The following is a 72,089-nucleotide window of genomic DNA, read 5'->3' on the forward strand; positions in this document are numbered from 1 at the left end:
GTGGTAGTACTGTTTTTTTTCCATCTGTGCTTAGTCATTTGTTATCTCAAAATTATGAAATATCTCTGCCCTTTTGTCTACTACAGATATACTGTATAATCTCATAGGCTTTAGTTGAATTTACTATTTTAGCAGTGATGAGCTATGACCGTTATGCTGCTATCTGTCACCCATTACACTATCACCTCCTCATGTCCCCTAGAAAGGTTTCTGCAGCCATTGTATTATCCTGGGTTGTTCCCTGTTTTTACTATGCATTTTATTTCATATTATCAACTGCCCAACAGTCATTCTGTGAAAGACATATAGAAAAAATGTATTGTATGTATTTCGAATTAGTTAAACTGTCTTGCTTTGATACAACAATTTTGCGAATTTTAGGACCAGCATCATTTATTGTTTGTCCTTGTCCTCAGATCGTTATGATATTATTTTCCTATTCACGTATACTCAGAGTCTGCTTGTCTGCTTCTAAGGAATCTCAAGCCAAAGCTCTTCAAACATGCACCCCACACTTACTGTCTGTGATAAATTTTTCTGTGGGATGCTTATTTGAGATCATCCAGAGTCGTTTCAACATGAGTCATGTACCTCAAAAAGTTCGCATATTCCTATCCCTACACATGGGCATATTTCCCCTATTGTTAAATCCTGTCATTTATGGAATTAGCATTCAAGCCATTAAAGTTCAGATTTTCAAATTGCTTAGTAGTAAAAAAAGAAGTGAAACCCACTCATGGTGATGATTTAAAAATATATTCTCTTTCTGTTATTTAAATATGGTTCGTAAGGCTGAACCCTGTATCACTGGGGTTTCCAGATTCCAGATTTGGGCACAAAAGTCTAGTTTTTTATTATTTGTACAGGTTTGGGTTTTGGTCCCAAATGGACAATATAAACACCCGGTATGAATAACTAAAAGTTGACAGGGAGTTTGTAATGAAGTTCTTCCATCTCCACTGTTTTTTTCCTAATTAGCCCCCCCCCCACCTCGCCCACTTCATGATCAAGCATCCCACTGCCCCCCCGGTCGGCGAACCCGAACCTCGCCTGTGTGCACATGTTTGATATTCAATTTTGATAAATTATAAATTTGGCAACCCTACGTATCACAAAGTAATATAAAAGGACCTGTAAAATTAAAACCCACTGAAATATTGAAAATGTCTTGTCTGGGTTTGTAAAGTATTAAAGTGTAGCCTCCCATAATACCTTTCCTTGCCCCATTACTGGAGGACTCTCTCTCTGGTCAGGACGATTCATTCTCTCTGCTGCCCACATGTGGACCAGCCCCTACAGCATGGTGTTGGCGACATGCCTGACACTGAGCTCCAATGCTTCACAGCTAGAGAGCTGATCTAGGATCAGTTCTGTCTTCAAATACGAAATGTGTGTATGTATTATAACTACACAATTTATAAAATAAGTCTATTTACAATACTGTACTATGAGGTTACTGTTTACATCTGTGGCAAATAAATAAAATGAATGAATTCAAAAATGTTAAGTATGTGTGCAGAAAATTACCTCGCAATGTTCCAGATAATGTCAACAAGTGAGGAAACTGCAACAATACCAAGAAATCCTTGGTCATTGTAAGGCTGTGGATGGCTGGCACATAAACCTTTTTGCACAGATCATGCCAAATCTGCCCAATCCTTGCCCATTTAGGGAGTACCTTATATAAAGCTTTATAACTTCAGTTGGGAGCATCACACAGACTTGATAAATGCCTTAAATGAAGCAGGACATTTGCACCATTTACAATACTAACTTAGATTTGTTTATATCCATGGCCATGCCCATGAAAACTGATTTACAAGTGGAAGCCATATAGTTTTGCTAAGTAAACATTTTTTGAGAATTATTGAGGAACAGACTCCAGAGATTATTTGTAGCCTAATTTGGTGACAACAGGCCAAACTGCCACGGACTAATTGAAAAATTTCAGTTTAGCAAAAAATTAAAAATAGCAGAAGATTTTGAGAAATTCAATCTGAAATTAAATAGAATTTTGAATCTAGACCACACGCTTCAGGAATTATGGGCCAAAATGTAAATCCCTGGGTTACAGTGCTACCATCTGGCCACTAGACATCATTGCAATAACCTGAGTAGTGGAAGGAATAGGAAATTACCTGCCAAGTCTCAAAGCTCCCCAAACTCGGAAATTTGTCAAAGCTTGTGTTTTGCTTGTAGAATCTAGCAGATCCATTGCTGTGTCTGGCCTTTAGCTGACAATTGTTCTGCAGTTCAATAAAATTGAATATTGAAAATACTTTTCAATATCTGGTTCCATTGCACTGATACGATCAGAGTCCAGCGAAACAAGCTAAGGTACTGAAACAATTTCAGTTTTTCTGGAGCAAGTATTTGCGCAGTAGAAACCATTCCTTTACAAATTTGCCTTCGGAATACGACCTCAGTCTTTTAGTGATTAGTTCACTCACTATGTAACTTGCCTCTGTGACACTGTCCAGTTCCTTTTTTTAAGCCGCAGGAAAGATGCTTGTTGTGCATCAAGAATATTCTACAACGCCTTGATTTTCTTCTTCGCTCCATTCCTTCAAGAGTAGCATAACATGCATGTCTGCAGGTGTAATGTCTCTCAAGATTGCTCTTTTTGAGAACGACGAGAGCTTCTCCACAAATTAAGCAAACAGGCTTGCCTTTCACTTCCACAGAAAAGCAGTACTCTGTCCATTTCTCTTTAAAAACACGACCTTAAGCATCAACTTTTCTTCGCTTTGCAATTTTCCCAATCCGCACACTTGAGATATGCCTATTTGATGGCTTGCACGAGTGACGTTGATACATTTTAATAGGATGATGAAACTGTTGCCATTGTACTGTCTTTCGTATTTCTTAATCTTCAAAGGCAAATTTTATTTTGTTTTGCAAATGGAAAAGGCAAATTTTATTTTGTTTTGCAAATGGATGTTATGTTATAACGGACTATTTCTTTGTGTTGAAAACAGGAAACGTATACTGGCTATATCAAATCTAGAAAACATCCAGCATCCGTATACGGCCCATGGGCCACAGGTTCCCCACCCCAGCACTACAGAATGGAGTTGGGGACTTGCCCAACACGGAGCTCAGTTATCCAACGCTTCACAGCTAGAGGGCTGATCTAGGATCCGTTCAGTCTCCTAGCTCATAATGGATGAGCTCAGAGTTCAACTCTAATTCATAGTTTATAACTGTAGCTTGTAAATTGGTGGATAGACTCCCAGAGCATACTGGTCTATATGGTAAAATGTATGTTAAGAATGATTGTGCCCAAAAATTTGTATCTCGACAGTTTCAGATGTGACAGGCTGTAAATGACTTAAAGAATTGAATACATTTAAAGAAATGGGATTATATAATGTACCAACTAGGGTTTTAATAGATGCAGCAAATATTATTACTCCTAATGTTACACATGTAATTAATTTATATATATATATATATATATATATATATATATATATATATATATATATATATATACATACATACATACAGGTTGGAAAGGTCCCAGATGAATTTAAACACTCAAGAGTAATCCCACTGCACAAAAAGGAAATAAACTATATCTGACTATATGTGATTTTAATCTGATGTACATTCTTAATTGAAAAAATCATACTTAATCAAATTAATGAATACATTTTAAGTAATACCATTTCGTGTGATTTGCAATCAGGTTTTCAGAAAATATCACTCCACTGATGCATGTCTTCTGTATTTAACTGATCTCCATAAACAGAAAAGAGGTTGATGGAAGGAAGTTCTGCAGTTTAGCCATACTGGCCTAACAAAAAAGCATTTGATACAGTTGACCATGGGATATTAATTGATAAATTCCAGGCTAGCGGTTTTAGTAGATAAGTTTTAAGATGGGTTTATTCATATTTGTCAAATCAGACACAGGCAGTGGATGTTCTTGGGACTCCAAGACCAAGACCCATAGGGTGCGGGGTACCACAGGGAACTGTCTTGGGTCCACTCTTCTTTTTAGCTGCGACTGCAGCTCTATAGCGCTGTCTGTCGGTCGGTCGGTCGGTCGGTCCACAAAAAGTGTCCCACCCCGTAGCTGCCACAGTTTTCACCCCAGGTGTCTGAAATTTGGCATGGGCAGGCAGAGCTGAGTAACTTTCAATGCCGATTGACCAAGAGGGGGCATGGCGATGGGCGTGGACTATCACAAAAAGGCGTATAACTCCCGAATGGATTCACACACTTGCACAAGATTTTGTGGAAAATTTAGTCATGAGCCAAAGAAGAGGTCACACGTTTGTGTGAGGGTTTGAGAGGGGGCGTGGTGATGGGCATAGCCTATCACAAAAAGGCGCATAACTCCCGAATGGATTCACAGATTTGCACAAGATTTTGTGGAAAGGTTGGTCATGAGCCAAAGAAGAGGTCACGTGTTTGTGTGAGGATGTGTGCGTGGATGCACGCACACATGGATGTATGCGCGTGGACTCTTCCTATAGTTGGGTGCCTGGCCAAACTGAGCAATCGAGGGAGAAGGGCCTTAGTCAGGGAGGTGACCAAGAACCCGATAGCCACTCTGACAGAGCTCCAGAGTTCCTATGTGGAGATGGGAGAATCTTCCAGAAGAACAACCATCTCTGCAGCACTCCACCAATCAGGCCTTTATGGTAGAGTGGCCAGATGAAAGCCACTCCTCAGTAAAAGGCACATGACAGTCCGCTTGGAGTTTGCCAAAAGGCACTTAAAGTACTCTCAGACCATGAGAAACAACATTCTCTGGTCTGATGAAACTAAGATTGAACTCTTTGGCCACAATGGCAAGCGTCACGTCTGGAGGAAACCAGGCACCGCTGTGACACCATCCCTACGTTGAAGCATGGTGGTGGCAGCATCAGGCTGTGGGGATGTTTTTCAGCAGCAGGAACTGGGAGACTAGTCAGGACCGAGGGAAAGATGAACGGAGCAGAGTACAGAGAGATCCTTGATGAAAGCCTGCGCCAGAGCGCTCAGGACTTCAGACTGGGGCGAAGCTTCACCTTCCAACAGGACAACGACCATAAGCACACAGCTAAGACAACACAGGAGTGGCTTTGGGGCAAGTCTGTGAATGTTCTTGAGTGGCCCAGCCAGACCCTGGACTTGAACTCGATCAAACATCACTGGAGAGACCTGAAAATAGCTGTGCAGCAATGCTCCCCACCCAACCTGACAGAGCTTGAGACGATCTGTAGAGAAGAATGGGAGAAATACCCCAAATACAGGTGTGCCAAGCTTGTAGCGTCATACCCAAGAAGACTCAAAGCTGTAATCGCTGCCAAAGGTGCCTCAACAAAGTGCTGAGTAAAGGGTCTGAATACTTATGTAAATGTAATATTTCAGTTTTTATTTTTAATAAATTTGCAAAAATTTCTAAACCTGTTTTCGCTTTGTCATTGTGGAGTATAGTGTGTAGATTGATGATAATAAAAATTAATGTAATCCATTTTATAATAAGGTTGTAACGTAACAGTGTGGAAAATTGAAGGGGTCTGAATACTTCCCGAAGGCATTATACATTTTACATTGCACAAAAAGGTTGTATGGAGTATCCACATCATAGAGCCATGTCAATACAACATACCATTGCTTTATAGTGCACAGAAATATCAGTAGAGTGCTTGGTAGATATATGCTTTGAGAACTGAAATGGTTAAATAAAACTGTTTTCTTTTAGTGTGATGACACTGGAACCAATTCAACCAATAAATAACCGTTTAACAACAACAAACTATTAAATAAAAATACATTTATATTATATATAACTATGAGATAAAACGACTACTACTTATATATTTTTGCCACAAATGTGAATGATTAGTCTTCAAGCTACTGAAACAGGTGAAAAACTGCCAACAGAATGTCAATGTTTTAAACACAGTTTCAGAATAACTGTAGGCTTTGTAATGCCTGTAAAACAATGGTTATATTCCTATAGTTATAATCGTCAATATAGTAATGGAATGTATACATAATAACATTTGTACATCATCACACAAACCGTAAAAACAACATGTAACCCGTTAAAATAGCGTCAATTCATTAGTTTCACTTTGCCCTCAGTTTTACGTCGTCTTTCATGGAAATAAACATCCCCAGTGCACTTTTACCTCCAGACCATCATCGTTGTCCTTAGAATGAAGTATGGCATTAAGTGGTACTTCTACTAATAACATTTATTTTTGAAACATGTTTCTGAAGTATTAGAACTGCAAGCTCTGTGCTTTGTGTGTGTTTTCACTAGCTAGTATTGCTGGTGACGGAACAGCCGAACATTTTCCAAAATGTAGTTGTAGTTTTAAAGTGTAAATTTGGTTTTAATGTGGGTCAATTCGACATACAGACACAAGTCTCCACTGCATAACAACAAAAATAAAAAATGGAGGGAGTGTTTTACGATGCTAATTGTCGTCATCCAGGTTTAATGAGTTAACATTTTTAGCGCCACAAAAAACTTCTCTTATGGACTTTAGACAATTTCTCGAAAGTTTGAAAAACAAGACCACTCTTAATGAGAGATGGGAATATGTTGGATACCTCACAGGTATTGATTGGTCAGAGCTGTAACGTCACACGTTGGTGTCTATTTTTTCACATGGTTGTGTCATTATAAAAGACTCAATGTTGGAGATATCACTTTCAGTCACCCAGATGTGGTGTACGACTACACAACTGCACGGACCCAAGTCTTTTCTCTGAAGGCAAAAAACCCATTCAAAAGAAACAGGTATTTACCTAAATATTTGTCGGACTTAGAATGTTTATTATCCATATTTTTCTAAACCATTCTTAGTCACGTTCATCAGTGATATTGTATCAAGCTTTGTTCATTCTAAAAGATGTTTTAAAACAAGAAAATCAATTATAATCATGTAATGGTATATAAGAAATTATTTTTCTGTTACAGTTAAATTGAAATATCTGATTTCTTGATGACTACATTTTAATGAAGCAAGGTACTGTATGCTCTTTTTTTCCACTTGAAATTGTTCATTTAATCAAGGATGCATTTTACAGTGTAAAGAAAACATATTAAGATCATTCATCCATCCATCCATCCATTATCTATACCCGCTTCTCCTGAGCAGGGTCGCGGGGGATGCTGGAGCCTATCACTGCGTGCATTGGGCGAGAGGCAGGAGTACACCCTGGACAGGCTGCCAATCTATTCAGGGGCACATACACCATTTAGAGTCTCTAATCAGCCTATCGGCATGTCTGCATGTCTTTGGATTGTGGGAGGAAACCGGAGTACACAGAGGAAACCCACTTGGACACGGGGAGAACATGCAAACTCCGCACAGAAAGGCCCCAAGTCGAAATTCGAACCCACAACCTTCTTGCTTGCTTGACAGTGCTACCCACTGCACTACCGTGCCGCCCAAGATCATTCATGTCCTTCCTAAATAATTTGCAAGGGATGTTCTCACTAAAGAACAAAATTAAACAGAGGCTTTACAAATAGGTATAAAATATAAAAAATATGGAGGACATGACCCTGGTGGGGGTGGCTTGATGGTGCGATAGGTAGCACTGTTATAAGAAGGTCCTTGGTTCGAATCCCAGCCGGGGCCCCCCTGTGAGAAGCCTGCGTGCTTTCCCCGTACCCATGTCGGCCTTCTCTGGGTACCCCAGCTTCCTCCCCCAGCCCAAATGACATGCAGTTTTAGGTGAATTGGAGAGTCTAAATTGCCTCTAGTTGTGTGATTGTGAGTGAATAGTATGTGTGTGTGTTTTGCGATGAACTGGCAAACTGTCCAGGGTGGATACCTGCCACTTGAACATTTTGAGTGCAGCAACTGCAAAATGCAACTCACCAAGCTGATTTTGTGAAGGAAAAAGTATAAACTTTATATGGCCTCCTAAGCTAAATTTAAAAGGATGGCATGCTAATTTCATTCTTATCAGTACAATTTCAAGCTTGTTTCCAAATTATGTTCTTATGTAAACGGTGTATAAATGAAAAGCTCTTCAGTGTAAGTGCATCTCCAACACCATATGTTGATTTAATTCAGTGTCAGTAGGATGCAAGTTCTCAGTTCAAAACCCTCATATTCTTCTCCACAGCACTGACTCTACATCCAGGTGACCATGGCAAATGTATCAGCAGTGACGTCATTCATTTTGACGGCCTACACTGAACTGGAAGCTCACAGATATTTATACTTCGCAGGTTTCCTCTTTTTGTACATTGTGATATTATTGGTCAATTTAGTCCTTATTGTAGTAATATGGTCTGAGAAAAGTCTGCATGGACCTATGTATTTGTTTATATGTAACTTATCAGTTAATGGGGTGTGTGGTAGTACATTTATATTACCATCTGTGCTTAGCCATTTGCTATCTCATAATTATGAAATATCTCTGTCCTTTTGTCTATTACAGATATACTGCATATTCCTGTATGGTACAGTTGAATTTGTAATTTTAGCAGTGATGAGCTATGACCGTTATGTTGCTATCTGTCACCCATTACACTATCACCTCCTCATGTCTCCTAGAAAGGTTACTGCAGCCATTGCATTATCCTGGATTATTCCCTGTGTTTACTTTGCCCTTTATTTCATATTAACAACTGTCCGACTGTCATTCTGTGACAGGTATATAGAAAAAATGTATTGTATGAATTTCGAATTAGTTAAACTGTCTTGCCGTGAGACAAGCTTCATACGATTTTTAGGAGCAGTATTACTTCTTGTTAGCCCTAGTCCTCAGATCATTATGATATTATTTTCCTATGCATGTATACTCAGAGTATGCCTGACCGCTTCTAAGGAATCTCAAGCCAAAGCTATTCAAACATGCACCCCACACTTACTGTCTGTGATTAATCTTTCTGTGGGATGCTTATATGAGATCGTTCAGGGTCGTTTCAACATGAATCATGTGCCTCTTCAAGCTCGCGTATTCCTGTCCCTACACACGAGCATAGTTCCCCCATTGTTCAATCCTATCGTTTATGGAATTAGCATTCAAGCCATTAAAGTTCAGATTATCAAATTGCTTAGTAGTAAAAAAAGTGAAACCCACTAATGGTAATGATTTAAAAATATATTCTCTTTCTGTTATTGAATCTTTAAATATAGTTAGTAAAGCTTAACCCTGTATCACTAGGGTTGCCAGATTCCAGATTTGGGCACAAATGTCTAGTTTTTTTATTATTTGTTTAGGTTTGGTTTTTGGTTCCAACTGGACAATATAAATACCCGGTCTGAATGACTGAAATTAGACAGTCTGCCCACTTCATGATCAAGCATCAAGATATACCCCCGCCGCCCCGGTCAGCGAACCTGAACCTCGCCTGTGTGTACATGTTTGATATCCAGTTTTGACAAATTCTAAATCCGGCAACCTTATGTATCACAGAGTAATATAAAAGGACCTGTAATATTAAAAATCACTGAAATATTGAAAATGTCCCCCTGGGTATTGCTTGGTTTGTACATATTTAAATAAATATACGGACTGCAAGCACTAACACTGACATTTGCATTTTTTTGTTTTTGTGAAATTGGGAAACCATTTTTTTCATGTGTGGCCTCCCCAAATACATTTCCTTGGCCCATTACTGGAAGTGTCTGTCTGGTCAGGACTATTCATTCTCTCCCCTACAAATAAGTAAAAAGAATGAATTCAAACAAGTATGTGTGCCGAGTGTCATCAAGTGAAAAAACTGCAACAATACCAAGATATCGCTGTAAGGCATTGTAAGGCTGTGGATGTCTTGCACAGTAAGAAATGGACTATATAATTATTCATATGTATTTGTCTGCAGTAGCAGTGTCTTTGAAATAGGGCCCCAATTCTGATCAGTCTCAAAGAAACAAAGCAGGATTTAAATGCAGTTCTCATGGTTTTTTAAAGATAAAAAAAACCCCGTAATACAGCATCTATTTCAGGCTGAGTACTGCCTGAACTCGGGGACAGAGATGGAATTTAGAGTAAATTTTACCCTCACATATATTTCGTTGGACACTCAATGCTCTACACAGTGAACTGTGAAGTTGAAATGGAGATCACTCAGGGGCTGAAAAACAAATTTAACAGTGTCTAAGCCATGAGCAGTCTTTGTATTCTGTTTGATATGGCACAAAATAGGGGAGAGCAGGGAAATAACAGTAAATTTCTGGGACATGCTATTCACTACCGAACTGACCGAAAAAAACCCAGAAAGTGAAATGTTACATTTAACCCTGAGATTGGGATAAAAACTAACACAGTGGGTGGGGGGTACACCTAACATTCTGAATAGCTTTAAAAGTCAACACAAAATAAGGCAATTCAATTCAGTTCCATGTTGTATGATGCAAACAGTCTTTAATTTATTTTTTGATTACATTTATATATTTTTTATGGGGTACCTATATTGGTGAAAATCTATCACAAGCCTGTACATTATTCTCAGGTTCCCATCTAATCAGTCGATGTCACATCACCACGTAAAATAAAGTTAAAGGTGAGTTATATATATTTACGAAGATCCGGTCTGAGTTGAACAAATCCAATTGTTTAGAATAGCCTACTGACAACAGGCTAATAAACCCATTCGACTTCAGCCCGCAGGGGGGGAGAGGGGGGTGTCTGCACTTTTGCCTGGCTAGTAATCCCAGCAAGCTAGCATGTCATATCAAAACTATGCGATCTGTTAGTCACTGATCGACTGTTTATGATTTCATACATTTGGATTCTTGACATACGCGAAAAATAAAGTAGCCAAAAAGCAATTCCGGTAAAAAAAAAAATAAATAAAATAAAATAAAAATCACTTGAATATAACCAAAACAGATCCCCCAAAATATTAACTGAACTTTCCCATCGTTCATTAAATACAGACAGATGGTAATTCTGCATGCTTGACCTGAAATATGTAGTTTAAGCTTGATGCATTTACCTAAAAAGTCCATATTAGGTTTTCCCTGCTCTCCCCAACATGTTGTGTGATTGAGGTTTTCCCCTCTCCATCGGATCACACAGAAACTCTGAAGCACACGTTTTTTTTTTTTTGCATTAAACATCACCCAAAAGGTTTCTCATACGTATGAGAACACGTACATACGAGATATTAACTCATGCGTACAAGATGAATTTAGTTTTCTGCTGACTTTTAAAGCATTTTTAAAGAAAGATTTTTTTTCAAACCTAGCCTTTCAGGGCCTCTACCGCAGTGGCGTCACTAGGGTTGGTGACCCCCGGTGCGGTCGACTGTTGGTGTCACCCGATATTGTGCTGCTGGAAGTCGGGTGGGGGGGGGGCTGCGGTTGGGGGTGCTGGCGGGTGTGGGCTCAAGGAATTGCATGTTATGCATTCAAACGACAAAGTGCTTCTCGCCACATTAACAACGCTAATTAAATCAACCAGCAGTAAACTGCTTTGGAGAAATTCAACTCGTCGCTACACAAAACATTGCACAAAAAAATTACTGGCAGTCATTTCGGTGTCACCCGCCTCTGATGGTGTCACCCGGTGCGTTCCGCACCCCCTGCACCCCCCTAGTGACGCCTCTGCTCTGCCGGTCAAGTCGTAGCTATGACATAGCGCAAGCATTGGAAGAGATGTCCGCAGCCTAAAACAATTTAATGAATACAACCCAAATTGGCTTCCTTTGCAAAAGAACACTGAACTAGGCCATGCCTATCATGAAATCGAATTAGTGTGAGAAATTAATCTACAATTTGATTTATTATGAGTAGCCTGCAGTGGTCACTTGGAGTACTGTGTGCAGTTCTGGGGACTGTACTACAAGAAAGATATAGAGGCACTGGAAAAGGTTCAATGAAAAGCAACCAAACTGATTCCTGGTATGAAAGTTAAAAGCTATGAGGAGAGACTTAAGATGCTCAATCTCTTCAAGCTTAGTAAAAGGAGACTCAGGGGTGATTTGATTGAGGCTTTTAAATTCATAAATGGCATCAACAAACTACAAGAGATTCTTCAGGTTCAATTCTGTTAGTAGAATGACGTCACATAAATGGAAATTAGCAAAAGGTAAATTCTGTACAGACATTAGGAAGAATTTTTTTCACTCAGAGAGTAGTCAATGTGTGGAATAGCCTGCCAGGTCATATAGTAGAGGCAGAAACTGGGGATTTTCAAGACTAGGCTTGATACGATGTTAGATATTATCTAATCTGTAGGTAATCAGAGCACTAATTTAGTCAGGAAAATGGCGAGCATTGTTGGGCTGAATGGCCTGTTCTCGTCATTATGTTATGTTATGTTAATGTGTTTATCTTGACAACACCATCTTTGCTTACAAACTTTTCTATAACATGTTTAAGTCACCGCTATAGTAGTATTTGTTTTACCTTTTAATTAGAGAAAGTTATTTCAGATAAGAGTGCAGATTGGAAATATAGTCAGCTATTAGCCCAGTTTCTAACTCGGAACATCTGTAAGGAATTGGAGAATTGACTTTTAGAAAAGAGGACCATCTTCAGCTCTGGCAGGGGTTACATCTACCTGCCCAATGAGATCCTGAAACCTGCACTGAGTCTGTATATATGCTTAAAACATATTATGGCAAATAGATCAAACTTCTGCTTTGCTATATAATGAATGCCTGCTTGCCTTTTATATATCACTTTGTGCTCATCTGGGTGGGTTGTGGTTATTGTTGAGGTGGCTTTGTGTTGTCCGATAGTGTACACCTGGTTATTGTAAGGCAGGTGGGTTTCAGGTCGCAACCCAATCTTAAATTTTGGTTAAATATTCAATGGCCTTTGTGTCATGTACTCTGTACCATTCTTATTCTCACATGAATTAGATCTCATGATAGGCATGGCCTACTCCAGAGTTATTTTGCAAATGAAGCAAATTTTGGTTGCTTCTATGGATTTGTTTTAGGCTATGGACATCCTTTTCCAATGCCAGCACAACGTTGTACATACAACTTAACTGGTGGAGGCCCTGAAAGGTAAAAAGGTAAAAAGGTAAAAGCACTCGCCTACCACCGCAGAGACCCGTGTTCAATCCCCGGCAGCGGTACTTCCGGCTTGGTCAGACGTTCCTAGAAAGTTGGCAGTGTTCGCCGGTGGGAAGCCGTTGAGGGTATGAGTCCTGATCGTTGCATTAGCGACTCCTACTGGTTGGTCGGGGCGCCTGTTCAGCAGGGAGGGGATCTGGGGAAGACAGCATGAACCGCTGCACGCGTTGCGCTCTCCCAGTGAAACTCCTCGCTGTCAGGTGAAAAGAAGCGGCTGGCGACTCCTCATGTATCGGAGGAGGCATGTGGTAGTCTACAGCCTCCCCAGACCAACCGAGGATAGCGCATCAACCAGGACCGTGATACACATGGGGAATTGGTATAACGACTAAAGCCCTATTCACACAGGACTAGTATTACCTGGGGACATCATGTGATTTAGAAATTACCGTAACAGTAAAATACAACCCCAAATCACCGAGATGCCGATGCGCACAGGACTAATATTATCACATGACCTCTGTGTTTGGCGAAATATGATAGGCAATTTGCGGTGGAATTTTTCATTTACAAATTACGGACATAGCAGATTCGCACGGGATTAAGATCACAGACGACCTCCGCAATTATTACAAGTTACTAGAGGTCCCCAGGTAATACTAGTCCCATGCAAATAGGGCTAAAATTGAGGAGAAAATGTCAAAAAAATAAATAAAAATAAATAAATAAACAATAAAATTCATCTTGCATTTCAGGGCTTCCATAGGATCATGACAAGGGTGTGCCAGCTTTTCCTGCTTGTTGATGAGTGCCTACTTAAACTGAATTATATTTTATTGGGGTTTGGCACCACAACAGCTTTTTCTCATGGACTCTTGCAGCTTTTCTGAACAGTCTCAAAAACAAGACCACTCATAATGAGAGATGGGAATATGTTGGATACCTCACAGGTGTTGATTGGTCTGAGCTGTAACGTCACATGCTGGTGTGTATTTTTACATGCTTCTGTTATTATAAAAGAGTCAAAGGTATAAGCATCTCTCTCAGTCACCCAGATGTGGTGTATGACTACACAACTGCAAGGACTCAAATCTTTTATCTGAAGGCAAAAAACCCTTTCAAAAGAAACAGGTATTTAAATATTTATTTATTTTACATATTTTTATTTAAATATTATTATATTTATTCTCTGTCATGTGCATCAGTGATATTGTATAGATCTTGTTATTTTTTCATGCTCTAAGGGATGCAGCTTTTTTTAAAACAACAACAACAATGACAACAACAATAACAATCATGTTATGGTATACAATAGATTCTGTTGTTGCTATGGTCAAGTTGAAGTATCATCATAAATGTGATCATTGATTTCTTGATGAGTACATTTTTATATACTGTACAGACGTGTTAAAAAGACTTGTAAAAATGCCGGAATCAAAAACTGAATTGGTTCCTGGTATGAAATGGAAAATATTTGAAAAATTGATTAAATTTTAATCAGAAAACTCATAAAAATGATCAACAAAAGGAGCTAAGAAACTATTTTCAGGTTGAGTCAGCAGTGCAGGAGGGTGTAGGTGGAAATTAGTCTGAGGTGAAGTCGCCACTGATATCAGGAAGCATGTTTTTGCACAGACAGTTGTCAATGTGTGGAACAGCCTGCCAGGTCATGTAGTAGAAGCAGAGCCTCTCTGGGTGCTCACTGCTATGCTGGATTTTCTCCAGACTGGAGGCAAATCATGAGGCTGGCTGAGATTAATAGGACGTTCTCCTCATCCTTATGTTCTCATGTAAATTATGTATAAATGAAAAATTGAAATCTTAGTGCTTCACCAGCACCACACTGTATGTTGATTTAATTCACAGGGCTCGAAATTAACCTTTTTTACTTGGTAGCACTGGTGCTCCCAACTTCAAAAAGTTAGGAGCACCCACCAAAATGTAAGGAGCACCAACAATATATGCAATAGATTTTTTATTGATAAAAAACGACAATATAACAGTACGGTTTACAAGTAACAGTTAAACTGTCACGCTTAAAATGTGTCGACTCTTCAAGGAATTGCGTGTTATGCATTCAAACGACAAAGCGCTTCTCGTCACATTAATACTGCTAATCAAATCAACCGCCAGTAAACTGCATTGGAGAAATTAGCTGTTTCAACCGGGTCGCTACACAAAACACTACGTTAACGTTTCTAAAAGAAATGCCATAATCGTTCGCTTCAACTTTTCAGCTTTCGATAACGCTAATAAATTGAACATAAACTTTTGTCTTCAGGTAACATTAGTTAACGCGTTAGCTCTCTGTGTCGCGTGACAGTGGAGTGCAGCGAAAGGGAGTGATTGAAGGCTAATATTAACAAATTTAAAATCAGCATTAAAGTTAAGAATGTCAAGCTCACGATTGGTTAGAAGGGTCACTGTCAGCTCACAAGGCACACTGAGTGTACTAACTAGCGAATGCACAGAGAAAGAGATGTTCGACTGGAAAAATTTTAAAAAAATTAAAAAAGTTGCACCAGAACAATTATTTGCACTCGCACAAATGCTCCCAATTATATTTTGAGGTGGCACAGATTACATTTCGGGAGCATATGCGACCAAAATGGTTGCAATTTTAAGCCCTGATTCAGTGTCAGTAGGATGCAAGTACTCAGTTTTAAAATATGTTCCCAAACCCTCACATTCTTCTCCACAGCACTGACTCCACATCCAGGTGACCATGGAGAATGTATCAGCAGTGACGTCCTTCATATTGATGGCATACACTGAACTGGAAGATCATAGATACTTATACTTCATATGTTTCCTTCTTTCGTATCTTCTGATATTTTTGGGTAATTTGGTTCTAATAGCAGTAATATCCATTGAAAGAAGCCTGCATGAGCCCATGTATTGGTTCATATGCAGCTTAGCAGTAAATGGATTGTATGGTAGCACATGTTTATTCCCATCACTACTGGGTCATTTGTTATCTCATAATTATGAAGTATCTCTGACCCAATGTCTATTGCAGATATATTGTTTACACACATATGGTACTATTGAATTTACTATTTTAGCAGCGATGAGTTATGACCGGTATGTTGCTATTTGTCACCCGTTACACTATCACCTCCTCATGTCTCCTAAGAAGCTATATGCAGCTATTACATTATCCTGGGTGATTCCCTTAATTTATTTTGCCCTTCTTTTCATATTCACAGTACAGCGCACATTTTGTGACAAGATCATAGAAAAAGTCTATTGTAGCAATTTTCCTTTAGTTAAACTGTCTTGTTTTGATACGACCATTCAGAGCTTTGTTGGCCTGGCATCACTTTTTGTTTCACCTTGTTCTCAAATTGCCATGATACTGTTTTCCTATGTGCAGATACTCAGAATTTGCCTGTCTGCTTCAAAGGAGTCTCAAATCAAAGCTATTCAAACATGCACCCCACACTTACTGGCTGTGATTAACTATGCAGTGGGAAGCTTATTTGAGCTCATTCAAAGTCGCTTTAACATGAGTAACGTACCTTATAAAGCCCGTATATTTATGACCCTTTACTTTCTGATATTTCCCCCAATGTTTAATCCTGTCATTTATGGAATTAGTATTCAAGCCATCAGAGTTCAGATTTTCAAACTGTTTAGTGGCAAGAAGCTAAGAGAAGCCCACTGAAGGTAATGAAATAATTTTCTGTGTCTGTTATTTTCATATTCTTAATACTGCATGTGGTACCACTGAGTAATCTAATACATGGTGTAGTATTAAGAGTAACTGAAATATTGAAAATGTGTTGTCTAAATACTGATTGGTATATATGTTAAATAAATGTCTGTACTATAAAGTATCTCTTTGACCAGTTTTTGTTGTATGGCAGACAATTGACAAATTAAAGGAAATATCTGAATAAGTGAGTGGAGAAACATAATGAATGCAGATGCTTCCATACAGATGTACTGCATGATACAATAAAATAATTAACATCCTATTATGCTCTATGGCATGTATAAAAATGTTGAGTTGGTGCAGTTGACGTCAAAAAGTCAAGAGTAAATGATCTAAGTGACTTTGAAAGAGGGTTTATTACTGGGGCATGGAGAGCAGGAGCATCAGCCACAAAGACTGATAACTGGCTAGTGTCAATTGGAACAATGACTAAAGTGACATCTGCTTTTAGATCTATGGGAAAGACATCAGTAAATAGGGTCAAAATTGTGACTCAAATAGTCGGGTTGCAGTGCATAAACCCCTCATTACAAAAACAAATGCACATTTGAGAGTTCAGTGGTGCAAAAACCATAGGCACTGGTCTACAGAGATGTGGAAAAAGTGATATGGTCAGATGAGTCCTCCTTCACCATATTCTCAACAAGTGGGCGAGTGCAAGTGTGCCGTACACCAAGAGAATGGTACAGGCCTGAATGCTTGACCCCTACAGTGAGGGGGTCCAGTGGCACTGTTACGCAGTGGGGGAATTTACCTGGCATGGCATGGGTCCATTTATCCCCTTAAAGGGAAGGGTCACTGCAAATCAACACAAGGCTATTATGAATGATCACCTTTATTCTATGATGGAACATTTCTCTCCTGGTGGGAGTGATATGGATGAATGGTGTTCCATCCCTCCAGTAGAGTTCTAGAGACTTGTAGAATCTATGCCAAGTGGCACTGAAGCTGTTCTGGTGGCTTGTGGTGGCCCAACACCTAAGAATCTTTATGTTGGGTTTTCCTTTAACCACTTTGCAAAATGCCCCTAGTGGTCGGCACGCCGGCGTGCCTAGATTGCTCAATTCAGACATTCGGTGCTCCTGCAACCAAATTATGAGTTGAAAACACAAACTCGGTGTGCTAGCTTTATTAGTAGATGATTCAGGACAACTTTGCCGAATACGGAGTTTCACAGCGCCACCATTTACCAATGGTCGTGCATTTAACACTAGGAGCGCTGTGACAGGTCATTTGACCTGTCACTGAGATATTTCGGAGTTTAGGATTTTTTTCATTTAGTTACTAGCAAGCTACATCATCCGCATTCACTGACTTTTCCTAAATATTTGTTCTTTACGTACCAGCGTAGTAGGAATGTCAAAGTCCCGTTTGGAAAATGTTAAAAGCACCTTATTTCACTTCCGTGTGTGTTATAACAGTGTTGTTAAATTACGGCCGTCTTCAGACTAAGGAGTCAGTTTTCCTTCACCACACCAGGAGGCGCAAGGATATACTTTTCATCGCGGTGGACACGCATTTATATTTGTACGAATGTTTTATTTATTTTGTTATTAGAAATATTTGTTTATGTTTATTTTGAATAATACATTATATAATGTTTTAAATATGTGATCTTAAAAAATATTTTTATAGGCTATTGCGTTCGTTTTGTGATCATTTGTTTATGCCTATGCCTTTCCCTTGTGTTCTGAAATCATAGCCCTACATTTTATTTTTACAGTTATTATACAAGTGGAAATTTCTAAATAAGGGTTAAAATAAAATTGATCCGTCTTCAAATGCATAAACAAATTTTTTTTTTTTCAATTTTATGCATTATCATTCTCGTGCACAATGACTGCATGCGACACGTTCACGTACAACAACAATGCTGCGTATGATATCGCAAAAACTAAATCTAAGCTAAAGAAACGACTACAATATAACAAGATAAAAATATATTCGAAGCGCTATTTGTTTCGGCTGTTAATTTGTTTATTCATAGAATGTTACAGTGAATACGTCTTTTTGTAGGCCAACCCGGACGTTTCTTCCGCCATGGGTTCCCTCGGCAGATTGCCAATGCATTTTTCCAATAGGGATTTAGTTTTCTTCCGAAAATAAGACCTATGGTTAATCTATGCCTAAAACAGTTTCACGTTTTGTTTTACGAGTTCTATGGGTTCGCCGCTCACTCACGCTTAGCGTTCGACGCTCAGCGTGCATGCGAGCTAGTAAAACAAGAGTGGTTATTGCAAAAATGTGACCGCTCTTGTAGTTTCAATATAGAAACTTAGCCTACTTTTCAAAAGCACATGACAGCTTAGACATCCACGGTTGACAAACAATCGTGAAGCTCATTTAGGCTTACGTTCACCACAAACCTTACTTTCGGCAGAAAACTAAATCCCCACGGGAAAAATGCATTGGAAATCTGATGAGAACCCAATGCCAACTTACTTCCGGGTTTTAGGACTACAAACTGTAACACTATTGCAAAAACAATCTAAAATAAAGAAACCACTACAATACAGCATGATAAAAATATATTTGAATCATAGCGTAGTTTGTTAGTTTATATTTAGTCATGGTTTGTTTCGGCTGTTAATTAGTTTATTTATAGAGTGTTTCAGTGAAGACGTCTTTTTGTACACCAACTCGGACGTTTCTTCTGCCATCGGTTCCCTCGGCAAATTTCCTATGCATTTATCCCAGACGGATTACGTTTATTTAGTGCACTTGTTATCAGTGGACTTTCTGTGAGTTCTGATCAAGCATACCTTGCTCGTTGATGTATACACACACACACACACATATATATATATATATATATATATGCCAAATTACAGATGATGGTGAACGTAGGCTACTTTTCAAAATATGCTAAAAAAATTATAGCTGTATCATATCCTATTTTCTGTGAGGTAAAAATGTGACGTGACACATTTGGCTTTTGAGGGACCAGGAAATAGGGGACATTCGTTTCAGGGAGTAAAGGTTTTGGGGGGGAAAAAATCATTGTGGAAGCACGCGAGTGGTGACACGATGTCCGGTTAGGCTAGGCTTTGCAGTTGCTATTATGTATAACTCCACAATTTTTTAAAAACGTAGTATTAACCTTTAGGCTACTTGAGAGAACAATAAATGTAACTATTACATAGCCTACAATCAAAAATGATTTCTCAAATGTGAAGTGTCTTGTGATGTGTTCGTGTGGTGTATGCTGTTATTCCGTTGAGTAGGCTAAACTAGTAATAAAAATCTTTTTTTAAAAACAGTAAACTAAATAGGAAAAAAAAGAATAAAAATGTAGAAAAAAGTATAAGCAAGAGCGAGAGATTGCTGCGTAACTAAAAGTAATACAAGGCATACTTTGTAGCGTAACGAATTACGGCTAAGCAAAATACTTGTATTATTTTTGAGTCGGCTAACATAACATAATAATATTATGTGCCGGACAAATAGAACATTTTATCTCTCCCTGGAGAGATATCAACTTTCAAACATTCACACGTGGCACAAGTGAACCATTCTCAAGTGGGACATTCACATGTCAATCTAAGGGTAAGGGTAAGACCACTGATCTGTATGGGACATTCAACGCTCACCCCTCCCCCACCCGAGACACAGAAAACTTCAGATGCTTTAGCGAAGCATGGCACAGCATGGTTATGCTGACCGTAATTTTTCACTTACTTAGAAACGAAAGCACATATTCATGCATGCACGTATAAAGATGAGACGGCATCTTGAGCAATGTGCTATCGACCAAACTTGCAATGTCAAATCACATGATGGCAAAGGCAGCTAAGCTTACAAACTCCGCGGCATATAGGCGACCAGCAGCTCTTTAGTTTGTTGGTCAGTTGGTCCACAAAAGCGTCCTCCTGTGGATGCATGCGCGGTCGCAGCTATTGCGGATTTGGGCTTGTTATTACTGATGTTTTATGTTTACTATTAACATTTAGCCTACTAATGTTTTATATTGATTTTCTTGTTTATTGATTTGATATCAATAAATACATTTGCTTATCCATAGATTGAATGGAAATTTTTAAATATTGTTTTCACAGTTGAAAATGTAGGTTTTGAAAATATAAGTTAGGTCTATTGAGGTGAAGTCTCCAATCGCCATCACTGGTGTCGTGAAGAGGAAGAAAATCACACCTCTCTGCGAAGCTGAACATTCACACCTACTGAGTTTGACTCGGGGCCATAGAGAAAAAACTATCAGCTCTGGTTTCGCTAAAGGCAGCTAAAGAATTCAGTATTCTGGTGCTGGGGGAGGGGTGAGGGGGCGATTCAATAGATGAGCGTGAACGATCGTGCGTGAATAGCTGGTAGTTTTTTTGAAGCTATTATCATGAGTAGGCCTTTTAGGCCTACTGAGTAGTAAAAAGATACATGCCCAAAACAAAGATACAAGTGTCACATTTTTACTTGTTTTTTAAGTTTTACTTATTTCTAGTCAGGTTCGGACCTTGTTTCATATTCAAAAATTAGAGCCTTGCACGTTAGGAACTGTGTTAGAAGACTGCTCACGCTGTCTGCGTAGATGCAACAGCACATGCATAAACTATCGGGATGCGTTGCGTGGGAATATAGGCGTCTCTGTGCTTTACCATGTCCACGCAACCATTGATAGGGTTTATGGAGTTTATGAAACTAATTGCCCACATAATTACTATTCCACTTTCAGCAATACATTTACAGTTACCAATCGGGAGAAACAGGTCGCTACCACTAATGTTACTAATGATCGGCACATGTAATGAACAATTTTCTTACACTATCATAGGATTGTCAGCCCAAGCAAGAATCACGTCAAATAACCAGGAATAAATGTATCATTATTTATATTCTTTTAAAATATTTTAAATATTGCGTGTGTGCGCTGAAGCGATAATCAGTTTTGAAATCCCACTTGGTTGCTAAGGTCTTATGTACAGTGCGGTATTATTCAGTGTTACGAATGAGTGTTTTTTGTAATTACGATGAATAAGAGACTTCTTTGGATTTCCAGAGACTTCTTCTGGATCCCCAGTCGAATAGTCACAGCTAGCTAGGCTATGACCTGCTTGCCTGTATAGCCTACATGTTTTCTGGTCACCGGAAAAAACTCGTTTGAACAACAGGATTCTTGCATGTATATATTTGCCATGGTCTTATGTACATTGCGGTATTATTCAGTGTTACGAATGGGTGTTTTTTGTAATTAGCCTACGATGAATAAGAGACTTTGGATTTCGAATCCCCAGTCGAATAGTCACAGCCAGCTATGACCTGCTTGCTATGAGTGTAGCCTACCCTACATGTTTTCTGGTCACCGGAAAAAAACTCGTTTGAACGACAATATTTTTGACATGTATTTTTATAAAACAGAAAAGCCGACCCTAAAATTCGCACGGGTGATGATGCGTTTCCCTCCAACGACAGTGATCAGTGATCACATGCGGAGGGAAGCGGCTAATTTTAAAAATCGTATTACAGTTATATTCTGGCAAATTGGCGATTTATATGTTGTTAGCCTATTTGATTATTAGCATTTATGATATTATGCATGAAGAATAAACTGTCAAATTTGTTTTTTGAAAAACAGGTTTGACCTCCCTACAATCTGTTTATTGTTAGCTTTTCATGACTCATTCTCTTCATACAGACATACTGTTTATTCTAAATACATTTATATTGCAACAATGTGTTGACTAGAATGCCGAGCCGTAACTAAAACATAACTTACTCTGATACCCTGACAGTCTAAAATCTCGCAAATATTTCATTAGGACAATGGGCTGGCAACCTTTGTCAGCTCGTGTCTAATAAGCGCCATCTAGCGAACAATGCGAATATTTCCAGTTTGAAGGCTAATGTGCCATTTGACCCTGGCCGCGCGAAAAGTTATTTGAATGCCAGGAAATGGTCCGGCGCTCCTGGTGTTAACAAGCACCCCCTCCCTGCAGTCTCATCTGTAACTACACCCCCCACGCATAGCACACTGGACAATAATGTCTATCCGAGCATACATGAAAACATTCTTTCACCACTAAAAATTTGTATTCCATCGTTGCAACAAGAAAAAGCTAACAATAGCCGAAGGTATGACAGTACAGCTGTAAAAAACGCTGCTCACCGAACACTGAAACAAACAACAAGAGGCATTTTTTCAAAAATTATACCATGTAATTCTACTGTCAATATCTGTGACTAAATCTGGAATAAATATACAACCTTACCAATGGTTTTATGCGTAGAGAGGTCCCTTTTGAGACTGAGTGGTCATTCACTGTCTTGGACAATCCGTTTGTGACATATATGCTCATTTGTGACGCCTGGGTACCTTCCAAATTAGCTGTGTGTAATACCACACGTTGGTTACGGTGTTGTCAATCGGCTTAATCGACAATTAATCGATCCAGTAAGGGACAGTATAAGCTTTCTAACGATGTATAATATGTGTAATTTTACGTTTGGAATAACGTTTTATAGCTCAGCGTAGGTTTTGTATTATTATAGCTGCATTACGCATTCAGTCAGTGGTAGCAGTAAAAGACACTGCACCTGGCAAAATATTATCGATGACTTTCATCATTTCTTGGAAAATATTAATATTCTTGAAAAATTCTGAGCATGGTTAAGGCATATGTTTGCTGATAGACCTAGCTGTTTTCTGGACTAAGTTACAACTGGAGAACGACAGCATTCATTCAGTCTCTATCTATATCTACTGAACACCGATAAGGTTTCATCGTCCGAATGTAAGTGTTACTGCTGAAAATATTTTGGTTATATTCATTCTTTTTGAAATTGCGTGTCTTTAATTAGGTTAGCGGTATTTTATAATGAGGATATTTCACACTGTAATGTAAGCGTTCATTGGTTTGCTAAGTAGTGTTTGTGTATAATGCACTGGATGTGACCTCAACTGGAACATTGCCAAAACGTGGTGGACCGTTGAATATTGTTTTAATGTCGACCCATCCCCATACAAGAAAACATCACATACTGTAGAATACAGAAAAACATACGAGAGTTAATGATTACACATTTAGGTACTCTACCACATAGTGTGATAATGTTTTTGCATTATTTAAAAAAAATCTGATATCAATGTTTCACATTAAACCTTCAAAAGGGGTACATGTATATGCTTTATAATGGACAAAAAGCATTTTATTCATTTTTGGAGAGATTTTGGATATGTTTCAGGACTCCTAGATTTTAGGCCACTATACTGACAGAAAGCTTGTAATTCCCACTTGAAAATAATGCAACAGTGAGTTTCTTGAGATAAAACAGTTTATTTGTAGTGAAATACATGATTATGTTGTGATTTACAGTAATGAATAATATGTGACGGGTGCTGGAGGAAAGGTCCGCAAGTCGCAAATCTTGAAATCGTGCTAGGAGGCAAAAAAGGTTTTTTAAATTTTTTTTTTACTGTTTTCCTTTTTTTCATATTACGAAAGTTAAAGTGTTGAAGAAGTCACTCAATAGAATAAACAACATTTTTAGGGTCACTAAATACTTATAATTTGTCAGCAAAGTCGGCTTGTTTTAGTGATTCTTACAGCCGGGTTTTGGAGGCGTGATGGGGGTGCAGTTTAATTAGCATGTTTGATTTCGTTGGCTATTGTCACTTTGTTTCGGTCAAGCCACCGCCCATAAATAAAGCCGTGTGGTAGTAGCCTATGTTTGTTTACTGTGTGAGGTTGCTACAATGGCGGACGCTCAATCAGTAGGTGAGAGTATAAGCTTTCTAATGATGTATAACATGTCTAATTTTGCTTTTGGAATAGCGTTTTATAGGTTAGCATAACCGAACATTTTCTTACCATGGCATTCGCTCTATGTATGGTAGCATTAAAAGACGTTGCACCTAACGAAACGTTGTCAAAGATTTTTCGTAATTCCTTGGAAAATACTATTATTATTCAGGACTTCTGGGCATAGCTACGCCATATGTTTGCTGATAGACCTAGCTGACATCGTTTTCTGGAACAAAACAGAAGCGGATAGAACAGTCAGTGATTTACTTCATCATTGCTATGTAAGTATTACTGCTCAAAATATTTCGGTTATATACGTTATTTTAGAAATTGAGTGTCTTTAAATAGGTTAGTGGTATTATGTAACGTGGATATTTCACACTGTAATGTAAGCGTTAGTTAGTAGTATAATCGTTTTTAAGACGCATACAACAGTGATGAGGAGAGTGTTGAAACATTGCCAAAATGTGGTGGACAGCTGAAAATTGTTTTCATATCGTCCCATTCCCATACAAGAAAACATAGGAGTGTACAGAGTATATAATAATTTAGACATTTTGGGTAGATTTGGAGATGCTGGGTACACTGCTTAGTTTTTGCTTCATAGATCTTTAGTAGTTCTACATATGCACCCTTAGATTTTATGAACTTGTGGTCAAGAAGTCTTTGATCCAGGACATGTATACTTTAACCCGCAATCTCCCAGTATTTCATTGCGAACTAAAAAAGGAGCAAATTCATTTTAGATTTTTTGCCTTGACCATTGCATTTGTGGCACTTTATTTCTTACAAAATTATGAATATAAAGTAATCTAAGCTAGTATTGTAAATGGTACAAATGTATTGCTTAATTTAAGACATTTTTCTAGTCTCTGTGGTGTTCACGCCTGGAGTTATAAAGCTTTAAATAGGGTAACCCCTAAATGGGCAAATATTGACAGGTACTCTAGTGGGGGAGTGGTTGGGGTGGAGTTAACTAGCTATTGTTCCCACCCATTATCTCCCTGTGAGAAGTGTGAAAAGTTCCAGATCTTTCAAGGGGATTTTCTCTGCTACTTGATTTTAGGAGTACCAACATTCAAATAAGCATATCTTCTTCAACTATTTTCAAAGCTTATAATCTGCACTTTCATAATCTGTAAAAAACTGAAAAATGACCTTGCCCTACTTGAGGACCAAAACACCAGCACCTGTCACATATAGACATTTTGGATAGACACTGGGTACACTGTTTACTTTTTCATTCATAGATGTTAAGTAGTTATACATATCCACCCTTAGATTTGACCCACTTGTGGTCAATGAGTTTTTGATACAGGACATGCATAGTTTAACCTGCTGCATATTTGCAATCTCTCAGTATTTCATTGCAAACTAGTATTGTAAATGGTACAAATGTCTTGCTTCATTTTAACATTACAAAGGGCTTAACCATTTTTCAAGTCTCTGTGATGCTCAGTGGAGCATAAACAGTTATAAAGTTTTAAACAGGGTATCCCTTAAATGGGCAAGGAATGGCCAGATTCTGCATGTGCGCAAAGGGGTTAATTTGTCACCCATTGTATTTGTATGCAGCAGCTGTATATTTAAAAAGGGGCCTTGATTTTGTTTCACATGAACAAGGGGATAGACCTGGAAATACGTAAAATAAGTATAAATCTTACCATCACACTAGAACACATTTTGAAAAAATATATATTTTCACCTTGCCTTTCAGGGCTCTGTAGGATCACGGAGTGTCTACATTCCCGCTCAAGCCTTGCTAGACAGGTGATGTTAAACTTAATTATTAAAAAACTTATATTTTATTGGGGTTTAGCGTCACAACAGCCTTTTCATATGGACTCATGTAGCTTTTCTAGACAGTTTCAAAAAGAAGATATTAAAAAATATATATTAATGAGAGATTGGATTATGTTGAATACCTCACAGGCATTGATTGGTCTGGGGTGTAACGTCACACACTGGTGTGTATTTTTCCATGGATGTGCCATTATAAAAGACTCAACAATAGGAACATCTCTTTCTGTCACCCAGATGTGATGTGCGTCTGCAGAACTGGAAGTACTCTGAAAGCTTTTCTCTGAAGGAAACAGGTAATGGAACAGCTGTAAGAATTTTATCGTATGTGTTTTTTTTTTTTTAGCAACTTTATTTGTCATATACAAACACATCAAAGGTGTCATATAGATGTGCTTCTGTTTATTCTGTCAGTGATGCAGTTGTTTTAAGTCATTATAATTATGGTTATTATCTGATCTGTAACATCACACCTTGGGTGTGATTATAAACACAACAACACTCCCATCTCACTCCGAATATGGCAAGACTCTCATTATTGAAATGGTTATGTAAAGACATTTATCTTATTATCTTTTTTGGTGAAAGGTCATAAATTGCATATTCAAATCCCAATTAAGATGCCTGGATTTTCCCCAATCTTACGATTTTTTGGTGCTTGTTGACGTCTTACTCTGATTTCATTCAGCTTTTTGTAACTGTGCGTGTCAGGCAGAAGTAATGTTGAAAACAGGCATGGCTGCCGTGTACAGTTTCCATTGAGCATATACCGATTATGGAAAGAATCACATAAACTATTGAGTGATCACATTACTAATATCAATGTATATACAATAATCTGAATACTGGCATAAACTGATTACTCCCAATAATTGGGGTATTGGCATGCATGTATCTAAACGTAACCATTGGTAAATTCCATATAAATGATTAACTCTTTCAAATAAATGTGCCTCACAAATTCTTTTTTTAATTCAGTGTCAGTAGTACTGTATGTAAGTCCTCCATTTTAAAATATGTTCACAAACCCTTCTCCAACAACATTCTTCTCCACAGCACTCTATAACCAGGTGATCATGGAAAATGTATCAGCAGTGAAATCCTTCATTTTGACAGCATACATTGAACTGGAAGATCACAGATATTTATACTTCACATGTTTCCTTCTTTTATACATTCTGACATTACTGTTCAGTTCTGTTCTCATTGTTGTAATATATATTGAGAGAGGTTTGCATGGACCGATGTATTTGTTTATTTGCAACTTATCCGTTAATGAACTGTATGGAAGTACAACTTTATTACCATCTATGCTAAACCATTTGCTATCTCGTAATTATGAAATATCTCTGACTTTATGTCTATTACAGATATACTGTATAATGTCATATGCTTTAGTTGAATCTACTATTTTAGCAGTGATGAGCTATGACAGGTATGTTGCTATCTGTCACCCATTACACTATCACCATCTCATGTCCCCTAGAAAGGTTTCTGCAGCCATTGTATTATCCTGGGTTGCTCCCTCTCTGTTCTTTGCCCTGTATTTCATATTAACTCTCCAACTTTCATTCTGTGACAGGTATATAGAAAAACTGTATTGTATGAATTACGCTTTAGTTAATCTCTCTTGCTTTGATACGACCATTCATAGATATTTGGGAATAGCATTGTTTCTTGTTTGTCCTAGTCCTCAGATTGCCATGATACTATTTTCCTACGTGCAAATATTCAGAATCTGCTGGTCTGCATCTAAGGAGTCTCAGGCCAAAGCTATTCAAACATGCACCCCACACTTACTGTCTGTGCTTAACTATGCAGTGGGAGGCCTTTTTGAAACTATCCAGAGTCGTCTCAACATGAGTCGTGTACTGTATAAATTTCGCATATTCCTGTCACTTTACGTTGTGATAATTCCCCCATTGTTTAATCCTGTCATTTACGGAATTCGCATTCAAGCCATAAAAGTTCAAATTTTCAAATTGTTTCGTCGTGAAAAGTAAAGTGAACACCACTCATGGTGATGATGAAAAAAAGATGTGTTTCTGGTTTTTTTTTTAACATATTGTTAGGCTGTACCCTGCATCACAAAACCAGCCATCTGGAAACTCCTGTATCTGGGTTGCCAGATTGCTGGTTTTGGACCAGAATGTCCAGTTTTCAAATTATTTGTACAGGTCCGGTTTATGGTTCTGACTGGACAATATGAATGCTCAATCTGAATAGCTGATTGAAATTTGACTGCTGGCTTGTAATTAATTCATTTCATCTCCACAGTTGAAGTTTTTTTTGTTTCCTAACTACCCCCTCCAGTTCCCCGTTCACTTTGCGATCAAGCATTATGCTGCCCCCTCCCCATGTGTCAAACTACACCTATGTGTCCATGCTTGCTTTCTGGTTTACAAATTCTAACTCTGGCAACCCTATGTATCATAAAGTAATAATAATATGAGATAATGAAATGCTGAAAATAGCTTGTCTGAATATTGTTTGGTTTATAGGTATTTAAATAAATATCTGTACTGTAAAGTATTAAAGTGCTTTCAGTCACCAGGCTTTGTTGTTGACACCCACTTAGTTTAGCCCAACTGTTCAATCAACCAATCAATCAATCAATTAATCAATCAATCAATCAATCAATCAATCAATCAATCAATCAATCAATCAATCAATCAATCAATCAATCAAAACCATTTGTAATAGGAAGCACTAACACTGATTTTTTTTGAGAAATTGGGAAACCAACTTAAAAAATATATATATATGCGTCATAGCGTATGCAAGCAGAAATTAATGGGGTCCAAGCATCATGCGGCAATGATGCATTTTAAGGTGTAATGACACATGCTAGATGAATGGTAAAAATAAATAAATTTCAGTCTGACCCAAAATGTGACATGGCATTCCCTAGGTTTGATGTTAACAAATCAGTTGCTAAGCCTGTCACATGCCCAGTGACAACAGATTGGCTGAAGGCGGCTACATTTTTTCAGATATGGCTTCATGATTGTACATTCAATGGCAGACTGACACAAAGACATAGCATTCAAAGATTAAACATTTGAGGAGTTAAAGGCTTTTATTAATTTTTCTTTTACAGCTATTGGATAAGCACCACCAAAATTATCATGCTGTCTCTGGGTCAACCATTGTACATGTATGCAAACTTTCATGGTCTCACAAGTCACAACTGTTTTAGTAAAAAAAAAAAAATAGCCACGCCTACAACTGTTTATTATGGTGGCCATGTTGTTTTGAAAGTCTCAAATTCTTTTTGATAATTATTCAATTTCAGACTCCACAGATTATTTCAAGCCTAATTTAGTGACACTAAGCATAATGGCCTAGGACTAGTAGGTGAAAGTTTGTTCTATCAAAAATTCAAAATGGCTAAAGAACAAAATATTTGCTGTTGTTGCTTCTTAAGACAAAGTTGTTCCCTGGTGGGGTATGAGATGTCCCCCTTACAGCCTGTTTGGTCAAACAGTTGAAGAATTATATCTATTTTAACTTATTTGATTTCATAGCGCCAACTATGGGCAGACATGAGCCAAAACGTGCATGCTTCCTCAGAATTATGGACTGTACATTTAGACCACACTTCAAGAGGATTGAATGTGGTGTTCATGAGTTGCAGGCGTCTAAGTAAAAATGCCTATGCCCACAACAATGGTTTGCTACATATGTGGTGGTCACATTGTTTTGAAAGGTCGACATTTAAAAAAAATCATTATTAAGCTTCATACTATGCCGTTTCTTTCTAGCCTAATTTGGTGACGATGGGCCAAATGGCCCCAGACTAGTTTGCAAAAGTAGGTTTAGAAAAATATTCAAAATGGTGGAAAAACAAAATGTTTGCTGATGTTACTTCTTGAGGCAAAGTTGTTCTTCTGAAGGAGCAGGATATACAGATATAATTTATAGGATTTTCCCATAACCATATCCAAATATATGCAATTTGAAAACCTGCATATTTGCTATAGCACCCCCTAATGGTTGACCGATACCAGATTTTACACGGTATTACCTTGTCAAGAGGTCACTATACTCACCAACTTTCATGATAATCGGTCATTGCTAAGCCTGTCAATTGGCTGCTGCTGCATCCTCAGAATCATGTCCTGTACGTACATACCAAATTTTGTGAGGATTGGACAGCGTTCATTAATTACAGCTGTTTAAGTAAAACATGGCCATGCTCATGACAATTGATTTACATGTGGCAGCCATATAGCTTTGAAAAGTCAGCATTTATTTTAGACGCCCTCAATTGTACGTCGTCTTTCATGGAAATAAACATCCCTAGTGAACTTTCACCTCTCGACCATCATCTTCATCCTAAGAATGAGTATGGCATGAAGTAGTAGTTCTACTAATAACATTTATTTCTGAAACATGTTTCTGAAGTATTAGAACTGCATGCTCTGTGCTTTGTGTGTGTTTTCACCAGCTAGCACTATTGGTGAAGAAACAGCTGAAATTTAGTTAAAACGTAGTTTTGGTTGTCAAATGCAAATCCGCTTTTACTGTCAGTCAATTTGACATATTTGAGAGACAGAAGTCTTCACTGCATAACAGAAAAATAACAATCCTGCATTCAGAAATAAAAGTTATTCAACAAAGGGAGTGTTTCATGACACCAATTGGCGTCCTCCAGGTTCAAGGAGTTAATATATTTTATTGGGTTTTAGCACCATAAAAACGTTTTCTTATGGACTCTGCAGCTTTCCTAGAAAGTTTTAAAAACAAGACCACTCTTAATGAGAGATGGGAATATGTTGGATACCTCACAGGTGTTGATTGGTCTGAGCTGTAACGTCACAGGCTGGTGTGTATTTTTACATGGTTCTGTTATTATAAAAGACTCAAAGGTAGAAATATATCTCTCAGTCATCCGGATGTGGTGTATGACTACACAACTGCGAGGACTCAAATCTTTTCTCTGAAGGCAAAAACCTTTTCAAAAGAAACAGGTATTTAACTAAATATCTGCCAGACTCACAGAATATTTACTCTTCATATTTTTCTAAACCTTTGTCAGTCATGTAGTCATCAGTGATATTGTATAGATCTTGTTCCTTTTTCATTATCTAAGAGATGCAGTCTGTTAATAATGTAGTGGTACAAAGTAAATAACATTTTCTGGTTATGGTCATGTTGAAGTATCGCTTTAAGTAGTATGTGTGAACGCTGACTTCTTGATGACTACACTTTAACATAATGTGCAGATGTGTCAGAAAGACATTGAAGCACTTGCAAAAATGTCAGGAATCGAAAACTGAATTGGTTCCAGGTATGAAACTGAAAATATTTGAAAAGAGAGATGATTATCTTTGAATTTTAAAACTCATAAAAGTGATCAACAACAGGACCTAAGAAACAATTTTCAGGTTGAGGCAACAGAGCAGGAGGGCTTAGGTGGAAATTAGTCTGAGGTAAAGTCCTCACTGATATCAGGAAGTTTATTTTTACACTGTTTTTACACAGACAGTTTTCAATGTGTGGCACAGACCGGGTGCTTCATATTCTCCTGACTTTAAGTAAATTGAGTGGGTTGAATGGTCTGTTCTTCTCATCCTTATGGTATTTAGAAAATTCATATAAAAAATTAATTCAATCTAATTGCTTCTCTAACAACGTATCTTGATATAATTCAGTACCAGTAGGCTCTTAGTCCTCAGTTTTAAAATATGTTCTCAAACCCTTACATTCTTCTCCACTGCACTGACTCTACATCCAGGTGACCATGGAAAATGTATCAGCAGTGACATCCTTCATATTGTCGGCATACTTTGAACTGCAAGATCATATTTACTTATACTCCTTGTCTTTCCTTCTTGCATATATTTTCATATTGTTGAGCAATTCAGTTCTAATTTTGGCAATATACTTTGAGAGAAGCCTGCATGAGCCGATGTACTTGTTAATATGTAATTTATCAGTTAATGGAGTGTACGGTGGTACATCTTTATTACCATCTATGCTTGGCCATTTGATGTCTCATAATTATGAAGTATCTCTGACCCGTTGTGTGTTACAGCTATATTGTTTACACTCATATGCTACAATTGAATTGACTATTTTAGCAGTGATGAGCTATGACCGGTATGTTGCTATTAGTCATCCTTTACACTATCACCTCCTCATGTCCCCTAGAAAGGTTTCTGCAGCCATTACATTAGTCTGGTTGGCTCCCTTAATCTACACCATGTTTTTTACTGTATTTGCTGCACAGCACACATTTTGTGGCAGGATCATTGAAAAAGTATTTTGTACCAATTTTCATTTAGTTAAACTGTCTTGTTTTGATACAACTATTCAGAGCTTTGTTGGCCTAGCACTTCTATTAGTTTCACCTTGTTCTCAGTTTGTCATGATACTGTTTTCCTATGTGCAGATACTCAGAATTTGCCTGTCTGCTTCAAAGGAATCTCAAATCAAAGCTATTCAAACGTGCACCCCACACTTACTGGCCTTGGTGAACTTTGTAGTGGGAGGCTTATTTGAAATAATCCAGAGTCGTTTCAACATGAGTCATGTTCCACACAAAGCTCGTGTGTTCATGAGCCTTTACATTCTGATATTTCCCCCATTGTTCAATCCTGTAGTTTACGGAATTAGCATTCAATCGATAAGAGTTCAGATTTTAAAACTGTTCAGTGGTAAGAAAAGAAAGTGAACACTTGTAAAGGTCTTCTTCTTTTTTTGTCTTACTTTTAACTGTTTTGATCTGTCTCTTAATGCCTGTGTGTGTGTGTGTGTGTGTGTGTGAGAGTGAATGCATTCGTGTGCATATCTCAGAGTGATAATGACTCTTGTAATATTAATTCAGGAAATTCCTCCCTTTTTGGGCTTCCCTTGCATGTTTTCCTTTTTATTCAATTTGTGTATGTGTAAATTGTGTTTTTGGCTTTTAAAAATGTGCTAAATAAAGAATAAAGAAAGGTGATGACCATTTCATTTTCTGTCTCTGTTATTTACATTTTCTTACCATCATGCATTTTTGAGCAATGAGTAATCGGCACAGCTTAAATGGACAGATCACTTTCTGGAGTTTTATTTATTTTTATGGAGATGTTACATCAGTTTTTTTTTTTGTTTTGTTTTGCTTTGTTTTTTCAATTCACTCAGCTAGTTTTGTGTTCGATGAAGGGTATTTTAGACACTTTGACTAAGTTTCTGATGACCTTGCAGCTTCGCGCCATTCTGTAGATCATGATTTAAAGCCAAAAGTTGACTTCAGGATGCTTGTACAGAGAGGTTCTTTTACCAAAATCTAAACACATCAGCAGAGTAAGGCTATAGCATTATTCACAGGCAAGTGAAGAACATAAAAATCAGGTTTTATATCATGTTTATATATTTCTTTCCTCCCAGTTTCTCAGGCTGTGTCAGCTCTTCACTCCCAAGGGCCCCTACAGTAATGTTCATGAAGCTGCCCCCCCCACCACCCCCCACCACAGAGCGCAGGTTGCATGGGCCAAGGGAAATCATTTTCAATCCATAACTCAAGTTTTGAGCAATAATCAGGCAGTATATATACGCACAAGCTCTGCAGGCATAACAACGCTATGCAAGCTACTTTGGAGTTACTTCAACTTTCTTGTCTTGAACCAAGAACCTCTGACTACCTTACCTGCCATTACTTGTCTAAGCATCTAAATACCCTGAATTGCACACAAAAATTGTCTTGATCAAAACATGCACAACAAAAATAAATAAATAAATAAATAAATAAATAAATAAATAAATAAATAAATAAATAAATAAATAAATCCAGAAAGAGAACTATCCATTTAAAGTGCTTAGAATCACTTTATATGTAAAATGTAAAATGTTTTGTTTGAATGTTTTACAATAAATATCTGTACTCTGAAATATGGACATGCTTGTATGGTTCAATTTTTGTTGCAAGGTAGATCACATCCACTCAAATCTGACCCAACCATTTTAATAGGACGGAATCTGCTTCTGCTCTGCGAGAATATCACCCAGCCCATGTTACTCTATTACTCTATTATCTCTATTACTCTAATCCTTTAATTTGTCACCCGTCTGAATGTATTATGTGAACTGTATGTGGAAATGTTATCGCTTTAATGGCTTTGTGTATGTGTATTGTACGTGTACTGACTGTGAAGTAGACACTTAAAATTCTAGGTCGTGGTAGCCTGTCCAGCTTTTGTTTGCATTGTTTTCATCGCAATCATTTTAATTGAATGCCACGGGCACTGCATAATAGATTGGAAAGATGTTTGTGTTTCACGGAGTCGAACGCTAGCTTATTATTTAGAATTATGGCAAAGTGGAGAAATATTAAAATATACAGAAAAGAATGGCAGAGTGAGCCTGACTTAAAACAATGTTCCAGGAGATGAATCCAAGGCCCATTGCAAGTACTACAATTCTGAGATTAAGGCCCACCTGGGGTATCTTAACGATCATACTCCCACTAGAAAATATACTACATGCATATATACATATAGCATGCAGGTTTGTCTTTCACTGTCCTCCATTCCTGGCATTAGACAGTTGCTTCAACTTTGAAAAGCAGGACCCCCCACATACGCTATACATCTCAGCTATACCTGCCATACAACTATACTCAGCAGATGAGCTAATGATGGCCTGAGGGTTTGCTGGGGAGTGCATGACTTTCAGCAAGAGAGAAACACAGTGTAAGACCATTAACAAATCGCATTACAAATGAAGCTCTAAACTGCCTTTTACACTTTATGTGATAGAATACATGTACATAACATTTTGTTTTACCTAAAACTTATTATTTTGCACTTGTATTGTTGTATTTATGTTATTTACCTTGTTTTCCATCTATTTTAAATGGGTTTTTGGATGTTTTCAAAGGTACCAATGGCTTCAATTAGGGTTTAGGGCTCAAACTAGTGTTCAGCTAGGGTTAGGGTTAGGAAAACGGTAAGTCTGAGGGTTGAGGCATGTTTACGGTTGTGTTCAGCTCCTTGAAGAAAGGTTAGGACATGGGTTTGTTATTGATTTTGAATGAACCAAAAAATTTCTGTGGTAGCATGTGTACCCATGACCATACAAAATGTGTAATAAATGCATATTTTTTTAGGGAAAACATTCTTGTTTTACCTCAAACTTGTTATTATGCATTTGTATTATTGTATTCATATTTTCCATCAATTTTAAGTGGGTTTTCAGATGTTTTCAAAGGTATCGATTGCTTCAATTAGGGTTTAGGGTTCAAACTAGTGTTATGCTAGGGTTAGGGTTAGGGTTGGGGTTAGGAAAACGGTAAGTCTGAGGGTTGAGGAAAGTCTACAGTTGTGTTCAGCAACTTGAAGAAAGGTTAGGACATGGGTTTGTTATTGATTTTGAATGAACCAAAAAATATCTCTGGCAGCATGTGTACCTATGACCATACAAAATGTGTAATAAATGAAAATTTTTTAGGGAAAACATTTTTGTTTTACCTCAAACTTACTATTTTTCATTTGTATTATTGTATTCATGTTTTCCATCCATTTTAAATTGGTTTTCTGATGTTTGCAAAGGTATCAATGGCTTCAATTAGGGTTTAGGGCTCAAACTAGTGTTCAGCTAGGGTTAGGGTTAGGGTTGGGGTTAGGAAAACGGTAAGTCTGAGGGTTGAGGCAAGTCTACAGTTGTGTTCAGCAACTTGAAGAAAGGTTAGGACATGGGTTTGTTATTGATTTTGAATGAACCAAAAAATATCTCTGGCAGCATGTGTACCTATGACCATACAAAATGTGTAATAAATGCAAATTCTTTAGGGAAAACATTCTATAATACTTCAGGGGTGTGACTAAGGCTGCATAAATTAATTCAAAGTCTGAGTGGGTGTGAACAAGAGGCAGTGAGGATCCCAACTTCTGCTTTCAACCTACATTAAAGTTGATTTCTAAGAAGTTTAAATATTTGTATTCCATGCATTCAACATCAAATAGGTAGAATATACCACCACAATGCATTATGTGTAATTTGGTGTAACTGGTGTCTATTTAAACACATGGTTGCTAGGGAAATATGTCACAAAAGTGTGGGAAACCCTTGTCAATCTTTGGCAGTGAAAATCTCTGGTTTTCTGGCAGCCCATTCAGGATAAATGTCTAACTTCAAAACACCACAACTTCCTCAGTAATTGTCCAATCTCCATGTATGATACATCTATTTGAAGCTTGCATATGCTATAAAAAACCCAAAATTAACTTTCCTGCATTTAAGCCTGGTTTTCTGGCTCCTGTCACTGCGTAGCAACAGAGATCGCTGTCATGCTTAAAAACAAAATCGCACAGGGTCGAAACCATAAGGAGCTTTTACATGGTGCTTGACTGTAGCACCAAATGTGTGTCCCATAAATGAGGTTCTCCCTCTTTCCTTATGGCCAGGACAAGTGAGCAGCAAGTTTTCCCACTCAAGCCTTGCTGGCCAGGTGATGTTAAACTTCTATTCTATTTTGTTGGGATTTAGCACCACAACATCCTCCTATTCCTCTGGAGTTGTAAAAGTATTCAAATATGACTGTATCTAAACGAGAAATGGGAATATGGCGATACCTCACAGGTACTGAGCGGTGTGGCCTGTAACGTCACATGCTGGTGTGTATTTATACATGGTTCTGTCATCATAAAAGGCTCAGTGGTAGACGTCTCTCACAGTCTGCAGGACAGCAGAACTTCCGGCGCTCGGACGATCGGAAAGCTTTTCTCCGAAGGCATCAAAAACATTTAAAAGGAAACAGGTAATTACCTAAATATCTGGCACCCTTTTAGCGTACGCGTTCTCTATATTTTTATGATGCTTTCACTGGGACCTCAGCGGCATTATATCAGTCTTTCTTTATTCTTTATTTATTGTTATGATGGTCATGATAAGAATGGATAATACTACTACAACTAATAATAATAATAGTAATAATAATAATAATAATAGTAATAATAGTCACAGTCATCATAATGTATTCATACATAAAATAAATTATGTTCTTGTTATGGTGAAATTAGAGTACCTTGATTAATTGGAGATGAGTACTACTGTCAGTGTGATATTTTATTTCAAGATTTTAGATTTATGCAGGGAAATTTTATATAAATACAGCTGATAATTGCTTCCTGCTTATCATAATTAGAAGCCTTACACAATCTGCTTTGTTATTTTAATTGTTCTTAATGAATATATTGTGCAGGAATGTATTGTGTAAAGAAAATATATATGGGTTGTGGAAACTAAATCATTTTCAGGTGTGAAATTTAAAAAGTAAAGGAAGAATGTGACAATTGACACTTATAGGGGGATTCAACCAGACATACTTTAGACTATTTTATGGTAAATGTAATTTAATTTAGTCAGTACTATATGAATAGGGGCTACTTTGCTGTCTCAAACTTAGTGCAGAAACCAGAAATAAGAGGAATTTTTTTTTCTATTGGTACAAACGAGTAAGAAAATGTGAATATAGAATAAGAAAGACATACAAGGTCTTGGGAAAAGTGCAAAGAATGGAAAATTAATTGGTTTCAGGTACAGAATGCAAACAATACAAGGAAAGAGTTAAGATCCTAAATCTATTTGTATTCAGCTTGAGGAAACCAAAGAACTTGACCGAGGTTTTAAAATGTTCCTGTCTCCATAAAGAAATAGGAAATAAGAGATTTTTAGATCTTGTAATTCTTGTATCTTGTTTTAATGAATTATGTTCTTTTGTAAACTATATATATATATGTATATATATACATGAAAAACAGGTTCCCTCCCCCCTCCGCAGAGGGTAAGCAGCAGCGGTGGTGGGAAGCAGTGAGCCCTGGTGAAAACGAATACTGATGCCAATTATGTTCAATCGCATCACCATGCATTTTTCTGAATCTGAAGTTTTATGGATTTTTCTCCGATGACTGCGGAGTTGCTTGTGAATCCAGCACCGTGCAGCACCTCCACCATTAACACCTTGGGGAAATCGTGTGCTTCAACAACGCCACGTGTTAATTTGATTCAGTACCAGCAGGCTCTAAGTCCTCTAAATTTTAAAACATGTTCACAAACCCTCACGTTCTTCTCCACAGCACTGCCTCTACATCCAGGGGACCATGGAGAATGTATCAGCAGTGACGTCCTTCATACTGACGGCCTACACTGAACTGGAAGATCAAAAATATTTATATTTCGCATGTTTACTCTTTTTGTACATTTTCACATTATTGGTCAATTCAGTTCTAATTGGCGTAATTTACATTGAGAAAGGCCTGCACGAGCCCATGTATTTGTTTATATGTAACTTATCAGTTAATGGAGTGTATGGCAGTACATCTTTATTACCATCCATGCTTAGCCATTTTATGTCTCGTTATTATGAAATATCTTTGACCCACTGCCTGTTACAGATATACTGTTTACACTCATATGGTACAGTTGAATTTACTATTTTAGCAGTGATGGGCTATGACCGGTATGTTGCTATTTGTCGCCCGTTACACTATCATCAATTAATGTCTCCTAGAAAAGCTTATGCAGCCATTGTATTATCCTGGATTATTCCCTGTCTGTACTTTGCCCTTTATTTCATATTAACTCTTCAGTATTCATTTTGTGGCAGGTTTATAGAAAAAGTTTATTGTATGAATTTCCCTTTAATTAAGCTGTCTTGCTTTGATACAACGTTACATAACTATGTAGGACTAGCACTGATTTTTGTTTCACCTTTTTCTCAGATCCTCATGATACTGTTTTCCTATGCGCAAATACTCAGAATCTGCCTGTTTGTTTCCAAGGAATCTCAAATCAAAGCTATTCAAACATGCACCCCACACTTAATGGCTGTGATTAACTATGCAGTGGGATGCTTATTTGAGCTCATTCAAAGTCGCTTTAACATGAGTAACGTACCTTATAAAGCCCGCATATTCATGTCTATATATTTTGCAATATTTTCTGCAATACTTAATCCTTTTCTTTATGGAATGGGAATTCACGCCATACGAGTTCAGATTTTAAAACTGTTCAGTAGTAGCAAAAGTAAATGAGCTCTTCTACTAATGGTGAAGATAATAAATAATTGCTTGCTTTTTTTGTTATTTACATTTTCTTATTCATGCTGCACTGCTGAGCACTGAGCAATCGAAACTGATAAAGTGATATCAATCCATTAATAAAAAGCAGCAACGTTAACAAGCTCTGAAATGTGCTAATGTCAAAATTTGATGGTTTGTCGGTTTATTTATTTATTTTTACATATTTTTACATACCCACTCAAGTTGATCCCATCCAATCAAAAACCTTTTTCATAGCAAGTACCAACACAGCAGTAATCCAATCACATTTATCATTTCAGAGCAGGAAATTCAGAGAAAGCAAAAAGACAGAGTTATCACACCCCAGAAACAAACCCCCCAGGACCAACACCCCCTGGCACCAGCACCCCCTCTAGCTTAATCTCAGAGATTCGGGAACTTGTTTTGAAGTTATGAGGTTCTCAGAGGTCTAGCAACTTAGAATCCATTGCTAGAAACTCAGAGGCCTTATGACTTGGCTAAGAGAAACTCAAGAGGTCCTTAAACTAGTTACCTAACTCAGTATTCAGAGGTCTTTGTCTTAGAATCTAGCGTTAAAACTCAGAGGTGTTTTGCAATTTTTAAATCAGTCAGTGCAAATATGAACACTATAGCTGTCAGGAGTTTCCCTAGGTTTTCAGAGGGCATAGGCGCTCTCAGCTATATTTTGGAACAGTGTTATTTTTAAATTTATGAAAAAAACGCTTTGACCAGCGGTTTTCATCAGAAAAAGACGCCTTTGTTTAGCACAACTTTGTTTAGCTACCAAGACACGTCAGATGCAAAAGTTAGTTCAATCGAGGTATCTTTACGTAACGTAAACTAACTACCTTCGCTGGCTAACGTTGTCATAAATTTTTTCCGATCGTGAAAACTGGATTACTTGTTTACATTTTTGACAGATGCGGCTGGTGGATAAATCTATCGCTGTTTCCGTCGCAGCACTTTCGACACAAGCAATTTGGAAACGCTATCCTAAAATTTCTTTTTATCGTGAGTAAGAGTGTCTGACCCGCAACCGTAGTCATGTGTTAACACAGCGGCACACTTATATAGCAATTATATATAGAAATACCATCTTTGGGGAAAAAAACGCTATATTCTGCAAATGCATTTAGCCTAGCATGCATAAAAACATAAAAACGCTCGTCAGTCACCCACTTCTATTTATAATGCCATCATAGCACGGAGTGTTTAAAACCATAAAGCCAATTCACTTCTTTTTGTGTACATGCTTACATTATTGGCCAATTCAGTTCTGATCCTGGTCATTTGCATTGACAGAGGTCTGCATGAACCCATGTAGCCTATTTATTTATTTGTAATTTAGCAGTGAATGAACTTTATGACAGCACATCTTTATTGCTATCAATTTTTTGTCATTTATTATCCGGTAATTATGAAATAACACTCACAGTCTGTCTGTTACAGACCTTTTGTTTACACCTATTTGGTTCAGTGGAATTGACTACATTAGCAGTGATTGTATTATATGAATTTTGCATTAGTCAAACTGTCTTGCTTTGAAACATCTATTCAGAGCAAAGTTGGTTTATTTGTAACTGATTTGATGATTGTTCCTCTGCTTCTCATGATACTATTTTCTTATGCACAAATACTCAGAATCTGCCTGTTTGCTTCTAAGGAATCCCAGGTCAAAGCTATTCGAACATGCACCCCACACATATTCGCTGTGATTAGCTATACAGTGGCAGGGTTTTTTGATGTCCTCCAAAGTATGTTTAACATGAGTCATTTGCCTCACAAAGCTCGCATATTCCTGTCTCTTTATTTTTTGACATTTAACTCAATAGTTAATCCTGTAATTTATGGAATTTGCATTCAAACCATAAGAGTTCAGATTTACAAACTGTTGCAAGGTAAGAAGAGTATGGTAACTCCACGGAACGTAATGATGAAATAATTGGCTGCTTCTTTGTTATGTACATTTTCTTTTAAGTCCTGCACTGCTTAGTAATCAAAACAATAAAAGGAACTTTCATTCGGTAGCAAAAACTAGTAATATTTAGAATCATTTAAATATTTTAAATGTATTTAGAAGAGTTTATCAGGTGATGGCAAAGTCCAAACTGTAACAGATCCTAATACTCCACATTTCAAAAGAAAAGTTTTTTTCTACCATCAACCTGTCTGTGTGTCATTGGGTTGGATTGGTGCTTTTATGATCTCAGTCAGAACATGTGTGGGTCTATAGTGGACCTGCGGCTGGGTCAGCATCGAAGAATACCCTAAATGACCACAAGGTGGCCTGATCAGGAGCTAGAACTTGTCCTGTAATGCATGCACTCAACCCCTTTGCGCACACGCCAAATCTAAATGGTTGCCCATTTAGGGGGTACCCAATTTAAAGTTCCAGAAGTGAGCATCACAGAGACTTGAAAGATGGCTTAGATGAAGCAGGACATTTGTACCATTTACAGTACTAACTTAGATTAGTTTATATTTATAATTTAGGAAGAAATAATGTGCCACAAATGCAACTGTCGAGGCAAAAAATCAAAGAAGAATTTGCTCTTTTTTCGTTTGCAATGAAATACTGAGAGATTGAAAACATACAGCAGGTGAAAATATGCACGTCCTGGATCAAAAACTCCTTGATCACAAGTGTGTCAAATCAAAGGGTGTATATGCAGAACTACTAAAGGTCTATGAATCAAAAAGTAAGCAGTTTACCCAGTGTCTCCAAATCGATTCAAAATTCCGAAATTATGCCGAAAAAATGCATTGCTGTAAATCACAACATAATCATGTATTTCACTACAAATCAACTGTCTTGACTCAAGAAACTCACTGTTGCATCATTTTCAAGGGAGGATTACGAGCTTTCTGTCAGTACAGTGGTCAAAAATATATAGGGGTCCTGAAACATATCCAAAATATCTCCAAAAATGAATAAAATGCTTTTTGTTCATTATAAAGCATATACACGTGCCCCTTATAAAGGTTTAGGGTGAAACATTCATATCAGACTTTTTTAAAATGCAAAAACATTATCACACTATGTGGTACAGTACCTAAATGTGTAATAATTAACTCTCGTATGTTTTTTGCACTCTACAGTATGTGATGTTTTCTTGTATGGGGATGGGACGACATTAAAACAATATTCAACCGTCCACCACGTTTTGGCAATGTTCCAGTTGAGGTCACATCCGGTGTATTCAACACAAACACTATGATACTTCGCAAAACAATGAACGCGTATGTTACAGTTTATTATATTATTAATTGCTACAGGGCTATAAAAAGCTAGGATATTGTTAGAGGTGAATTATATCCACATGATTTTAAAAACTCTCGACGGGCCAGAGCTGTTTTGGCGGCACGAGGGGGACCTACACAATATTAGGTAGGTGGTTTAAATGTTGTGGCTGATCGGTGTATATCTTTTAAACCAGGCAAAGTTGATCCACTAGCTAAGTTAGAGAACTGTCTTAAAGATGTAAAGGCTTGGATGAATCAAAATTTCCTCATGTTACATTCTGATAAACTGAGATTCCTGTGTCTTGAGGCTGCTCTGGCCTAGCCAGAAGTTCATAAGTTCGCCCTTGAAGTTTCATTGGGCCCAGAACAGGCTAAATGGTGAATCTGAGGCCTGGTAGGTGTAAATTAGTGAAAGGTAAATTTTGCCCTTGTACTTGAACATATTTTGTTACACACTTGATAATGAATGGAAGAGCTTAACAAGACACAAGAGTAGAGGGGTGTTAACATGACACTGCATTAAAAACGACTAAGCTCAATATACTGCTTATGCAACACCACACAGGTACTGGCTGGTATCGCCTGTGATGTCACAAATTGGTGTGTTTTTTTACATGTCCGTGTCATTATAAAAGACTCAAAGGTAGAAATATCTCTTTCAGTCTTCCAGATGTGGTGTATGACTGCTTAACTGCAAGGACTTTTTCTTAAGTCATCAAGACCCCTTTAAAGGAAAAAGGTAATTAAATAACCATGTGGCAGAATTGTAAGGGTTTATATGTTCTGTACATTTTTCAGAAACTGCCTCAGTCTTGTACAGCAACCTGTTTTACGTATATCCATTATGACAATGGTAATGAATAAATCATCATGATGTGATTAACGAAGTGATAGGTTTTTCAGGGTCAGTCAGCAGAAGGGGAAATAATTGGAAATTGTATTTTGCTCTTATTTTTTATTGACAGGATTAGAGAGAGAGGCCTCTCTGGGTCGTTCAGGCTTGATACAGTGCTGGTGCTCTCAAAGCTGTAGGTCAGTCACGAGCCTGGATGGGCTGAATGATCTACTCTCGTCATTACTGTACATATTCTAATGTAAGTTCTTTTAAAGAACAACGTTAGGACTTCATCAACACAATAGCAGAGATTAAGATCAGCAATACTAACCTGTCAAACTGAGTTTGTGAATAAAGGGAATAACTATTGACAAGATGTTACTTGAGTTCAGTTAATATCAGTAGGCGGTAAGTCGTCGGCTTTAAAACATGTTCCCAAACCCTCACATTCTTCTCCACAGCACTGAATCTACATCCAGGTGACCATGGAGAATGTATCAGCAGTGACGTCCTTCATTTTGACAGCATACACTGAACTGGAAGAGCACAGATATTTATACTTTGTATTTTTCCTTCTTGTGTACATGCTTACATTATTGGCCAATTCAGTTCTGATCCTGGTCATTTGCATTGACAGAGGTCTGCATGAACCCATGTATTTATTTATCTGTAATTTAGCAGTGAATGAACTTTATGGCAGCACATCTTTATTGCCATCAATCCTTTGTCATTTATTGTCTCATAATTATGAAATATCACTCACGTTTTGTCTGTTACAGATCTTTTGTTTGCATCTATATGGTTCAGTTGATTTTACTATTTTAGCAGTGATGGGCTACGACCGGTATGTCGCCATTTGTCGTCCATTACACTATCACCTCCTCATGCCTCATAGAAAAGTGTGCACACTTATTTTAATGTGCTGGATTTATCCTTGTATTGTGTTTGGGTTGTTTTTCATGCTCACTGTACCACGCACATTTTGTGGCAGAATCATAGAACGGATGCATTGTCTTCATTTTGATTTAGTCAAACTGTCTTGTTTTGAAATTTCTTTTCAGAGCATAGCTGGGCTTTTTGCAACCATTCTGATGATTGTTCCTCTGCTGCTCATGATACTATTTTCCTATGCGCAAATACTCAAAATCTGCCTTTTTGCTTCAAAGGAATCTCAGAGAAGAGCTCTTCAAACATGCACCCCACATGTACTGGCTGTTGTTAGCTATGCATTGGGAGCATTTTTTGAAGTCATCCAAAGTAGGTCTAATAACAGTCATGTACTTCATAAAGCTCACATGTTCTATTCTCTTTATTCTTTGGTATTTACCCCAATATTTAATCCTGTAGTTTATGGAATTTGCATTCAAACCATACGAGTTGGAATTTACAAACTGTTTAGTGGTAAAACCACTAAGTTAACTCCAGGGAAGGTGGTGATGAAATAATTTTCTCTGTCATTTATAATTTCTTAAATCTTGCACTGTTGACCACTGGGTGATCAAAACAGGGAAAGAGCTTTTAATCGGTTAGTAAAAAACAGCAATATTAAGAACTACTGAAGTATTTAAAATGACTTCATGTCTGAATATTATGTACCCGTCCATTTTATAAGCTGCTTACTCCTGGTCAGGATCGCTGGGGGGCTGGAGCCTACCCCAGCGTACATTGGGTGAAAGGCAGGAATACAACTTGGACAAGCTGGTCAGTAATATTAGAACAATGCCGTTATGGATCAGGCTGTGTTGTAATGCAGTGAACTCCAACCAATCAACAAAACAAAAAAAGTCCCCCCACCCCCCAGCTAACTGGAGACTGGTCAATAGCTCAGGACTGCAGTTGTACTAATTACACCTGTTTTGTATCCTGGAAGTGTGGAATAGGCCCTTCCTCCACTCCAGGAGGGGCCTACTGGATGACAGTGTTTGTATGTGACATTAGTGTACTGGTGATTGTACCTGGGCCTGGTTTTTGCAGTAGGTTTGCTTTGCTTTGTACTGGCCATTTAGTGGTGTCTGAAACTGCAACATATTCCCATTCTCGCATTTCAAAATAAAAATAAAAGATTTTTTCTACCACCAACCTCTCTGTGTGTCATTGGGTTTGTTTGGTGCTTTATGATCACACTTAGAACATGTGTGGGTCTATAGTGCACCTGTGCCTGGGTCAAAATCTAAGTGTATCCTCTTGTCCATAAATAACCACTAGGTGGCATGATCAGGAGCTAGAACTCGGCCTGTAATGCATGCACTTAAAGGACTGGAGTATATCGATGTCATGTATTTCCATGCTGCAGCTCTGTCTTAAAGACATGGCCCCTGATCTATTCATTGTCAAAGTAACAAAGCAGTGATTTAAATTAGCTATTCATAGTTCATCATGAGATTGAAAACCAAAAACGAGGAATCTGTTTCAGATTAACCCCTTCGCACACATGCCAAATCTTCGCAATCCCTGCCCATTTAGGGAGTACCTAATTTAAGCTTTAAAACTCCAGATGTGAGCATGTGACATGAAAAATGGCTTAAATGAAGCAGGACATTTGTACCATTGTAACTCATTAGCCCATAATACCTCTGCTGAGCCAAAAGTTCCCGAAACAAATTTCTTGGAATTAACAGGTATGTGTGACAGATACAACTCTTGCATTCCAATATGTCACTTGAATATGTCCCCACCATGGTATGCCATCCAGCCCTAGCCCACAAAGAATATGTCTCCCCATTGGTCATTTTAGGTACCTCAACCAATAAAAACATCAGATAATAAACACAAAATGAACATGAAAGTTCTAAAAGGCAAAAGCACTACCCAGTGAGCTACGAGGGAAGTAGCCATCTGAGCTTCAAAGTTGTGCTGTTTTAAACGTGCGCACTTGTATATTATTATGGCCACATTTCCCTCGCAGCATGTAACATTCGCATTTATTAACACACATTTATATCAAGAAACACACAACATAGATAAAAATGTACACATCTTGAGGCCTATTACATAAATATAGAATCTTACAAACCTACCCACACATACGTCTGCCCCAGTAATGCAATGTATGCTTGTACACACAGGGCCAAGCACTGCATTGCAATACAGCGTGTTTAGTTTGTCTGAGCTAAGATAGACAATATTGTTACATGTAACTTCACACAATTTTGATATCAACACTTTTAATGGCAGGCCTAGATTTGAATGAATGACTTACAGACAGTGCTTTGTATGTGTGAGTAACTTGCCATTTTCTACGTTGAAAACGTGTTTTTCATCAGATCATGTATTCTGGAGAACTGCTTTCGTAATTCTTGCCTGCAAACCGTGGGCCACACTTGGTAAATCAAACTGATCTGGCAACAGTTGTACCTGTATACTTTAGTGAAAACCCAGCTCGTGAACTCATAAGCAGAGAAACATGGCCAAATTTTAGGAAGTGAGAAACAGGATGTGGTGCTTACTGGGTGCTATGACTGCCAGCCAATGAAAACACTTTATAAAAATCTGAAATCACTATCCTACTGTTTTGAATTTACTCACACAGTTAGCCATGGGTGAGCTTTGCATCTGGGAATGAGACTAGGACAAAACCTAAGACAAAGATTTGTTTAATGTGTTCTTTATAACTTTCAAATTTAGTAAGTTTGTGAGGCCAAAATGTATATTTCCAGTGTTTCCCAAAACATCTCTCCTGCCGGGTCAGAGCTGTTTTGGCGGCACGAGGGGGACCTAAACAATATTAAATAGGTGGTTTTAATGTTGTGGCTGATCGGTGTATATCTTTTAAACCAGGCAAAGTTGATCCACTAGCTAAGTTAGAGAACTGTCTTAAAGATGTGAAGGCTTGGATGAATTAAAATTTCCTCATGTTACATTCTGATAAACTGAGATGCTCGTAGAAGCTCCCAAATCTCTTTCTCCAGTTTTCCTTAAATATAAACGGCTTCTCTGTCTCCTCCAAAGCAGTTGTTAAAAACCTTGGCGTAACTTTTGATTCAGATCTCTCCTTTCAGGCCCACATTAATAATATCATACGTGTGGCCTTCTTCCACCTAAAGAACATATCTAAATTAAGGATCATGTTGTCCCAAGTTCCTGCTTCCTGTGTCTTGAGGCTGCTCTGGCCTAGCCAGAAGTTCAGAAGTTAGCCCTTGAAGTTTCATAGGGCCCAGAACAGGCTAAATGGTGAATCTGAGGCCTGGCAGGTGTAAATTAGTGAAATGTAAATTTTGCCCTTGTACTTGAACATATTTTGTTACACACTTGATAATGAATGGAAGAGCTTAACAAGACACAAGAGTAGAGGGGTGTTAACTTGACACTGCATTAAAAACGACTAAGCTCAATATACTGTTTATGCAATACCACACAGGTACTGGCTGGTATCGCCTGTGATGTCACAAATTGGTGTGTTTTTTTACATGTCCGTGTCATTATAAAAGACTCAAAGGTAGAAATATCTCTTTCAGTCTTCCAGATGTGGTGTATGACTGCTTAACTGCAAGGACTTTTTCTTAAGTCATCAAGACCCCTTTAAAGGAAAAAGGTAATTAACTAACCATGTGGCAGAACTGTAAGGGTTTATATGTTCTGTACATTTTTCAGAAACTGCCTCAGTCTTGTACAGCAACCTGTTTTACGTATATACATTACGACAATGGTAATGAATAAATCATCATGATGTGATTAACGAAGTGATAGGTTTTGCAGGGTCAGTCAGCAGAAGGGGAAATAATTGGAAATTGTATTTTGCTCTTATTTTTTATTGACAGTATTAGAGAGAGAGGCCTCTCTGGGTCGTTCAGGCTTGATACAGTGCTGGTGCTCTCAAAGCTGTAGGTCAGTCACGAGCCTGGATGGGCTGAATGATCTACTCTCGTCATTACTGTACATATTCTAATGTAAGTTCTTTTAAAGAACAACGTTAGGACTTCATCAACACAATAGCAGAGATTAAGATCAGCAATACTAACCTGTCAAACTGAGTTTGTGAATAAAGGGAATAACTATTGCACTGCTTTTAAGTAAACATGAGTACATATGTCGACCAAATACATGACAAGATGTTACTTGAGTTCAGTTAATATCAGTAGGCGGTAAGTCGTCGGCTTTAAAACATGTTCCCAAACCCTCACATTCTTCTCCACAGCACTGACTCTACATCCAGGTGACCATGGAGAATGTATCAGCAGTGACGTCCTTCATTTTGACAGCATACACTGAACTGGAAGAGCACAGATATTTATACTTTGTATTTTTCCTTCTTGTGTACATGCTTACATTATTGGCCAATTCAGTTCTGATCCTGGTCATTTGCATTGACAGAGGTCTGCATGAACCCATGTATTTATTTATCTGTAATTTAGCAGTGAATGAACTTTATGGCAGCACATCTTTATTGCCATCAATCCTTTGTCATTTATTGTCTCATAATTATGAAATATCACTCACGTTCTGTCTGTTACAGATCTTCTGTTTGCATCTATACGGTTCAGTTGATTTTACTATTTTAGCAGTGATGGGCTACGACCGGTATGTCGCCATTTGTCGTCCATTACACTATCACCTCCTCATGCCTCATAGAAAAGTGTGCACACTTATTTTAACGTGCTGGATTTATCCTTGTATTTTGTTTGGGTTGTTTTTCATGCTCACTGTACAGCGCACATTTTGTGGCAGAATCATAGAACGGATGCATTGTCTTAATTCTGATTTAACCAAACTGTCTTGTTTTGAAATTTCTATTCAGAGCATAGTTGGGCTTTTTGTAGCTTTTCTTGTAATTGTTCCACAGCTGCTCATGATACTATTTTCCTATGCACAAATATTCAAAATCTGCCTTTTTGCTTCAAAGGAATCTCAGAGAAGAGCTCTTCAAACATGCACCCCACATGTACTGGCTGTTGTTGGCTATGCATTGGGAGCATTTTTTGAAGTCATCCAAAGTAGGTCTAATAACAGTCATGTACTTCATAAAGCTCACATGTTCTATTCTCTTTATTCTTTGGTATTTACCCCAATATTTAATCCTGTAGTTTATGGAATTTGCATTCAAACCATACGAGTTCGAATTTACAAACTGTTTAGTGGTAAAACCAGTAAGTTAACTCCAGGGAAGGTGGTGATGAAATAATTTTCTCTGTCATTTATATTTTCTTAAATCTTGCACTGTTGACCACTGGGTGATCAAAACAGGGAAAGAGCTTTTAATCGGTTAGTAAAAAACAGCAATATTAAGAATGACTGAATGACCAATCAACAAAACAAAAAAAGTCCCCCCACCCCCCAGCTAACTGGAGACTGGTCAATAGCTCAGGACTGCAGTTGTACTAATTACACCTGTTTTGTATCCTTTAAGTGTGGAATAGGCCCTTCCTCCACTCCAGGAGGGGCCTACTGGATGACAGTGTTTGTATGTGATATTAGTGTACTGGTGATTGTACCTGGGCCTGGTTTTTGCAGTAGGTTTGCTTTGCTTTGTACTGGCCATTTAGTGATGTCTGTTTCCATGAATGACTTTATCATGTCTTGCGGCTTTGGGCAGGCCAAAACATATTCCCATTCATATTCCCATTCTCGCATTTCAAAATAAAAATAAAAGATTCTTTCTACCAGCAACCTGTCTGTGTGTCATTGGGTTTGTTGGGTGCTTTATGATCACAGTTAGAACATGTGTGGGTCTATAGTGCACCTGTGCCTGGGTCAAAATCTAAGTGTATCTTCTTGTCCCTAAATAACCACTAGGTGGCATGATCAGGAACTAGAACTCGGCCTGTAATGCATGCACTTAAAGGACTGGAGTATATTGATATCATCATGAGATTGAAAACCAAAAACGAGGAATCTGTTTCAGATTAACCCCTTCGCACACATGCCAAATCTTCCCAATCCCTGCCCATTTAGGGAGTACCTAATTTAAGCTTTAAAACTCCAGATGTGAGCATCACAGAGACATGAAAAATGGCTTAAATGAAGCCGGACATTTGTACCATTGTAACTCATTAGCCCATAATACCTCTGCTGAGCCAAAAGTTCCCAAAACAAATTTCTTGGAATTAACAGGTATGTGTGACAGATACAACTTTTGCATTCCAATATGTCACTTGAATATGTCCCCACCATGGTATGCCATCCAGCCCTAGCCCACAAAGAATATGTCTCCCCATTGGTCCTTTTAGGTACCTCAACCAATAAAAACATCAGATAATAAACACAAAATGAACATGAAAGTTCTAAAAGGCAAAAGCACTACCCAGTGAGCTACGAGGGAAGTAGACGTCTGAGCTTCAAAGTTGTGCTGTTTTAAACGTGCGCACTTGTATATTATTATGGCCACATTTCCCTCGCAGCATGTAACATTCGCATCTCTCCTGCTTCTCCTTTAAGGCACTTGTATGGTGTTGGTGTTAATACCGTTGGGGGAATAGTAGTTAATTATAACTATAACGTCACTGTAACTGTTAGCGTATTATGCGACTACAACATGTATGTTTATGTGGGCCCGTCTCTTATAAAAAGATCGAGTGAAGATTCCATTCCTCAAATGTGTTGTCTGAAGAACAACAACAACAAAAAAAAAAACAATTGTCATTTTGAAAGAGGCACATACTGAATGAATATCTGGGTATGTATTTTTTTATTTGCACTGACATTTTCTCTCATACGTTATACAGGGTAGGAATGTCCTCATCCACATATTGATTTTATAATAACTCTTCCTTCAGTATTATTATTATTATTATTATTTAGTAGCAGCACTAGTAGTAATAAGAGTAATTGTTGGGATGGATGATATGGCAACAAAACATTTTTTTTTTTTTTTTTTTCATGTCAGTCCATATTCATGATAAAGAAAAGAATTATTTCGGACATATAAATTCCTTTTTACTCCAGTATGAAAGCTTAAGATACCAGGTTAGACGTGGTTTGGATTATAACTTATTTTCAGTCAGACATCAAAATTTACCAACAAGTGCATGGGTTACAAGCAGAAATATATTAAAATAATGAATGCATTATTTAAAAAATAACTAAAATCTCAAATTTTGTCAGCACACATCTTTGTCAGATTTTAAAACAGATTTCTAGTGTTACAGGAAAAAACAAAACAAACATATCAGTTCATATCAATTACTTTTATCACTTTTCTTGAATCCCTAATTTTCTAGCATGCTTAACAGCATCATGTCTTTTGCTAAATAAAACGCTGTTGCCCGTGATGTCTTTGTGTCTTTACATGTGATGTCTTTGTGTCTTTACATGTGATGTCTTTGTGTCTTTACATGTGATGTCTCCGTCTTTGTGTGTGATGTATTTGTGTCTTTACGTGTGATGTCTTTGTATCTTTACATGTGATGTCTCCCTGTCTTTATGTGTGATGTCTTTGTGTCTTTGTTTTATGGCTCTGATTCTACTAATTCTGCCCTTTTAATTGCTGTAATAGTTCAGTCCTGCAAATATTTAATGACCCTGCACTTCCATATAAATACATAATTCAGCCTTATGACAATGAATGAGTGCCAGTGCAAAATGGGTAGACGTGGATAAAATATTCAAGGGATTGTTCAGGTTGTTCAGGATGCGCAGGTTCAGAAGCCACATGCACAGATATACATCTAATGGAAATATGATTAACACCCCAAATGCAGACGCAGAAATTTTGAAAATGGTCTTTAGATATATTATGTACACAAAAATATTAACACCCAAAATAATCTAGAAAGCTTGTGTATCAAATCCTAACCTGCTATTTAAGTGTGATTTAATTAAATAGAGGACATCTGCTGTGAGAGTACATCTTAATCTGATAATGAACTTGTTAAAATTGCAATGTTACTATTTTTCTTGTTTATCAAAAGCTGCCATGCATTACTAAGTATTTGTAAAGGCTTAATTTCATTTTTCACTGAGTACTCTGTTGTTACATCTTGGAAGATTCACCCTAACATGCAAATAAATAAATAAAAACACAGAACTTTGCTCCTGTTCAAATAAAACATGGTTCATTTTTTTTTTTTTTTTTTTTTTTTTTTAATAATATCATCTCTGCAGGATTCATTGTGAAACTAGACCATGGAGAATGGATCAGTGGTGACGTCATTCATATTGAAGGCATACACTCAACTGGAAGACCACAGATATCTATACTTCACAGGTTTCCTGTTCTCATTCATCCTTATGATATTAACAAATATAATTCTTATTATAGTAATTTACATTGAAACCAGTCTCCATGAACCCATGTATTTTTATGTGTGTAACTTAGCAGTGAACGGAATTTATGGCACTATATCTTTATTACCATCAGTACTGGGTAATTTAATGTCTCATACTTATGAAATATCTCTGGCTGCTTGTCTTTTACAGATCTTTTGTATACACACATATGCTGCAGTTGAATTTACTACTTTAGCTGTGATGGGTTATGACCGGTATGTTGCCATTTGTCATCCATTACACTATCACCAATTAATGTCTCATAGAAAAGTGTGCATATTTATTGCATTTTCCTGGATTTGTCCTTGGACTGTTTTTGGACTGTATTTCATGTTAACTGCACAGCGTACATTTTGTGATAGAATCATAGAAAAGGTGTATTGTCCAAATTTTGCTGTAGTCAAACTGTCTTGTTTTGATACTTCTTTTCAGAGCAAAGTTGGCTTTGTTGTAACTGTGTTGTTAATGGTTCCACACCTGCTCATGATACTATTTTCATATGCACAAATACTCAGAATCTGCCTGTCTGCTTCTAAGGAATCTCAGGCCAAAGCTATTCAAACATGCACCCCACACTTACTGTCTGTGATTAACTACGCAGTAGGATGCTTTTTTGAAATTATTTCAAGTCGTTTCAACATGAGTCATGTACCGTATAAAGCTCGCATATTCCTGTCCCTTTACTTTCTGATATTTCCCCCATTGTTTAATCCTGTCATTTATGGAATTAGCATTCAAGCCATTAGGGTTCAGATTTTCAAACTATTCATTACGTGTAAAAATAAGTTAAATCCACTGTAGGAGTCTCATACCTGTTAAATTATTTTACACATTTGTAAGCCTATCACCTCCAGGAGATGAAATGTAATTTCACTGGGCGACAGGCTGAACTGAAGGTCATGGCACTTTTTGCTACTGCAGCAGGGCAAGAAAGCTGTCAATACTTCTGCCTGTAGAATTCAAATCCTTTTCTAATTTACATTTTAGTATTAGCATTGACCAGATACTATCATTCAGAGTCACATACACCAATTACATTAAATGTGATAGGCCCAGTTTGCTAACCCTTATGCTACACTACCCCCCAAATTAAGTTCTTGTTCCCCCACATGGTTTCCAGCATCTTGTTGTCATATATTTGTTTCTAAAGAACCTCGCTATTTGTTTTTACCTTTTCAAATCATATTTGATGCCCATTGCACAATGTTTTTAAATAAAACTTTACTTGATTTTGTCATTGTGTGTCCTTGCTCACTCATTTGTCTGAACAGAACACATTTCATCATGATACTTCATAGTCATCAGACAGTGTTAAACAGAAGTTAAATGCATTTCCATGCCGGCTGAGCTGTTTCTAATGGCTGAATCCAATTTGATTGGCTCATTTAATTTTTGAATAACACATCTGTCTAGCCAATGGGGGAGTCCATCTTTCATTCCAGTGTGTTGGGCCCATGTGAAGATCACTTCCCCAAATAATCACTTTTTTTTAAACATGAAACAAAACTAATTATGAAAAATGAACAGCTTGTTTAAACTATGGGACTGCAATTGCGTATGGAACAAAATGACCAAATGCAAGTAGCCTTAGCTTTTGTTAGGTAAAACTTGCCATATTACTCAGCAAAAGATGATCTGTATTCAATCAACATTTATCCTTAATATTGACTCACGTGTAATGTGATATGTATTTGTATTCATGAATAATTGACAAGGGTTTGTAGGCTAAGGTGATGGGATCAGATGTAGAAGACTGCTTGCATGGAGAATAGAAGAACATGCAAGTTTTCTTGATGTTTAAAGTCAGATGAGTTTGTTTGAGCCAGGAGAGTAAAGGGTGTTAATATCACTATTTAGTTTTGAAATTATTTGATTTGGGGTCTTATCCAAGATGTATATAACTCTGTCATCAGCATACAGAAGACAGTTTGAGTTTGGGCAAGCATCCGAAAGGTCATTAACTCACAAAAGAAAAAGCAAGGGACCCAGTATAGAGCCTTGTGGGACTCCACGAGAGCAGACGGATGACCTGTATTCAATCAACATGTATCCTTAACATTGACTCAAATTAAGGCTGTCTTTTCTAAGGATTTGCTTTTATAGACACCTACGTGTCAATTACCATTTTCCCATATTTTCTAAGGTGCCACACCAGAGGTTTGCGCTGGTAAAACAAGAGAAATACGGCATCCCTAAAATGGTGTTTTGTGTTAATGCATGTGTATTTTCTGGCGTTCTGATGTAAGACAGCAATAATATGGGAGGATAAAATGGAAAATGTGTGTATATGACCTGCTCCAGATGATTTATCATGGCTGGTGGCCACTGGGAAAAGGCAATTGCTTCTGCTTCTGCAACGTCTGCGAAAAGTGCGCGTTAACTTCTTTCCAGCACAAGATCAACATGGCCATTCATAAGAGGAGACATCGTCAGCATATTACAGTTGGGGAGAGTCACCATAAATGTAACAGTTTTCAGATTTTGCTTATGTATTCAGAAAATATATGGCCTAGCATGATTAAATTTTACTTCAAACAGCTTTGACATGTCAGCAGTGTAGTCATTAGCTGTTTCAAATAAATTCATAACTTAGGTCAGGCATAACTAAAACCAAGGTGCAAAAACAATGTAACAGTAATTGAAAATGCCCTATAATGTGCATATGCAGGTTTTTCTGCACAAACTAATATAATCAAGAAAACACATTTCCAATGATAACGTGAGACCAGCCATATCCTCAGACTATGAAGCATGCAACTTCTTTTATGAAAAAAGACAACTTCGTAACATACCATGCCGTGAGTGGTGGTGACGTCCACATAGATGAGGAGAGCTGCTTTTTTTTTTGTCGTTTCTTAACACCCAGGTAAGCTATTATAAAGCAAATAGCCGACATACGGACCAATCTGGTGTGTGCTTATTATGAATGCCCGAGACCAGATAGCATTTTTTTCCCCATTAATCACTTGGAGCATCCAGAAGATGATGCTATGTCAACACAGCGAGCAAACTAGCCGAACACATTTAACTTTAAACACTGAGCTAAATTAAAAAGTCAAACACGTAGATGTGCAAAATTAAGTTCTTAAATAGATATTAAACACCATTTAAAATGCCTAAGGTTTCCCCAAAAGGACAGTAGATAGTTTTCAACACCATTAGTGTCCTTAATTTCCTTATCTCAAGCAGTCTCCATGACCTCCCTGGGTACCAACCCTCTCGTTATCTCTTTAGATGGCATTCTGTAAATGTATAGCTAACAGCAAAAAGCACGTTATTTGTTATAGTAACTGAGAGGCGGTGTAACTGCAACAGCTGTTACATTAATACGGACAGGAACATCCACGTTTTTGGTCATGTAGCATCGAATTCCGGCAAGAATACTTTCCAAAAATCATCCTGACTTTTTGAAGTTTAAAAAAAAAAAATTATGTATTTGATTTATTGTGAATAAAAATATAGCCTTATACCTGAAAATTACTTCTGGAACAGATTTTTACTTAGCTCACACAATAACAGTTTTTTGTTAGTATTTCACACAAAGGCAATCACAGTACTCTGCTCCTTTGGGAGGAGGTAGAGCACTGAATTGCAAATGTATAAACCTGAAATGGCCATGGTAGCTGCATTGTACAATATGTTATTGACTGTGTTACATTTATCAAGCATTACATTTATGGCAACTCTCCCCTACCTTTGCGAAAGGGAGAGAATCTTATTGAAATACATGACTCCTTCATCTTTAGGAACAGTTGCCTGTTAGAGAAGTTGATAGATGGTGACTCTGGAGATGGCTGGCTATTCGGTACAGAAATAAACAACTTGAAATATTTAAACTGTGCTCTGTGGCTAAAGGTTTTGGGTGTAGATGAACTGACAGGGACCCGCTGTGTTTTGAGGTTTGGACAGGGATGACATCACAGAAAAGACTCATTGACAGGAGAGAGAACTGCAAAGTTCTGATATGTAGCGACTGTATTGGTTATACCGTCGCAATCTAAGAGCCGCGGAAATTGACTGAAGGAATTGTATTTCTGTGTTACGTTACATGGCTGAATTTTCAGGAAGTGAGAAACAGGATGTGGTGCGTACTGGGTGTTATGACCGCCAGCTAATGAAAACATTGTATAAAAAGCTGAAAAAACTATCTTAGACAGTTAGCCAAGGGTGAGCTTTCCATATTGGAATGAGACTAGGATAAAACCAAAATGTGTTTAATGTGTTCTTTAAAAGTTTCAAGTAGTATGTTTGTGAAGTCAAAACGAACATCTCCCCTGCTGCTTCTCCTTTAACTGACTTACGCTGCATGGTGTTGGTGTGAATACCTTTGGGGGATTAGTGCTTAATTATAACTAGTGTCACTGCATCTGTAAGTGTATTGAATGTAATCTAGCTATGACATCACCTGATTACAACATGCATTTTTACGTGTGCCAGTCCTTTATAAATAACGTGAGTGAAGATTCCATTCCTTGTGTTGTTTGCAGAACACCGGCAGAATCAAGGCTGTAAGTTACAATATGCACAAAAATATTCATTTTACAGGAGGACAATATGAAATGAAGTATCTGCTGGGTATGTACGCATTTATATTTTTGATGAAATGCTTTGTCTGCCTTAAACATTTCACATGCCAGTTACTTCCTGATGAAAATAGTATTAGTATAATGATGACTTCTGCTATTATAATTATTATTATAGTTATTATTATTATTATTATTATTATTATTACCATTATTATTATTTGTTTATTTTTTGTAGTAGTAGGAGTAATAGAAATCTTTTTATGCTGTACTTTCTAATGCTTTACTTGTCCCCTTAATTGCTGAAATAGTTCAGTCCAGCAAATACAGTATTTGCTTGCTCTTTCATAAATGTATTATCCAGACTTATAACAATGAGTAACAATAACAAACATCACCACTGACTAATGTAAAGAATATGTGCAAAAGTGGAAGAGTTAGTAGAGGCTTTATTACCATGGTTACCATGGTTTTCTTCATCCTGTTTTTTTTGTCATATTTCACTTTGTGTTCACATTCTTATTAAGATATTTACAAGTCTAATCATACAGAAGAGAAACCTGTGCACATGCTTATTTAGTGTACACAAACTGTGATGAATCAAGGACTCCACATTTTCTAAACAAACTACAAATTGCTGAGGATCCGTGCTGGACCTGTGCTGGACCTGAGCTGCACCTTCGCTGCACCTGAGCTGGGTCTTTGCTGGAGCTGAGCTGGGTCTTTGCTGGAGCTGTGCTGGGCCTGTGCTGGACCTGTGCTGGAGCTGTTGCTCTTGTTCAAATAAGATCTGACCTGAACCAGAAACTGCCCGATTTCAGTTCTGACCCTGAGACAAATTCAAACTGAGCTGGGAGATAAGAGCTACACCAACTTCAGAATTCTGTCATGAGAACACGCCAGGAAACCAAGAAACAGATGAACGCGTGCAGCCCAGTCAACAAATAAAACGCATAAAAATAAACCATTTAGCTAGCGGTAACATAACAAAGACAAAACTCGGAAAAACAGACCCTTATTGTCTTACTTTAAAAATCCGGCTGATTAATCTTGAACTCAGCTTAACTGTATCGGGGAATCATGCACTGTCAACAGCCAGCAATGCTGCACATCAGTGTCATATGTACAGCTGTTTTTGCAGGAAAAACCAAAATGCCAGCGTCAGAAATAAAATCAGCCCACCAAGTGTGAATCCAACTGAAAATCCAGCAATACCCAAAATGCACTGCAATGGTGACGACAGTATTTGTTGTACACCATAGCCTCTTAAAACCCTGGGTGTAATAAAAAGCCAATCAAGCGGTGCTCACCAGTTTGGCTCTATTCGGGTCGAATACGGCAGGGTTCGGTGTGACAAAAAAAGGGGTACGTGTGGGTAAAGCATACAAGGAACTGTGTAGCCAATCAGATGCGATAACATTTTTGTGGGAATTTTATCAGGACAATGGAGTTAATACCACAACAGTGGTGCCATGGTGACAGTGAGTTTAGACCTGGGTTGCATGGCTCATATGACGAATTTGTGCTAAAACCCTACAAGTGCTTAATAAATCCATGTCATTTTTTCTCTGTAGGATTTGTTGTACAACTACACCATGGAGAATGGATCAGTGGTGACGTCATTCATATTGAAGGCATACACTGAACTGGAAGACCATAGATATGTATACTTCACAGGTTTCCTGTTATTGTTCATCCTTATGGTATTAACCAATGTAATTCTTATTATAGTAATTTACACTGAGAAAGGTCTCCATGAACCCATGTACTTTTTTATGTGTAATTTAGCAGTGAATGGAATTTATGGCACTATATCTCTATTACCATCAGTCCTCGGTTATTTAACATCTCATTCTTATGAAATATCTCTGACTGCTTGCCTTTTACAGATCTATTGTATACACACATATGCTACAGTTGAATTTAGTATTTTAGCAGTGATGGGCTATGACCGATTTGTTGCCATTTGTCATCCATTACACTATCACCAATTAATGTCTCATAGAAAAGTGTGCACCTTTATTGCATTGTCCTGGATTTATCCTTGCATTGTTTTTGGACTTTACTTTATATTAACTACACAGCGTACTTTTTGTGACAGGATCATAGAAAGAGTGTATTGTATTAGCTTTGAATTACTCAAACTGTCCTGTCTTGAAATCTCTACTCAGACCAATGTTGGCTTTGTTGTAACTATTTTTTTAATTGTTCCACAGCTGCTCATGATATTATTTTCCTATGCACAAATCCTCAGAATCTGCCTGTTTGCTTCTAAGGAATCTCAGACCAAAGCTATTCAAACATGCACCCCACACTTACTGTCTGTGATAAACTATTCAGTAGGATGCTTATTTGAACTTATTTCAAATTATCTGAAATTCAGTCATTTCAACACAGCTCAAGTACCATATAAAGCTCGCATATTCTTATTCCTTTACTTCCTGATCATTCCCCCATTGTTTAACCCTGTCATTTATGGAGTTAGCATTACAGCCATAAGAGCTCAGATTTTAAAACTCTTCACCACTAAAAATAAGTTAAATCCACCGCAGGTGAGGATGAAGTAGCCTCACGCCTGCTACTTTTACACATTATTAAGCCAAATGCCTAAATGAGCTATAACATTCTTTATAGATAAGCAAGCATTGGTACAGAAATGATCACATTTTAATCAAATGATCAAAAATATCTTTCTATTTTACAGGGATAGGACTTATTTGGGTATTGGCCCAATTGGGCAAGGGACAGATCAATAAGCTGGTCTTAACCAATCACATAGTGGCCGTGGGCCAGTAGGCACTCCTTATTGTTGAGCCCTGCAACCATTGCCTTATAATGTAACACCACCTGATACTCTGTAAAATCAATCAGGTTGTAGGATGTTTTAAATAAAACTTTACTTGATTCTCTCATTGTATATTCTTCCTCACTCATTTTTCTTTACAGAACACATTTCCTCGTGTTACTTCATAGCCATCAGACAGTGTTAAGCAGTAATTAAATTCATTTTCATGTGGGCTGAGCTGGTGCCAATGGCTGAATCCCATTTGATTGGCTCATTCAGTTTTTGAATGACACATCTGTCCAGCCAACGTGGGAGTCCACCGTTCATTCCAGTGTGGTGGGCCTGGGTGAAGATCTCCTACCCACATGTATAAATAATAACTTATTGAGAACCACTGGCCTACATCAATGCTCACATGCCCTGTATCGATTGCATAAGAAGCAATTTTGACCAAATGCAAGCAGTCTGAGCTTTAGTTAGGTAAACCTTGGCATACTACTCAGCAAAAGATAAACTGTATTCAATCAACATTTATCCTTCACATTGACTCACGTTAAGGACATATTTACAAAGGATCTTCTTTCCAGCACAAGATCAACATGCCTATTCATAAGAGGAGACATCGTAAGCATGTTAGAGTTGGGGAGAGTCACAGTTTTCGGATTTTGCTAATTTATCAGACAATACCTAGCCTAGCACTATGAAATTTTTACTTAAAACAGCTTTGACATGTCAGCAGTGTAGTCATTAGCTGTTTAAATTACATTAATGACTTAAGATGGATTGGGATGGCAGGTATGCCATCCCGCCAAGTTAGGCCTTGGCGGGGCGGCATGCCCCATACCTATACAGCACTGAGAGTTTGGCACTTTTCAGGGTTTCCTACAGAAATAACCACACTGACCACAGACTCTCAGCCCTTAAAAACATTCATTTCTGTACCTTCTGAAACCATTTCCACAGACAGAATTCACAAACAACTTCACACGTCTGCAAAATAAAGCCCCAAACTTAGGGGAATTTTCTTCTTCTTCTTCATCTTCCTGCCCGATTACATCATCACAATTCTGCAAGCCCACAAACCATATGTCTCCCCATTGGACATTTAGCTACACCACCCAATCATTTAGCAACACCAACCAATCAAAATGTCACATACACACGCAAAATGGACTTACCTTTTCCTCAAGAAAATTCTCAGTCAGTTCAGCTAGCTAAGTATGCTAGCTAAGTATGATAGCCAGGCCACATGGAATGAAACCAGAGCTCAGCTGTGCTTATTGGCCTGATTTCTTTAAAAGCACAAGAACGACAACATTAAGCAACCTCTTCTTTTTGCAAAACCTTTCATGCCCATTTAACTAAGTAGGTGTTTATGAATGAATTCCCTTATGCAATATTGACCTTCAAATTATATCAGAATGTTCAATGATTACGTTTCACATACACGCGCTAAATTAACAAATTTCACCAATAAAATTCACACCTTGGACAGCTACTTTGTTGGTCGCTCACTGGTAACATCATTGCCTTGGAATCGCAAATTCATAGGATCGAATACAACCTATGGCTCAGGCAAATCTTTAATTTCTTATGCACACTTATTTGCTAACTAATAATTTTCTATTGCTTTTAAACTAATGCTGTTGCTGTTTTCAGAATATCAGAATCTTCAATTCATATGTTTAGCAAAAGTCACACACAGGGAGCCACATGCATTTCATGACAGCACATTTATTTCTTCTCAAAAAGTTACAACAGCTGACCACTGTGGCATTTCTAGGAACTACTTTTTTACTAGGCTACTGTAGAAAACCTTCTTATCAGCGAAAGCCATGTTTCTACATTAATGTTACCTGTTCTCTATCTACCAACACACAAACAATTGGTATGCCTGTAGTGTCTACAACACCCTATTAAAAACATGACTCATTCATAATTATATCTACTAGTAGTCTACATGAAAAAAGTACATATGTACAACAGTTTTTTGACACAATTTAGTTTTTTTTTTTTAACAACAGCATATACAATAAGTTACTAATACCGTCTGTTTTATATACTGATCAATAAGGAAAATCACCTCAGTCATGGACAGTAGCCTATATTTTCTTTGTACTATGGTCTGTGATCATGTCAAACTTCACCTAAATGCCCATTCTGCAGAAAACGTATTGTTTCAACTACACAATTAAATCATGTGTGGTCATTTCTTTGGTTCTACTGTTATTTTCTGATATGCAAAGATTGCTGGGAAATATGTCTGTGCATGCTATTGTCCAATGTCAAGTCTTGTATCTGTCACAACTGTTTTTCCTTCTCAAATTAAACACTCAATTAAATTAAAACGTCAAACACGATGTGTAAAATTAAGTTCTTTAATAAATATTAAACACCATTTAAAATGCCTAAGGTTTCCCCAAAAGGACACTACATGTACAGGAGATGGTTTTCAACACCATCTAATGTCCCTAATCTCTAAATCTCAAGTCCTCTCCATGAGCTCCCTGGGTACCAACCCGCTCATTTTCTCTTAAGATGGCATTCTGTAAATGTATAGCTAACAGCAAAAAGCATGTTGATTGTTATAGCAACTCAGAGGCGGCATAACTGCAACGGCTATTACATTTAAGTTTAAAGTTACAGTCTCAAAGATTTCCGTTTCGTTCTCTTTGGCGGTACCAATGGCGAAAAGCAGTAATTGCAGGTGTGTTTTTGGACCTCACTTCCCAGAGATCCAACCGGATCCAACCAGTGTCGCCTGTGTGATGTCAGTCAGTTGGCACCTGGGCCACGCCAACTATCACACTATTTACTGAATAAAAAATGGTTGTTATAAGTAACGTTATGTACATACTCATTCATTGTCTAACATTAGGCTTACTTAAGCTGTCTTTACACTGCCGAGCTGAACCAAAACCATTTTGGCTTTACAAACAATGTAAGTTTGTAAAGCCAAAATGAACATTTCCAGTGTGTCCGCTAACATCTTTCCTGCTGCTACTCTTTTAACACACTTGCATGGTGTTGGTGTGAATACCTTTAGGGGATTGGTGCTTAATTATAACTATAACATCACTGCAACTGTTAGTTAATTGAATGTAGTCCAGCTATGACATCACCATCTGATAACAACCTGTATGTTTACATGGGCCAGTCCTTTATAAATAGCGTGAGTGAAGATTCCATTCCTTGTGTTGTTTGCAGAACACCGGCAGAATCAAGGCTGTAAGTTACAATATGCACAAAAATATTCATTTTACAGGAGGACAATATGAAATGAAATATCTGCTGGGTATGTACGCATTTATATTTTTGATGAAATGCTTTGTCTGCCTTACACATTACACAAGCCAGGTACTTCCTGATAAAACAGAATTATTATTTTAAAGATTTCTGTTATTATTATTATTATTAGTAGTAGTAGTAGTAGTTGAAGAGTAATATAAATATGTTGCTTTGCATTTTTCACCTTGTGTTCACATTCTTATTAAGATATTTACAAGTCTAATCATACAGAAGAGAAACCTGTGCACATGCTCATTTAGTGTACACAAACTGTGATGAATCAAGGACTCCGCATTTTCTAAACAAACTACAAATTGCTGAGGATCCGTGCTGGACCTGTGCTGGACCTGAGCTTCACCTGTGCTGCACCTGAGCTGGGTCTTTGCTGGAGCTGAGCTGGATCTTTGCTGGAGCTGTGCTGGGCCTGTGCTGGACCTGTGCTGGAGCTGTTGCTCTTGTTCAAATAAGATCTGACCTGAACCAGAAACTGCCCGATTTCATTTCTGACCCTGAGACAAATTCCAACTGAGCTGGGAGATAAGAGCTACACCAACTTCAGAATTCTGTCATGAGAACACGCCAGGAAACCAAGAAACAGATGAACGCGTGCAGCCCAGTCAACAAATAAAACCCATAAAAATAAACCATTTAGCTAGCGCTAACATAACAAAGACAAAACTCGGAAAAACAGACCCTTATTGTCTTACTTTTAAAATCCGGCTGATTAATCTTGAACTCAGCTTAACTGTATCGGGGAATCATGCACTGTCAACAGCCAGCAATGCTGCACATCAGTGTCATATGTACAGCTGTTTTTGCAGGAAAAACCAAAATGCCAGCGTCAGAAATAAAATCAGCCCACCAAGTGTGAATACAACTGAAAATCCAGCAATACCCAAAATGCACTGCAATGGTGACGACAGTATTTGTTGTACACCATAGCCTCTTAAAACCTTGGGTGTAATAAAAAGCCAACCAAGCTGTGCTCACCAGTTTGGCTCTATTCGGGTCGAATACGGCAGGGTTCGATGTGACAAAAAAAGGGGTACGTGTGGGTAAAGCATACAAGGAACTGTGTAGCCAATCAGATGCGATAACATTTTTGTGGGAATTTTATCAGGACAATGGAGTTAATACCACAACAGTGGTGCCATGGTGACAGTGAGTTTGCACCTCGGTTGCATGGCTCATATGACGAATTTGTGCTAAAACCCTACAAGTGGTTAATAAATCCATGTCATTTTTTCTCTGTAGGATTTGTTGTACAACTACACCATGGAGAATGGATCAGTGGTGACGTCATTCATATTGAAGGCATACACTGAACTGGAAGACCATAGATATGTATACTTCACAGGTTTCCTGTTATTGTTCATTCTTATGGTATTAACCAATGTGATTCTTATTATAGTAACTTACACTGAGAAAGGTCTTCATGAACCCATGTACTTTTTTATGTGTAATTTAGCAGTGAATGGAATTTATGGCACTATATCTCTATTACCATCAGTCCTTGGTTATTTAACATCTCATTCTTATGAAATATCTCTGACTGCTTGCCTTTTACAGATCTATTGTATACAGACATATGCTACAGTTGAATTTAGTATTTTAGCTGTGATGGGCTATGACCGATTTGTCGCTATTTGTCATCCATTACACTATCACCAATTAATGTCTCATAGAAAAGTGTGCACCCTTATTGCATTGTCCTGGATTTATCCTTGTATTGTTTTTGGACTTTACTTTATATTAACTGCACAGCGTACTTTTTGTGACAGGATCATAGAAAGGGTGTATTGTATTAGCTTTGAATTACTCAAACTGTCCTGTCTTGAAATCTCTACTCAGACCAAAGTTGGCTTTGTTGTAACTATTTTTTTAATTGTTCCACAGCTGCTCATGATATTATTTTCCTATGCACAAATCCTCAGAATCTGCCTGTTTGCTTCTAAGGAATCTCAGACCAAAGCTATTCAAACATGCACCCCACACTTACTGTCTGTGATTAATTATTCAGTAGGATGTTTTTTTGAAATTATTTCAAATTATCTGACATTAAGTCATTTCAACACAGCTCAAGTACCATATAAAGCTCGCATATTCTTATTCCTTTACTTCCTGATCATTCCCCCATTGTTTAATCCTGTCATTTATGGAGTTAGCATTACAGCCATAAGAGCTCAGATTTTAAAACTCTTCACCACTAAAAATAAGTTAAATCTACCGCAGGTGAGGATGAAGTAGCCTCACGCCTACTACTTTTACACATTTTTAAGCCAAATGCCTAAATGAGCTATAACATTCTTTATAGATAAGCAAGCATTGGTACAGAAATGATCACATTTTAATCAAATGATCAAAAATATCTTTCTATTTTACAGGGATAGGACTTATTTGGGTATTGGCCCAATTGGGCAAGGGACAGATCAATAAGCTGGTCTTAACCAATCACATAGTGGCCATGGGCCAGTAGGCACTCCTTATTGTTGAGCCCTGCAACCATTGCCTTATAATGTAACACCACCTGATACTCTGTAAAATCAATCAGGTTGTAGGATGTTTTAAATAAAACTTTACTTGATTCTCTCATTGTATATTCTTCCTCACTCATTTTTCTTTACAGAACACATTTCCTCGTGTTACTTCATAGCCATCCGACAGTGTTAAGCAGTAATTAAATGCATTTTCATGTGGGCTGAGCTGGTGCCAATGGCTGAATCCCATTTGATTGGCTCATTCAGTTTTTGAATGACACATCTGTCCAGCCAACGTGGGAGTCCACCGTTCATTCCAGTGTGGTGGGCCTGGGTGAAGATCTCCTGCCCACATGTATAAATAATAACCTATTGAGAACCACTGGCCTACATCAATGCTCACATGCCCTCTATCGATTGCATAAGAAGCAATTTTGACCAAATGCAAGCAGTCTGAGCTTTAGTTAGGTAAACCTTGGCATACTACTCAACAAAAGATAAACTGTATTCAATCAACATTTATCCTTCACATTGACTCACATTGAGGACATATTTACAAAGGATCTTCTTTCCAGCACAAGATCAACATGCCTATTCATAAGAGGAGACATCGTAAGCATGTTAGAGTTGGGGAGAGTCACAGTTTTCGGATTTTGCTAATTTATCAGACAATACCTAGCCTAGCACTATGAAATTTTTACTTCAAATAGCTTTGACATGTCAGCAGTGTAGTCATTAGCTGTTTAAATTACATTAATGACTTAAGATGGATTGGGATGGCAGGTATGCCATCCCGCCAAGTTAGGCCTTGGTGGGGCGGCATGCCCCATACCTATACAGCACTGAGAGTTTGGCACTTTTCAGGGTTTCCTACAGAAATAACCACACTGACCACAGACTCTCAGCCCTTAAAAACATTCATTTCTGTACCTTCTGAAACCATTTCCACAGACAGAATTCACAAACAACTTCACACGTCTGCACAATAAAGCCCCAAACTTAGGGGAATTTTCTTCTTCTTCTTCATCTTCCTGCCCGATTACATCATCACAATTCTGCAAGCCCACAAACCATATGTCTCCCCATTGGACATTTAGCTACACCACCCAATCATTTAGCAACACCAACCAATCAAAATGTCACATACACACGCAAAATGGACTTACCTTTTCCTCAAGAAAATTCTCAGTCAGTTCAGCTAGCTAAGTATGCTAGCTAAGTATGATAGCCAGGCCACATGGAATGAAACCAGAGCTCAGCTGTGCTTATTGGCCTGATTTCTTTAAAAGCACAAGAACGACAACATTAAGCAACCTCTTCTTTTTGCAAAACCTTTCATGCCCATTTAACTAAGTAGGTGTTTATGAATGAATTCCCTTATGCAATATTGACCTTCAAATTATATCAGAATTTTCAATGATTACGTTTCACATACACGCGCTAAATTAACAAATTTCACCAATAAAATTCACACCTTGGACAGCTACTTTGTTGGTCGCTCACTGGTAACATCATTGCCTTGGAATCGCAAATTCATAGGATCGAATACAACCTATGGCTCAGGCAAATCTTTAATTTCTTATGCACACTTATTTGCTAACTAATAATTTTCTATTGCTTTTAAACTAATGCTGTTGCTGTTTTCAGAATATCAGAATCTTCAATTCATATGTTTAGCAAAAGTCACACACAGGGAGCCACATGCATTTCATGACAGCACATTTATTTCTTCTCAAAAAGTTACAACAGCTGACCACTGTGGCATTTCTAGGAACTACTTTTTTACTAGGCTACTGTAGAAAACCTTCTTATCAGCGAAGGTCACATTTCTACATTAATGTTACCTGTTCTCTATCTACAAACACACAAACAATTGGTATGCCTGTAGTGTCTACAACACCCTATTAAAAACATGACTCATTCATAAATATAACTACTAGTAGTCTACGTGAAAAAAGTACATATGTACAACAGTTTTTTGACACAATTCAGTATTTTTTTTGAACAACAGCATATACAATAAGTTACTAATACCGTCTGTTTTATATACCGATCAATAAGGAAAATCACCTCAGTCATGGACAGTATATTTTCTTTGTACTATGGTCTGTGATCATGTCAAACTTCACCTAAATGCCCATTCTGCAGAAAACGTATTGTTTCAACTACACAATTAAATCATGTGTGGTCATTTCTTTGGTTCTACTGTTATTTTCTGATATGCAAAGATTGCTGGGAAATATGTCTGTGCATGCTATTGTCCAATGTCAAGTCTTGTATCTGTCACAACTGTTTTTCCTTCTCAAATTAAACACTCAATTAAATTAAAACGTCAAACACGATGTGTAAAATTAAGTTCTTTAATAAATATTAAACACCATTTAAAATGCCTAAGGTTTCCCCAAAAGGACACTACATGTACAGGAGATGGTTTTCAACACCATCTAATGTCCCTAATCTCTAAATCTCAAGTCCTCTCCATGAGCTCCCTGGGTACCAACCCGCTCATTTTCTCTTAAGATGGCATTCTGTAAATGTATAGCTAACAGCAAAAAGCATGTTGATTGTTATAGCAACTCAGAGGCGGCATAACTGCAACGGCTATTACATTTAAGTTTAAAGTTACCGTTTCGTTCTCTTTGGCGGTACCAATGGCGAAAAGCAGTAATTGCAGGTGTGTTTTTGGACCTCACTTCCCAGAGATCCAACCGGATCCAACCAGTGTCGCCTGTGTGATGTCAGTCAGTTGGCACCTGGGCCACGCCAACTATCACACTATTTACTGAATAAAAAATGGTTGTTATAAGTAACGTTATGTACATACTCATTCATTGTCTAACATTAGGCTTACTTAAGCTATCTTTACACTGCCGAGCTGAACCAAAACCATTTTGGCTTTACAAACAATGTAAGTTTGTAAAGCCAAAATGAACATTTCCAGTGTGTCCGCTAACATCTTTCCTGCTGCTACTCTTTTAACACACTTGCATGGTGTTGGTGTGAATACCTTTAGGGGATTGGTGCTTAATTATAACTATAACATCACTGCAACTGTTAGTGAATTGAATGTAGTCCAGCTATGACATCACCATCTGATAACAACCTGTATGTTTACATGGGCCAGTCCTTTATAAATAGCGTGAGTGAAGATTCCATTCCTTGTGTTGTTTGCAGAACACCAGCAGAATCAAGGCTGTAAGTTACAATATGCACAAAAATATTCATTTTACAGGAGGACAATATGAAATGAAGTATCTGCTGGGTATGTACGCATTTATATTTTTGATGAAATGCTTTGTCTGCCTTACACATTACACAAGCCAGGTACTTCCTGATAAAACAGAATTATTATTTTAAAGATTTCTGTTATTATTATTATTATTAGTAGTAGTAGTAGTAGTAGTAGTAGTAGTAGTAGTAGTAGTAGTAGTAGTAGTAGTTGAAGAGTAATATAAATATGTTCTTATTAAGATATTTACAAGTCTAATCATACAGAAGAGAAACCTGTGCACATGCTTATTTAGTGTACACAAACTACTCCACATTTTCTAAACAAACTACAAATTGCTGAGGATCCGTGCTGGACCTGTGCTGGACCTGAGCTGGGTCTTTGCTGGAGCTGAGCTGGGTTTTTGCTGGAGCTGTGCTGGGCCTGTGCTGGACCTGTGCTGGAGCTGTTGCTCTTGTTCAAATAAGATCTGACCTGAACCAGAAACTGCCCGATTTAATTTCTGACCCTGAGACAAATTCAAACTGAGCTGGGAGATAAGAGCTACACCAACTTCAGAATTCTGTCATGAGAACACGCCAGGAAACCAAGAAACAGATGAACGCGTGCAGCCCAGTCATCAAATAAAATGCATAAAAATAAACGGTTTAGCGAGCGGTAACATAAAATTTGGCTGTTTAATATTCATATTCTGTGTGTAAAGGCTCTATTTACATATTTTTAAATACCCCTAATGCTTGCTTTATTTTATCTGGGGATCATGCAGTGTCAACAGCCGACAAGGCTGCGTGTCAGAGTCATATGCACGCCTGTTTTTGAAGGATGTTGGCATAGTCAATCAGATGTACTGGTCAGGTCCCCAAAGACAGATATCATTTTTGTGAGAATTTTATCAAGACACTGGAGTTAATACCACAACACTTAGAGTGCTGTGTGATGTCTGAAAAATATGTTCTTTAAATATATGCACACAAAAAGATTAGTACCCAAACCAAACTTGGTAGCTTTTATATTCACTCTTAATTTGCTGTTTTATTTCTTCAAGTCATTTAATTAAACAGACTATCTACTGTGAATGGTAAATGGTAAATGAACAATAACTGTGAGAAGAAACATCTTAATCTGCTAATGAATTTATTACAATACAAGTGTTATAGTTCCTTAAGTGTCCACAGTTTACGGTCTATTAAAAGCTGCCATACACAGCTCAGTATTTGTAAAGTCTTAAAATCATTTTTCACTGACAACTCTGTTGCCATGTCCTGGAAGATGCATCCTAATATCCCAATTAAAAATAAATAAATAAATAAATAAATAAAGCAATCCTTCTTTCTCTTCAGACAAAAAGTGGTTAATAAATCCATGTTATTTTTCTTTGTAGGATTCAGTGTGAAACTAGACCATGGAGAATGGATCCGTGGTGACATTCATATTGAAGCCATACACTGAACTGGAAGACCATAGATATCTCTACTTCACAGGTTTCCTGTTATTGTTCATCCTTATGGTATTAACAAATGTAATTCTTATTACAATAATTTACATTGAGAGAGGTCTCCATGAACCCATGTACGTTTTTATGTGTAATTTAGCAGTGAATGGAATTTATGGGGCTATATCTTTATTACCGTCAGTACTTGTTAATTTAACATCTCATACTTATGAAATATCTCTGACTGCTTGTCTTTTACAGATCTATTGTATACACACATATGCTGCAGTTGAATTTACTACTTTAGCTGTGATGGGCTATGACCGGTTTGTCGCTATTTGTCAGCCACTACACTATTGCCAATTAATGTCTCATAGAAAAGTGTGCACCCTTATTGCATTGTCCTGGATGTATCCTTGTATTGTTTTTGGACTATATTTCATATTAACTGCACAGCGCACTTTTTGTGACAGGATCATAGAAAGGGTGTATTGTATTAGCTTTGAATTACTCAAACTGTCCTGTCTTGAAATCTCTATCCAGACCCAAGTTGGCTTTGTTGTAGCTATTTTATTAATTGTTCCACAGCTGCTCATGATATTATTTTCCTATGCACAAATCCTCAGAGTCTGCCTGTTTGCTTCTAAGGAATCTCAGACCAAAGCTATTCAAACATGCACCCCACACTTACTTTCTGTGATAAACTATTCAGTAGGATGCTTATTTGAACTTATTTCAAATTATCTGAAATTCAGTCATTTCAACACAGCTCAAGTACCATATAAAGCTCGCATATTCTTATTCCTTTACTTTATGATCATTCCCCCATTGTTTAATCCTGTCATTTATGGAGTTACCATTACAGCCATAAGAGTTCAGATTTTCAAACTCTTCACCACTTGTAAAAATAAGTTAGGCTAAATCCACTGCAGGTGAGGATGAAGTAGTCTCACGTCTGCTACTTTTCACATTTTTAAGCCGATCGCCTAATTGAGCTCAAAATGGAATTCCACTGGGGGATAGGTTCAATGAGAAGTGTCGACACTGGTTGTTTTACAGCTGGCAAGAAGACTGTAGATTATTTCTTATTATTTCTGCCTGTAGAATTCAATCACATAGGTTTGGGCACCTTGTTGTCAAAAAATACATGTCTACTGTACATTCCTCTGTGTTCTAAACCATTTAAAATCATATCTGATGTCTGTTACATAATGTAAAATAAACCTTTCCTTGATTTTGTATTCTTGCCGGCTAATTTGTCTCAACAGGAAACAGTTTCATGACAATACTTCAGAATGATAAGATCTTAAGCAGTAATTAAAAGCATTTCCACATGGGCTGAGCTGTTCTTAATGGCTGAATCCCATTTGATTGGCTCACTCAATTTTTGATACATCTGTCCAGCCAATGTGGGAGTTTGCCCTTCATTCCAGTGTGTTGGGCCCATGTGAAGGTCTCTTCCACACATCCTCAAAAATGATTGATATGTTAGTCGGTACAAATATTAATGAATGTTCACGCTGTATGGTTTAGTTTAGTCATTGATAAGCAAGCGTGAGCATAAAAATGAATGTTACTTTTAAGTTGTTAAGTTTTTGATAAGTAAAAAAAAAAGGATAGCTGTAACATTATTTGTAAGAAAATGTTGGTATAAATATTAATGAATGATCAAGCTATAACATTCTTGATAAGCAAGCATCGGTAGGGAAATGATCAAGTTTTAGCATACTTTCCAGGACAGTAAAAATATCTTTCTCTTTTACTCGGATAGGACTTATTTGGGTACTGGCCCAATTGGGCAAGGGACAGATCAATAAGCTGGTCTTAACCAATCACATA

At 37.6% G+C, this 72,089-nt stretch overlaps 8 protein-coding genes across 13 annotated transcripts; all 8 read left to right on the forward strand.

Annotated features, from left to right (window-relative positions):
• Window positions 1-6,667: 6,667 nt before the first annotated feature.
• On the forward strand, window positions 6,668-9,499 carry LOC118210085 (olfactory receptor 1496-like). The gene is made up of 3 exons (XM_035385949.1): window positions 6,668-6,748; window positions 6,929-6,977; window positions 8,089-9,499. The coding sequence occupies exon 3, from the start codon at window positions 8,113-8,115 to the stop codon at window positions 9,052-9,054; it is 942 nt and encodes a 313-aa protein (XP_035241840.1). The 5' UTR covers window positions 6,668-6,748; window positions 6,929-6,977; window positions 8,089-8,112; the 3' UTR covers window positions 9,055-9,499.
• A 4,553-nt stretch (window positions 9,500-14,052) lies between these two features.
• LOC118209126 (olfactory receptor 52L1-like) lies at window positions 14,053-45,388 on the forward strand. Of its 5 annotated transcripts, XM_035384285.1 has the most exons (3): window positions 14,053-14,074; window positions 15,645-16,349; window positions 32,637-33,115. In XM_035384285.1, exons 2-3 carry the CDS (start codon window positions 15,669-15,671, stop codon window positions 32,886-32,888), a joined length of 933 nt encoding a protein of 310 aa, XP_035240176.1. In that variant the 5' UTR covers window positions 14,053-14,074; window positions 15,645-15,668; the 3' UTR covers window positions 32,889-33,115. The 5 variants fall into 5 exon arrangements, with proteins under 5 accessions (XP_035240176.1, XP_035240173.1, XP_035240172.1 ...); XM_035384282.1 differs by lacking the exon at window positions 32,637-33,115 and having other exon boundaries at window positions 15,645-16,824; XM_035384281.1 differs by lacking the exons at window positions 14,053-14,074; window positions 15,645-16,349; window positions 32,637-33,115 and adding exons at window positions 30,952-31,182; window positions 43,795-45,388.
• Window positions 36,865-39,597, forward strand: LOC118209127 (olfactory receptor 142-like). Its single transcript, XM_035384286.1, has 2 exons — window positions 36,865-36,953; window positions 38,272-39,597. Exon 2 carries the CDS (start codon window positions 38,296-38,298, stop codon window positions 39,226-39,228), a length of 933 nt encoding a protein of 310 aa, XP_035240177.1. The 5' UTR covers window positions 36,865-36,953; window positions 38,272-38,295; the 3' UTR covers window positions 39,229-39,597.
• A 2,322-nt stretch (window positions 45,389-47,710) lies between the features above and the next one.
• On the forward strand, window positions 47,711-49,912 carry LOC118210316 (olfactory receptor 142-like). 2 transcript variants are annotated; one of them, XM_035386392.1, is made up of 2 exons: window positions 47,711-47,846; window positions 48,450-49,912. In XM_035386392.1, the coding sequence occupies exon 2, from the start codon at window positions 48,474-48,476 to the stop codon at window positions 49,431-49,433; it is 960 nt and encodes a 319-aa protein (XP_035242283.1). In that variant the 5' UTR covers window positions 47,711-47,846; window positions 48,450-48,473; the 3' UTR covers window positions 49,434-49,912. The 2 variants fall into 2 exon arrangements, with proteins under 2 accessions (XP_035242283.1, XP_035242284.1); XM_035386393.1 differs by lacking the exon at window positions 47,711-47,846 and adding an exon at window positions 48,036-48,201.
• An 812-nt stretch (window positions 49,913-50,724) lies between these two features.
• LOC118210152 (olfactory receptor 52K2-like) lies at window positions 50,725-53,713 on the forward strand. Its single transcript, XM_035386090.1, has 2 exons — window positions 50,725-50,924; window positions 52,352-53,713. Exon 2 carries the CDS (start codon window positions 52,373-52,375, stop codon window positions 53,315-53,317), a length of 945 nt encoding a protein of 314 aa, XP_035241981.1. The 5' UTR covers window positions 50,725-50,924; window positions 52,352-52,372; the 3' UTR covers window positions 53,318-53,713.
• A 3,320-nt stretch (window positions 53,714-57,033) lies between these two features.
• Window positions 57,034-59,690, forward strand: LOC118210087 (olfactory receptor 51E1-like). The gene is made up of 2 exons (XM_035385952.1): window positions 57,034-57,091; window positions 58,614-59,690. Exon 2 carries the CDS (start codon window positions 58,635-58,637, stop codon window positions 59,604-59,606), a length of 972 nt encoding a protein of 323 aa, XP_035241843.1. The 5' UTR covers window positions 57,034-57,091; window positions 58,614-58,634; the 3' UTR covers window positions 59,607-59,690.
• A 3,304-nt stretch (window positions 59,691-62,994) lies between these two features.
• On the forward strand, window positions 62,995-65,811 carry LOC118210109 (olfactory receptor 51E1-like). The gene is made up of 2 exons (XM_035385986.1): window positions 62,995-63,119; window positions 64,367-65,811. The coding sequence occupies exon 2, from the start codon at window positions 64,388-64,390 to the stop codon at window positions 65,357-65,359; it is 972 nt and encodes a 323-aa protein (XP_035241877.1). The 5' UTR covers window positions 62,995-63,119; window positions 64,367-64,387; the 3' UTR covers window positions 65,360-65,811.
• A 2,957-nt stretch (window positions 65,812-68,768) lies between these two features.
• Window positions 68,769-71,468, forward strand: LOC118210139 (olfactory receptor 51E1-like). Its single transcript, XM_035386046.1, has 2 exons — window positions 68,769-68,851; window positions 70,200-71,468. The coding sequence occupies exon 2, from the start codon at window positions 70,221-70,223 to the stop codon at window positions 71,169-71,171; it is 951 nt and encodes a 316-aa protein (XP_035241937.1). The 5' UTR covers window positions 68,769-68,851; window positions 70,200-70,220; the 3' UTR covers window positions 71,172-71,468.
• The last annotated feature ends 621 nt before the right edge of the window (window positions 71,469-72,089 follow it).

Source organism: Anguilla anguilla, chromosome 12 (assembly GCF_013347855.1).
Source record: "Anguilla anguilla isolate fAngAng1 chromosome 12, fAngAng1.pri, whole genome shotgun sequence".
Lineage (NCBI taxonomy): Eukaryota > Metazoa > Chordata > Actinopteri > Anguilliformes > Anguillidae > Anguilla > Anguilla anguilla.

Excerpts from the sequence above, each read along its gene's own strand:
- LOC118210316 (XM_035386392.1), top strand. The coding sequence starts at position 48,474 with ATGGAGAATGTATCAGCAGTGACGTCCTTCATTTTGACAGCATACACT.
- LOC118209126 (XM_035384281.1), top strand. The coding sequence starts at position 43,801 with ATGGAGAATGTATCAGCAGTGACGTCCTTCATTTTGACAGCATACACT.
- LOC118209127 (XM_035384286.1), top strand. The coding sequence starts at position 38,296 with ATGGAGAATGTATCAGCAGTGACGTCCTTCATACTGACGGCCTACACT.
- LOC118210087 (XM_035385952.1), top strand. The coding sequence starts at position 58,635 with ATGGAGAATGGATCAGTGGTGACGTCATTCATATTGAAGGCATACACT.
- LOC118210109 (XM_035385986.1), top strand. The coding sequence starts at position 64,388 with ATGGAGAATGGATCAGTGGTGACGTCATTCATATTGAAGGCATACACT.
- LOC118210152 (XM_035386090.1), top strand. The coding sequence starts at position 52,373 with ATGGAGAATGGATCAGTGGTGACGTCATTCATATTGAAGGCATACACT.
- LOC118210139 (XM_035386046.1), top strand. The coding sequence starts at position 70,221 with ATGGAGAATGGATCCGTGGTGACATTCATATTGAAGCCATACACTGAA.
- LOC118210085 (XM_035385949.1), top strand. The coding sequence starts at position 8,113 with ATGGCAAATGTATCAGCAGTGACGTCATTCATTTTGACGGCCTACACT.